The 72,089-nt window shown below is 35.5% G+C and overlaps 1 protein-coding gene across 1 annotated transcript; it reads left to right on the top strand.

The window, feature by feature from the left end:
- The first annotated feature begins 38,073 nt into the window (after window positions 1-38,073).
- ACI1 (ALC-interacting protein 1) lies at window positions 38,074-39,809 on the top strand. Its single transcript, XM_022050595.2, has 2 exons — window positions 38,074-39,125; window positions 39,226-39,809. Exons 1-2 carry the CDS (start codon window positions 38,189-38,191, stop codon window positions 39,573-39,575), a joined length of 1,287 nt encoding a protein of 428 aa, XP_021906287.1. The 5' UTR covers window positions 38,074-38,188; the 3' UTR covers window positions 39,576-39,809.
- The last annotated feature ends 32,280 nt before the right edge of the window (window positions 39,810-72,089 follow it).

Below are 72,089 nucleotides of genomic sequence, written 5' to 3'. Positions count from 1 at the left end.
TATAGCTAATTACTCTGACAAGTGGGCTATAAAGATTTGATTTAAATCCTGGAGGAATTTTAAATTAAGTCATGACGTCCACCAACAACAGAGTAAACATGCCATCGTATTCTATATTGGAATAACTAATCTTTTCCCTGGTGATGAAGGTCCAGATTTGAGAACGAATCTTTTTAAAGAAGGGGGGGATGATGTAAACCTAGACAGTCAAGAATTAGTTCCAAAGATACAATCTTGCATTAATGAGGAACGTCCAGAGTAGGAAAGTAATCTCATCCTTAAACACTTTCCTAATTAGGATTATTCTAAGAGATGGGCTAAGTTTGTCCAAGCCAGAAGACTTAAGGCCTAAGTAAGATTAATGGGCTTAAAGAATCGAAAGAAAAAGCCCACTTTTAGCCTAACCCAAGATGGCTTCAAAGCCGTACAACCAAAGTGGGCCACGGCCCAAGAAGATCAAACCCAAAGGCAAAAGGCCGATCCATGTTGCACCTTAGGAAGACCCGTATGCATGTGCACATGTGCGCAAGGGGAAGTCCACATGTGTGCTAGCCATCTGGCCTATGCCCAGCGAGGGCACACGCATGTGGCCCAAGCCCATGCTCATAGAAGCCTTGCGCGGCCCACAAGTCCGCCTAGTGCGCGACCCATGGCTTGGGAGAGGAAGATCTATGATCGGCAGGCCAAACCTGGCTATACCCACATAGTCAGGCGAGAAACCAGCACTTCTGGCCCAAATGCACAAGCCCGCGACCACCTGCAGGCTTGCCTTGCAAGACCCGAGCAGTTTGGTTGGCCCAACCCGTCCAGGCTATCCAAAAATGGACCCTCCCCACTTTTAATTAATTATTATTTTTATTTTATTTTAGTATTTTAGTATTTTAGGAACCACTTTTAATTCCCTGTATTTTAAATTAAATTCCCGCATGCCTAAGTTATTTTCTCCATGTCTTTTAATAGAAATCACATGAGATAAGTATTATTTTATTTTAATTATTATTTTAATATGAATTATATTCTTAGTATTATTTAATTAATTATTTTGTATTTAGATGTGATAGAATAAATATTTTATAATATAATTATCCTAGAATTAGATAGAATTTTATTTAGGATATTATTTTATTAATTTCTTCAAGAGATTATAATCACATAAAATTATCCCAATGAAAACTATAAATAGGCCTTTGCCCATAAGTTGCAAACACACTAATTATAAGGAATTTGAGAGAAATTCTTGAAAGATTAGGCTTTTCTTCTATTAGATTTTTACTAATATAGCTTCTTTAAGTTCTTAGAGGAGGAGGAGTTTTCAGTAGTTTTGTTCAGCTAAGGTGTGATATCGTAGGTGCCAATTAAGGTAAATGAGTGTCAGATATAGATTCAGAATAACGAGTACATGATAACGTTTATGTAGCAGAATCAAACCTTAATAAATCCCTTACAAATATATATAATGTTTCAAATACATATACTACTGAGGCCAGAAGTGGCAACAAAATACAAACATAAGGGCCACTTCTTTCACTATGCTGCCGAAATTCATTAGAGTGCTGGAACAATCATGTACTTAGAATTGTGAATCCACAAGATCCTCATAGACTTCCAAGGATAGGTTTGCCTACGGTTTTTCATTTTCTTCCTCAACTGGGGGTGATGGAAAGAGTGAGTTCCACATGTTTAGTAAGAAAAATAGTGTTAATTTAACATCACAAGATTTCAAAAGTTTATTATTTTATCTCATCATCTAGCTTCCTTGTTGACCTAACTCATCATTAGAAAAGAAAATCATTTATTTGAATATCAAAATAGTACGATAGCACAGAAAATCAAATATACACATGTCATGCCAAATAATAGGGAAAATCAAATAAATCATTAAATGCAGATATATTTTGTGTCATACTGCGCGAAGTTGTTAAAAACTTCTATCTCTAAGGGAAGATACAGATTTCTAACTACCCAAGTAGAATGACTAGATCAGATACAGATATGGAAATTTACTCAGGCCCACTTTCGGCTGGCCAAACTATGGTACGATCTATGATCACGGCCGTACTAACCATAGTGATCCTAACATATATCTATAGTCACGACATTACTTAGCCACGAGTGACCCCTACAGATAGTGCAATACCACTCTCGTCAGAGGACACATCGTCATCCATTTGGATCAGTTCTCTTACATCTTTTCAGACCAGATAGGGGAGAGAGAAATAGATACCCCTCAGAGATAAAAAGCCTAGTGAGATACTTGATGCAATATGCATGTCAATACAGATATACTTCAAACCACATAGGCTTCATTCCACTTTTCTCTTTTGTTTTCTTTTTACTTTCGTTATTATGGACTACATATTACATTTATTACATACAAATTCATCAACTGTCAGTAATTCATATAGTGTGCTTGAAAATTAAACAATTCAACTCATTTGAAGACAGAGGCATGCAAAACAGATAAAATAACAATCATATTAAATTTGCTTATCTAAAAATACTCCTTAAGAAGTCAAAAGTAATATTAGATTCCTTACCGAAATCTTGATGTTTTCCCATCTTTCTCTTCTTCTCTCACTATTTTACTCTCTCTCTTTCTCTCTCTCTCTCTCTTTTTTTCTCTCTAAATCTTGAAAAATTAAAGAAATGGAAGTGTGGAGAGGAAGAGAAGGGGAAGGGCAATTTATAGAATTTTGAAATCGTTGGATTCGTGCCAAGTGGCAAAGTCTGGTGAAGAGAGAGGAGAAAAATATTCTTAACATGAAAAAATGAGGGAGAAAATTTTTCTCTACTGGCGGCGGCGTACTATTCGAGGTGGCAGTACCCAACCGACGCGCTGCAGGTGCATAGGCCTGCTACTATGCATGTAGGTCCTTGGCATACTGGGTGCCGCATGCGCAGCCTACTGCGCATAGGCCCTAGGCGCACAGGGCCTGTCCAAATAGTCCTGCTGCGCATACAGCGTGTGCATAGTATGCGGTGCCAGTCCATGGGTGAAGTGATGTGCAGCCGGCCCGCCTGCGTGCGACAAGATGTGGACACAGGTTTTGACCTTGCATTGTGCGTGCGAAGAGGACGTGCACGCTGTGCGTACGTCTCGTACGTATGTGCATGCGTGCGGAGGGGACGTGCATGCTGTGCGCACGTCCTGTGTGTGTTAGCATGCGGAAGGGATGTGCACACTGTGCGCACGCCCCGTAGTCACTGGATGAGCATGCACGTGCGCACAGTGCCCAGCACATACGTGAGCAATCAGTTTTCTCGTGGGATTTTTTCCGCGAGCTAGTTTTCTCCCGTTTTGATATTTTTCGATTTTTTTTTAATTTTCCTCTTTGAAATAAAACAAAAATAGTTTTAAAAAATAATAAAAATAATAAAATAAAAATAAATTAATAAATATAAATAAAAATATATCAAAATTACAAATCTCGAGAAATATTAAACAATGTAAATTACTTAAGTTTAAAGTGATCAAAGGCCTAAATAAATAGAGTTTTCTAATCATTTTAGTACAGTGATAGGCGGGGTGTTACATCCCTCCCACGTAAAAAAATTTGTTCCCCAAATTTGTCTCAAATAAGTATGGATATTTTTTCCTCATTTCATCCTCTAATTCCCATGTCGCTTCTTCCGAGGTGTGATGCTGCTAATGTACTTTCACAATGGGAATCGTCTTGTTGTGCAAGACCTTATCAGTCCACCTGAGAATTGTTACAAAAACCTCCTCACAGGTCATATCGGCCTGTACCTATACCTCATCACAAAGAATAACATGAGAAGGATCAGAGTGGAACTTTTTGAGCATCGAGACATGAAAGACATCATGTAAACCCATGAATTTCTGAGAAAATGTGAGGCAGTAAGCCACGGGTCCAATGTGCTCGACGATCAGAAAACGTCCTAGATAACGAGGGCTCAACTTCCCTCTCTTTCCAAACTGCATCTTACCTTTGTAGGGGTAGACTTTAAAAAAAACTTGATCTCCTATGGCAAACTCCAAGGGTCGTCTAGGATTATTGGCGTAGCTCTTTTGGCGGCTTTGGGTAGTTTCCAAATTCTTACAGATGATTGTGACCTTCTCTATGGTTTCCTGAATGAAGTTTGGTCCTAAATGGCGCTGGTTCCTGACTTCACTCCAATAAGTAGGGGAACAACAAGGCCATCTATACAAAGCTTTATATGGGGCCATATTGATACTGGGATGATAATCATTATTATAAGCATATTCACAAAGAGGAAGATACTCATACTAGTTATCACTAAAGTTGAGAACGCAAGCACATAACATGTCTTCAAATGTCTAGATCGTACGCACAGACTGACTATCTGTTTAGGGATGATAAGCAGTGCTGAAGTACAACCTAGACCTTAAAGCTTCTTAGAAGTTGTCCCAAAAGTGAGAGGTGAATCAGGGGTTGCAGTTGGATACAAGGGATGAGGGAACTCCATGAAGTCGAACAATCTCGTCCACATATAAGTGGGCTAACTTACTGGTGGAGTCTGTGGTTCGAATAGGCAGGAAATAGGAAGTCTTGGTTAGCCTGTTCACAATAACCCAAATAGCATTTCGAGCAAAACAGATCCCGGGCAATCTAGTGACAAAATCCATAGTCACGTGCTTCTATTTGTATTCAAGAATTGGAAGATCTTGTAGCAAGCCACTTGGTCTCTGATGTTCTGCCTTTATCTGTTAACAAGTAAGGCATCGGGAGACGTAGTCAACTATATCTTTCTTCATTCCTAACCACCAATATTGTCATTCCATGTCTCAGTACATCTTGATACTTCCAGGATGAATGGATAACTTGGAAGCATGAGCGATCTTGAGTACATTGCAGGGACCCAAATTCAGTTCTGAAATATGAATAATCCGTCATCAGAGATCCTAAAATCAGGAGATTTATCCGAAGTGAACTTACTCAGGTTCTTGATGAGTTCCAAGTTCGTGACCTGTGCTTCCCAAATCTTCATAAAGAGATCCGACAGGGCTTCAATATGGGCGAGATAGGTGCCTTTGCCCTAATAGTTAAGACAGAGTGATTGCCCAATATCCATCATCTTCTAACTGGAGGCCATGGTTTGGGCTAGCACAGCAGACTCTCATCAACTCAGATCATCGGCGACTACATTTCCTCTCCTGGGGTGATAAATGATTTCACGATCATAATCCTTCAGAAGATCAATCCAGCATATTTGCCTCATGTTTAACTCCCATTATGAAAAGATGTATTTGAGACTCTTATCGTTACTGTAGATTTCAAAAGTCTGACCATACAGGCAATGCCGCCATATCTTTAGGGTAAAGATAATGGTTGCCAACTCCAGGTCATGGATAGGATAGTTTGCTCATGAAATTTAAGCTATCGGGATCCAAAGGCGATTACTATGCCATACTGCATTAAGACACACCCCAAACCAATATAAGATGTATCATAGTAAACTTGGAATCTCCCCTCATTGTCCGGGAGGATCAACATAGGGGCAGAGGTGAGATGACACTTTAGCTCAATGAAGCTTCAACTGCATGCATAATTCCAAATGAAGGGTAAACCCTTTCTGGTGAGTCAGTCATGAGGCTAGTAATCTTGGTGAATCCATCAATAAATCGTCGGTAGTAGCCTGCCAAGCCAAGAAAACTACGCACCTCAGCCACATTGGTGGGTGGACTCCAGCTGGTTACTGATTCTAGCTTAGACGGGTCTATAGAAACTCCTTCACTTAAGATTACATGACCAAGAAAAGAAACTCGATCCAACCAAAAGAAGCACTTGCTTAGTTTCGCATATAGTTGGTTTTGGTGGAGAGTCTCTAACACTTTAGCCAAATGCACCACGTGTTCCCCATGGCTTTTGGAATACACCAGAATGTCATCAATAAAGACGATGATGTATCGATCTAGTGTGTTTCAGAAAACTTAGTTCATTAGGTCCATGAAAGCTGCTGAGGCATTAATCAATTCGAACGACATTACCCTAAACTTATACAATCCATATCTACACCGGAAGGTTGTTTTTGGAATATCTTCTTCTTTAACCCTCAACTGGTGGTAACTAGTTCTGAGATCGATCTTAGAGAAGACCATAGCTCCTTGTAGTTAATCGAAGAGATCATCAATTCGGTTTAAGGAGTACTTGTTTTTAACGGTCACTTGGTTGAGTTCCCTATAGTCCAAGCAGTGTCGGAGGGTACCATCTTTTTTCTTTACTAATAACACCGGAACGCCTAAAGGAGAATGGTTAGGACAAATGAATTTTTGGGTGATAAGATTAGAAAGTTGATGTTCCAACTCTATTAGCTTAGTGTGACTCATGCGATACGCGAGCTTCGAGATCTGCTGAGTTCCAGGCATAATTCAATTAGGAACTCTACCTCACGCGAGGGGGGTAGACCAGGGAGTTTGATGGGAAAGACATCTGAAAATTTGCAAACAATGGGTATAGAACACACAGTAGGATCAGCGTCCATATTCCTATTCATTCTTTTGTTAGAAAAAATGATAACAACAACTTTTATTTCTTTTTTGGGGTTCGTAAGGTTACAATTTTACTTTCGCAGTCTATTATAGGTTTATACTTTTCCAACCAATCCATTCCTAATATTACATCAAATCTTATAAAATTTAATAGTATTAGGTTTACACATATTTCTATCCTTGAATTTTTTTATCCTACAGTCCTTATATACGCAATGAGCCTCTAGTAGTCCTTTAGAGGGAGTTTCAACCACTAACATTTTTTCTAAAGCTTCTGGTCTAAATTCTAAGTTACAAGCAAATGTACAGGAAATAAAAAAAAAGGAGTTGCACCAGTATTGATCAAAGCCTTAGCAAGAGTATTATGAATAGAAAACATACCTTGTATGAGAACAGGAGCAGGAAGGACTTCAGATTCATCTAAGTGGTACACTCAACCTTGTGCTATGGGTCGGTCTACATCCTTCAGTCACTTAGGGCAGTCTTTTATAAGGTATTGGGTGCTTTCGCACTGATAGCAGGCGTTATTGATATGCTGACAAGGCAGGTCATCATGCAAGTGACCACAATGTTGATAAGGTTGGTTAGCTCGGGCAGGTGGAACTGTAGGTGGGGGCAGAGCAAGAGGAAAGGAAATTTTTTTTCATTTGTTGGGAGGGTTAGGAAATTTTTTTTCATTTGTTGGGAGGGTTACTTACTGGGTTAGGCATTCTTTTTCTAAGCTGTTGGGGTTATTGTTGGGTACAAACTTGGGCAAAGTATTGGTGCTTAATCGAGATAAGATCTTCGGCCAACTGGGCATGTTCAAGCACTTCTGCGCACGAGCTGGGTCTCAGCATTGCAACCCAATCATCAATGTCGGCACGCAGACCTTTGAGAAACTTCTTAGCTTTTCAGCTTTCGAGGGTGACCATCAAAGGGGCAAACCTAGATAGTTGAACAAATCGGACCGCATATTGGGCTACAAACAAGTTTCATTGACAGAGGTCCTAAAATTCCTCTTTCTTTTCCCGAATATAAGTAGAGAAGAAGTTATCAAAGAAAGCATCCATGAAAACTTCTCAGGTAGTAGGGTAGGCAGGACTTTTTTTTAAGTTGCCACTAGTGTTCAGCTTCGCTGTTTAACATGAGGGCTGCAAGAGGGACTTTTTGTTCTTCGATCAGGTCTAGTACAGAGAAGTGCTTTTCTATTTGTAGGATCCAGGCTTTGGCTACTAAACAATTAGGGCCACCTTCAAAGTGTGGGGGGGTTAAGTTTCCTAAACTCTGGTATATTGTGGGAGATAGATTGATCTGTGTTTCAAAATTCAGGGCAGGAGGTGGACAAGGGTTGACTTGGTTTTGTCCTATGGTTGTAGTTAATCCTTGAATGGCTCAAAAAAGTTTTATAAATTCAACCCTGGTTGGATGATCCGGGGCTTCAGGTCATTTAGTACGCTCTACGGATGGTCTTCCTTGCGTTATTCCTACAAGAGAAAGGAAGACACGAATTGGAGGTTTAATTTTTGAAAAGAGGACATTTTTCTTCCCTAAATGCTCTAAAAGGGTTTATCTATCCTAGGCCTCAGTGCAAGGGATTTGTTCTGCGAAATTCTTTTCTGATACCACCTGTGACATCCCAGGTGTCAATTAAGACAAATGAGTGTTAGATACAGATTCAGAATAACGAGTGTATGATAATATTTATGTAGCAGAATCAAACTTTAACAAATTCCTTACAGATATATATAATGTTCCAAATACATATATCACTGAGGTCACAAGTGGCAACAAAATACAAACATAAGGGTCACTTCTTTTACTATGCTACTGGAATTCATCAGAGTGTGAGAACAATCATGCACTCATAATTGTGGATCCACGAGATCCTCATAGACTTCAAAGGGTTGGTCTGCCTGCGGTTCCTCATTTTCTTCCTCATTTGGGGGTGATGGAAAAAGTGAGTTTCATATGTTTAGTAAAGAAAACAATATTAATTTAACATCGTAAGATTTCAAAATTTTATTATTTTATCTCACCATCTAGCTTCCTTATTGACCTAATTCATCATTAGAAAAGGAAACCATTTATTTAGCTATCAAAATAGCATATTAGCACAGAAAATCAAATATACACATAACATACCAAATAATAGAGAAAATCAAATAAATTATGAAATGCACAGATATTTCGTGCCATGCTTCACGAAGTCGTTACAAACTTCTATCTCTGAGGACAGATACAGATTTCCAACTACCCAAATGGAATCACCAGATCATATAAAGATATGGCAATTTGCTCAAACCCACTTTTGGTTGGCTAAATTATGGTACGATCTATGACTATGGTCGTACCAACCAGTGGTCCTAACAGATATCTATAGTCACGACATTACTTAGCCACAAAGTGACCCCTACAGATAGTGCGATACCACTCTCGTCAGATGGCATGCTGTCATCCACTGGAGCGGTCCTCTTACGTCTTTCCAGACCAAATAGGGGAGGGGAAAATAGATACCCCAAATGGCAAGGTGAACAGATACCCATCAGAGATAAAAAACCTAACGAGACACTTGATGTAATATGTATGTCAATACAGATATACTTCAGACCACATAGACTTCATTCCACTTTCCTCTTTTCTTTTCTTTTTACCTTTATTATTATGGACTATGTATTACATTTATTACATACAAATTCATTAAGTGTCATTAATTCACATAGCATGCTTGAAAATCAGAACAATTCGACTCATTTGAAGACAAAGAATGCAAAACAGACAAAATAACAATCATTTTAAATTTACTTATCTAAAAATGCTCCTTAAGACGTCGAAAGTAATACTAGATTCCTTATCAAAATCTTGATATTTTCTTCTTCATTGTTTCCCCTTCTTTTTCTTCTTCTTTTACTATTTTACTCTCTCTCTCTCTCTAAATCTTAAAAAATGGAAGAAATGGAAGTGTGGAGATGAAGGGAAGGAGAAGGTCAATTTATAGAATTTTAGAACCATTGGATTCATGCCGAGTGGAAAAATTCGGTGAAGAGAGAGGAGAAAAAGATTTTTGGTGAAAACTTTCCTCTACCAGCGATGGCGGTGTGCTGCCCGAGGTAGCGGCGGCGCATTATACGAGGTGGCAGTGCCCGGTCGGTGCACTGCAGGATAGCTTATAGGCACACAGGCTTGTCGTTGCGTGCGCAGCCCGAAGGCGCACAAGGCTTGTCTACGCAGGCTTGCTTTACGGATGGCCCGAGCAAAGTGTGTGGTGCTTGTCTGTTCACAAAGTGATGCGCAGACGATCTGCATGTGCGCCATACGATGCGCGCACAAGTCTTGATCCTGCAACATGCACCCGGAGGGGATGTGCGCACTGTGCGCACGTCCCGTGCGAGTGTGCGCACAAAGGGGACATGCACGCTGTGTACACGTCCCGTGGATGGGTCGTGCGCACTGTACGCATGCCCCACGACCACTGTTCAGGCACGCACGCGCACAATGCCCAGCAGCCGTGTGGGCAACTAGTTTTCTCCTATTACACCATTTTTTGATTTTTTTTCTAAATTTTCTTCTTTGAAAAAAAATGAAAATAGTTTAAAATATTTTAAAATAAAATAAAAACAACATTTATGAAATAAAAGTAAATTAATAAATATAAATAAAAATAGAACAAAATCATGAATATCGAAAAATGTTAAACAGTGTAAATTAACTTAAGTTTAAAGCGGCCAAAAGCCAAATAAATAGAGCTTTCTAATCATTTTAGCACAGTGATAGGTAGGGTGTTATATAAGGAGTGGGGATCAACTTATCGATAAGTCCGTGATATTATTTTTTTCTTGTTTTATTTTTCATATTCTTTGTTTTTGCATTCTTTTTATGATTTTACCTTCAATTATAGGGAGGAGTTTTCTAGGTAGTTAAGTTTTGGTGTTGCATAGCGTTGATTCTATCCTCCCCATACCCTCCCTATCATCCAGTATCAAAGCTAAGGCTCTTAAGACCCAAATCTATCTTTAATTCTTTAGCAAATTTTTGTTCTTTAATTAACAATTCAAATTAGTTTTTGATTTGTTAATTCATAGTGCATTCCGCTTGAATTCATATCTATCTGTTCAATTCAAGTGGTTCGTGTTTATTGTTTTTAAAAAATTATGTATATCAAAATACCAAAAAAATCTCAATTGCACCGCATAAGGCAATTGACACGTTATTTGCATTTTGCATAACAAAAGCAGAATAGCCATTTGATTGGTGACTGGAAATCCTTTGAGAAATCGAATGCAAAGTACCTCACCTAATGGGTGCGATCAAAAACTTTTATTTTCATTCCGCTTATTATCCATGTTTAATTTTTTAATTACATTTCTATAATGTTGCATGAACATTGCATAAAGAAACTTGATCAGTCGTAGAGCATAGCCAACAAATTGGGGGTAGTATAAATATATACACCTTCTGATTATATTGATCGAAATTGATCAGATTCCTATGCATTAATCCGAATTGTCATTCTTTATGATCTACGCATCTATATTTATTTTACTTTTATTCCATTATAAAAATAGTTAAGTGACTAATTGATTCTAGTTGCTTAACACACATGAAGCACACTAGTCCTTCTTCTGTGCACTTGTTTTTGAGCTTCAGTAGAATTATAATCCTTTAGAGTTCCTTGTCGTATCATAAGGACTAATGTGCAGACCTTATTCAAGTGATTCTAATTTCAGATGCTCAACTCGGTGGACAAAACTGTTAATTGAGAGATTATGAGATTAAACACGAGTCATGGTGAGGGAGAGATTTTTCTTGACTAACCTTTACATTGCATGAATTTCATTATGGTTTCACCAAGTGACATGCTTCCCTTTCGAAAAGTATCCTTGTTGTCCAAAGGGTCTCAAACGTTCAAGCCCAGGTAATGGACAACGAGTAGAAGGAAAACATATTCCACACGCGATGCCTTGTTAATGGTAAGGTATATGGAATGATCATTGATAGTGGTACCTGTGTTAATGTGGCAAACACTTTATTCGTGGAAAGATCTAGGTTGACATGCATTAAGCATATGAATCCCTATCAGTTATAGTGGTTGAATGAATGAGGTGAAGCCCAAATTACCAAGCAAGTCATAGTGCCATTCTCCATCAAAGAATATCACGATAAGGTATGTTGTGACATTGTACCTATGCACGCTAGTCACTTGATACTTGGGAGACCTTGGTAGTTTGACAGACAGGTAATACACAGCGGTCACGCCAACTGATATTCATTGCGAAAGAATGGTGTGAATCATGTCCTTTTGCCTTTATCACCAAAAGAGGCACATGAAGATTAAGTCAAAATTAAATGGTCTTTTAATGCATACTCAAGAAGAGCATAAGAGAAAAAGAAGGCACAGAGAAAGTCAATGGCCCATTGGGCATAAAGGCTACCCAACAGATAGCTATACATGGTCCATTAAGAGAAAAATAGAGAGAGAAAACAAGGGAGTGTCCTAAAGATAGGGACAAAAGGTTAAGGAATATCTCTTGTGAAAAGGGTAGTTTGATTGTACTTACCTACAGAAAGATTTATTTTGACCTTAACCACTCTTTGCATGGTCATATTGTTTGCCTCTTACAATTAATTACCATGGGAAGTGGGCTACAAAGATTTAATCCAGATCCTGGAGGAATTTTAAATCAATTCATGACATGCATCAACAACAAAGTAAACATGTCAAAGAAGTATGGTGTGTTCTATATTGTAATCACTAATCTTTTCTCTTGTGATGAAGGTCTATATTTGATGACAAATCTTTTTGAAGAAGGGGGGATGATGTGATCTTAAACAGCCCAGAATTAGTTCTAAAGATACAAATTTGCATCAATGAGGAACACCCAGAGCAGAAAAGTAATTTCATCCGTAAACGCTTTCTTAATTGGTATTATTCTAAGAGATTGGCCAAGTTTGTCCAAGCCAGAAGGCTTAAGGCCGAAGTAAAATTAATGGTCTTGAAGAATCGAAAGAAAAAGCCCACTTTTAGCCTAACCCAAGATGGCTTCAAGGCCATAAGATGAAATTGGGCCATGGCCAAAAAGATCAAACCCAAAGGCAAAAAATTGACCCCATGCCTCCTTAAGAAGACTCAAATGCATGTGGGAACAAGGCTCCTCACACGTATGGTATACACATGTGTGTAAGGGGAAGCCCACATGCAATCACCAGCCCGCATGTGTTCTAGCCATCCACCCATGCTCAATGAGTGTGTAAGCCCACACCCCGCAGTAGCCCCACGTGGCCCACAAATCCACCCAGCGTGCAACCAATGGCTCGGGAGTGGAAGATCCACGGTCGGCAAGCCTAACTTAATCGCATACACACAGTTGGGCTAGAAGCCAGCCCTGCCAGCCCAAACGTGCAGGCATGTGGCTCCCGCAGGCTTGCCTCGTGAGACCCAACTAGGCTGACCGGCCCAACCCGTCTAGGTTGTCCAAAAACTGGCCCTCCCCACTTTTAATTAATTAATTTTTTATCTTATTTTAGTATTTAAAGGCTTTTGGGACCCACTTTTAATTTCTCATATTTTAAATTAAATTCTCAAATATGTAAATTAATTTCTCCATGCATTTTACATGGAAATTACATGGGATAAGTCTTTTCTTATTTTAGTTATTATTCTAATGTAATAACTATCCCTAGGATTATTTAATTAATTATTTTGTATTTAGATGGGATAGAATAAATATTTTATTATGTAATTATCTTAGAATTAGATAGAATTTTATTTAGGATATTATTTTATTAATTTCTTCAAGAGATTGTAATCATCTAGAATTATCTCGAAGAAGGCTATAAATAGGCATTTATCCATAGATTATAAACACACCAATTACAATCAATTTGAGATAAATTATTGAAAGCTTAAGCTTTTCTTCTATTAGCATTTTTGCTAATTTAGCTTCTTCAAGTTCTTCGAGTAGTAAGAGTCTTCAGAAGTCTTGTTGAGCCAAAGAGCAGGGATCAACTTATTAGTAAGCCAATGGCATTTTTTCTTTCCTTGTTTTATTTTCTCTAGTATTTATTTTTGCATTCCTTTTAGAATTGTAGATTTAATTCGAGGGAGGGGATTTCTAGGCGGTTAAGTTTTGGTATTGCATAACAGTGAGTGAGTTATAGGAGTTGATTCGATCCTCCCAATACCCTTTCACATCACACAAGCCCCGCACGCCGAGAAGCTTTCACGGCATGCCAGGTTCACTTAGACAACCAGGTTGAGTCCGAGGAGGATTCCTATTCCTTCTCCTTATCCCCATATGATTCCCATGTTGCAATTTAAAGGGACTTCTACACTAAATTGAAATCAAAACAAGGATAACAAAGTTTTGGGGATTTCGCCAAGAGTAGAGGAAGTCTTCTTTAAATAAGATAGTAATTATTTTATTAGTTTATTCATGCGATTAGAACTTAATTATTTTATTATTTTTAATTAAATTTTCTAGTCAAATTAAGTTTAAGTATTCAAGTAGGAATATATAATCCTACTTCTAGTCATATTAGGAAATGGAAGTCTATAAAAACATTTCATCATTAGGCTTGTAAACACAACTTTCAATTATGAGATTAATAAAACCTTTGGTTTATTTTCAAGTTAGCTTTGACTAATTTTGTAAGAGTGTTTTTCAAGTATCTTCAAGTTAAGGAGCTTAAGACCGTCTTGTTACGGTACAAAACCTTAAATCGACTTATCAGGTAAGCCATGACATCTTTGTAATTCCTTTTTATTTTTTCAGTTACCTTGGTTTACAATCAATTAGTTGTTTGTGGTTCAAGTAGAGAGGGTTAATTAAGTTTTTTGACTGTAACGTTGTGTGAGGTTTTGGGAGTCAAAATGATCATTCTCTGTCTCTCCCGCATTATTTGGTATTAGAATTTAGTTTCCTTGTGAACCTACCATCTTAAATTGCTTGAGCATCTTTGTATTGCATTGATTAACAATTACAAAATTTATTGTTAATTCTTCATATTGCATCTAAATTGAATTCATCCTATCCATCCAATTCAAGTGATTATTTGTTTGATTAGTAAAAAAATAAGGAAAATAAAAAAATATACTAATTGCACATCATAAGGCAATTTGACATTCTGTTGTTGCATTAAACCAAAACAAAGGAATATTAACCACCCACCAATGTGATGAAAACTTTTGACTGTCTAAGGAAGAATACTTGACCTACCAAGTGTGTGCGAAAATCTTTGTTTCATTATATTGCATAAAACAAAGGAAGACTACCTCAACACTGTGAGTGAAAACCGTTTGCTTCATTTTTAATTTCCAATATTGCATTTGCATTGTTTAGGCATCACAATTCTTCATCCATGTTCTTAATTTTGAGCTTTGGTGTCAACAGTCTTATAAGAATCCTTGCAAATGTCTTTGAGACTAACGTGTAGCTCCCAATAAAGGGATTAAATTCCAAAGACTCAACTTGTCAAAGAAAGTTTGAGTGTGAAAGTCTGCGAGGATACTTCCCTCACATAATAGAAGTCTGTGAGTGTGAAAGTCGTCGAAGCAAGAATAGTAGACCCGTCACCAAAGAAGAAAGAATACTGGGCATTTTAACTTAGTTAAGTGTCCAGATGGGGAACATGATTGCTCGAATGGATTGGTTAGAGTGAGGAGGTAACATAGTAAGGCCTGAAACCAATTATTACAGGAGGAAACAAGGTCTTGTGGTAATAATGCAGGTGATAGGAAGGAAGATCGAAGACAAAGAGTGGATGGAGATTTCACTGCCTTTAAAATGCAAATACTGCCTTTCCAAGGGAAGGATGATGCTGAGGCCTACCTTAAACGGGAGAAAAATGTTGATCACATCTTTGATTGCCATAATTATAGTGAAGAGAATAAAATCAAACTAGTAACCCTTGAATTTACTGACTATGCATTGGTCTGGTGGGACCAACTAGTTGCTATCAAAATCTAAGATGGATATGAGCCTATTTCAACATGGAGAGAGTTGAGATCTATTATGTGGAAAAGGTTTGTGTCATCTTACTTTAATAGGGATATGAATCAAAAACTTCAGTGCCTTACTCAAGGATCTAAGTCAGTAGACGAGTATCATAAGGAGATGGAGATAATTATGATTCCAGCTAGAGTTGAAGAGAGGCCTAAAGCTACTATGAATCGATTCCTAAATGATTTGAATAAGAAAATTGCCAACATTCTTAAATTACAACACGACATCGACTTGGAAGAAATGGTTCATATAGCCGCCAAAATTGAAAAGCAATTGAAGAGCAAAAGAATTTCAAGGGGAGTTACCAGTTCCACCACTCAATTCAATTCTAGATGGCTTAGGAGAGATGAGAGCAAGAAGGTTAAGGAGAAAAAGAACAAACAACCTTCCACGAATCCATAAGGTAATCAGAAGGCACCTGCTACAAGACAAAGTACTACTATAAAGTGTTTCAAGTGTTTTAGGATTGGGCATATAGCATCCCAATATCCGAATCAACGAGCAATGATCATACAAAAAGATGGGGATGTAGTCAATGATCATGATAATGATAGTGAACAAAAAGATCTGTGCTTATTTGGAGCTAGTGAATAAAAGAATCATTCAACTGGTATAGGGGGATGTGTTTGTAATCCAACAAGCTCTAAACATGCAAGTAAAGTTATAAGACAATGATCATAGGGAAACCATCATCAACTCTAGATGTCTCGTTAACAAAAATGTTTGTAGTATGATCATTAATGGAGGAAGCTGCAACAATGTAGCCAGTACTCTACTAGTAGATAGGGCAGAGTTGATTTGCACAAAGCACCCTAATCCCTATAAATTACACTGGCTAGATGAGAGTAAAGAGGTCAAGGTCACCAAATAAGTCTGGGTTCTGTTTTTTATTGGCAAGTATGAAGACGAGGAGTTATGCAATGTAGTCCCTATGCAAGCTAGTCACTATTATTGGGAAGATCCTAACAATATGATAGGGATGTTAATCGTAATGGTGGGGAGAATCACTACTCCTTGCATATGAGAGGTATCAATTATGTTTTGACACCATTATCACAAAAAGAATTGTACGAAGACCAACTCAAGATTGAGAAGTCCTATGATGAATTCATGAGCAGAGAAGAAAGGAAGGATAATTCCCAAACAGAAACAAAGGATTATTTCCTTGTGTAAGAACACTAAACTATGCCAAGATACTCAATAGACTACTTAATCCTTTCTTTATCTGCATTTTCATTGCAGGAAATGGTTGTAGATATTATAGATTTGAGGATGAATCCTTCCAAAGAAGGGGGGATAATGTGATAAAAAATGAGAACAATTTCTGTGACAAATGGGAGTCCCACATAGGGGAATATTTTCGTAATCTAAACATTTTTGGATATGCAACAGTTAGAGCAATGTGAGCATGGATCACCTTGGGCCACTTAGAAGAGACATCGTCATGCCAAGTGGACCCATAACAAGGAGTTAGACCCAAGGATTATAACAAGCTCTCCAACTCTTTATCCAAGCTTTGATTAATGAGGAAGATGGGCTTAGATCCACTAAAAACTCCTAAGGAAAGATGCTACCCAACTAATTAACCCAAGGGCGTAATGGTCTCATCAACTTACTTCAAGCACATGAGGGAAATGGGCAAGAAAAGGAAGCAATCGGCCAAGAAAAAGGGGGGAGACCATATTTATCCTAGTTAAGAATTTAGACTTTAATTTTAATTAAGTCCTTATATAATTGCACCTAGTTAGGAATTTAGACTTTAATTTTAATTAATTTCTATGTAATTATACCTAGTTAAGGATTTAGACTTTAATTTTAATTAATTTTCTATATAATTGTAATTTTAAATTAAGAGATTTTTATTACCTTTTTTATTCGCATAACTTACCCTATCAATAGGCCATCAAGTCTTCATTGTAAGCATTCAAGATTGAAATCAATAGTATTGTGAGTTTTATTCAAGAGAGGTTTATTCATATTTCTTGTTAAGTAAGGAGTAGATCTACTTATCAAGGTAATTCCTTGTGGCATTTTTACATTTTTCTTTTTAATGCTTTATTTTCCAGTGATCTTAGTTCATATCATTCTTGATAGGGGGTTAATTAGGGAGGATTTTCATAGAATCAAATTCCTTTAGTAACTTAAATGAAATTGTGTGAGTTTCGCATCATTTAGTATCAAAGCTTTGGCTCTATCTAAACTTGCTATCTTTTACTTTTGCACTTTTAATTTTTTTTGCACCATTTCTTTTGCTCATCTATTAAAAAAAAGAAAGAGTAAGTCTAACACATCGATCTAAGCAAAAAGCTGCAACTTATGGTTGTCTTCACTTATAGCCCTTGTTAAGCATCAATCTTACCATTAGTTATTTACTTTCCTCGCAATTTATATTTCCTACATCATAAAAAAAGAGAAGAGACAAGAAAGAAAGGAAACTAAGAAAATAAATCCCGATCAAGTAAACTACTAATCAAGAAAGTACTTACCTTTTAGTGCTCAATTATTCTTCTTATTACGGTGAAAGAACCAAACTCTTCAAAGAAAAAAAAAATATATAATTCTTATTTTATAATCAACATGCATTCATACTTACACATATCATCAAGCGCCAAGGCTCAATCTTTACTATAGACGGCAACATACAGCGGGTATAGATTTACTAGGAATATCTTTCGAATTTCTCCTAGGTAATACTGAATCCCTACATCTTCTATAACTATCTTTTCTTATACTCTCAGTTTCCTTTATTGCTTTAAACTCTAGTTCCATAACATATCTAAGCATCTAATTCACATCTTAGTACTTAGCATCGTAACAAACACACTCTCCCTTCATCTGTGTTAAAACTCTTGCTTCTAGTGTTTGTATAGAATTTATTCCATAGGGCTCCTTGTATCTTGAACAATACTTGAAAATATTTTGACTTAAGAGGGTCTATTTGACACTCAATCTGAGAGCAGAAGATAGAGTGGTAAAAGGCAAAAGTGGGTGATATTATCAGAGGATAAAAGCCAAGTGACTAAAATATGAGAGAACTGGTGAGGGAATTTTTCTTTTTTTTACTAGCCTTTTTTCAAGAAATCATCTTAAAATATAAAGTGAGCATCAAAGCCCCGCCAATATAAGGCTCTTTATGGAGGCTATATAGGAAAAATTGGTACGACTTAGTCAGAAGGTAGATAACTTAAATAATGGTCGAAGTGAAGCAAGATACGGGACCCCTAATATAAAGTAGCCTAGAACTCAACATCCTGAAGATGAGGCCGGGTCCTGTAATAATGAGGAAGAAGATTGGGTAAAAAGGAGAGAAGATAGGAGGGATGGCAACATCAGCTCCATAAAGATGAGAATACCACATTTCAAAGGAATGAATGATGTTAAAGCATACTTGGAGTGGGAGAGGAAGGTTGAACGCCTTTGATTTCCATAACTACTATGAAGAGAAATAGATCAAACTAGCAACAGTAGAGTTCATTGATTATGCCTTGGTGTGGTGGGATCAACTACTTCTTACTAGGCGACATATAGAGAACAACCAGTCTCATCCTGGAGAGAGATGAAGGCAATTATACGTAAAAAGTTCGTACCCGCTTACTACTATAGAAAAATACATCAAAAGTTGCACTACTTAACATAGGGATCTATGTCCATTGAGAACTACCACAAGGACATGGAGAGGGTCATAATAAGAACTAATATTGAAAAAGATCTTGAAGTAATTATGGTGAGATTTCTAGGGGGTCTCAAAAAAGACATCATCAACATTGTAGAACTGCAATACTATATGGAGGTAGAAGACATGGTCCACATGGCCATGAAGATTGAGAGATAACTAAAGAGTAAAGGTAAGGGGACTTTCCATACCACTCATACCTTTAACTCAAGGTGGCCAAGGAAAGAGGTGAAGAAAGTAGTTGAGGCAAAGAAGGAGAAGATAGTCACACCCGACTATAAAGGTAAGACACCTATCTCATATCAGAAATATAACACTATCAAATGTTTCAAGTGTCTAGGTTCTGAGAACATCGCTTCCCAATGCCTAAATCAGAGGGTTATGTTGTTAAGAGACAATGGCGAGATCGACAGTGACTCTAAAAGTGATAGCATGCCATCATTAGAACATGTGGATGAGGAATATGAGTACGCGACTCAAGAAAAGTCCCTGTTCATAAAGAGAGCCCTCAATATCCAAGTGAGGGAGGAGGATGATTAGAGGGAATACATATTCCATACACGGTGTCTCGTGGGTAGAAAGGTATGCAGTATGATCATCGATAGAGGGAGCTGCACCAACCTAGCAAGCACAAAACTCGTTGAAAAATTGGGGTTGACTTGTACCAAGCATTTTAACCAGTAGAGGGTATAGTGGCTGAATGAGTATGGAGATATCAAAGTAAACAAACAGGTAATGATAACTTTCACCATAGAAAGGTATCAGGATTAAGTTAACTGTGATGTTGTACCTATGCATACTAGTCACATTCTCTTAAGTTGACCATGGTAATATGGCCGGCAAGTTACTCATGACAGTTTCAAGAATTAAATCTCCTTTAGCTTGAATGGGAGAAATCACACTCTCATCCCATTGACACCTAAAGAGGTGTGCGAAGACTAGCTAAAAATTAAGAGGTCCATGGAAGAAATGTCAAAACCACACAAATAAAGAGAAAAAGAAAAAATAGCAAAAAAAGCCAAAAAGAAAAGAAAAGACCCACTAAGTGAATAAAAAGAGGCCCAAAAAAAATAGAAGGCCTAATGAGTGATAAAGATACCAGAAAAAAAAAGGCCTAATGAGAGAGCAAGAGGCCCAAAAAAAAAGAGAAGGTCTAATGAGAGATGAGAGAAAAAAGAGTGTGTACTTGTGAGGGAGAAAGAGAGTTGAGGAGAGCATATTGGGAGAAATAAATTTTAGTTTTACTTGGGTACAAAGAGGCTTATATTAATTTAACTGACCTTAACCCTTCTTTACCTAGTGTTTTGTTGTCCCTTCTGCAAGAATTCGAGGATATATTTCTAGAGGAGATACCATATGGATTACCACCGATACAAGGGATTGAACACTAAATAGACTTGGCCACCGGAGCATTAATTCTCAACTGACCTGCCTACCGAAGTAATCTCGATGAGACACAAGAGCTTCAGAGACAGGTTTAGGAGTCGTTAAAGAAGGGACATGTTCGTGAGAGCTTGAGTCCTTGTGCAATGTTAGTCCAATTGGATTCCAAAAAGGATGAGTCATGGAGGATGTGTGTGGATTGCCAATTTGTGAATAAAATCATGATTACATATAGACACCTCATTCCCAAGTTCGATGATATGCTCGATGAGTTGAGTGGTGCAAGCATCTTCATTAAGGTAGACTTGAAGAGTGGCTACCATCAAATCCGCATGAAGGTCGGTGATGAATAGAAGACTGCCTTCATAACTAAATACAGTTTGTATGAGTGGTTAGTTATACCATTTGGGTTGACTAACGCTCTTAGTACTTTCATGCGTTTGATGAATCATATCTTGTAACCGTATCTTAGTAAGTTTATAGTTGTATACTTCGATGATATTTTGATATATAACAAATTATTAGAAGATCACTTCATATTAAAAATATCTTGGAAATATTATAAAAGGAAAAACTATATGCAAATCTAAAAAAGTGTACATTTTATAGTGATAAACTAGTATTTATGGGTTTTGTTATCAGCACACAGGGCATCGAAGTAGATGAAGAAAAGGTAAAAGCCATTGCAGATTGGCCCATACCTAAGACTATAAGGAAGGTGAGGAGTTTCCATGGGTTACCTAGTTTTTACCGACGGTTCGTGAAAGATTTCAATTCCATAGCGGCACCTTTAAATGGACTTATTAAAAAGGATATAAAATTTGTATGGATTGATAAACAAGAAAGGGCTTTTACTTTACTTAAAGAAAAGTTTTGTACTGTGCCTATTCTAGCATTACTAAATTTTATCATGCTTCATGTATAGGTATAGGAGCAATACTGCTACAGGAAGGGCATCCTATTGCCTATTTTAGTGAAAAGCTCAACAATGCACCCCTCAATTACTCCACCTACGATAAAGAATTGTATGTATTAGTGAGAGCACTAGTGTATGGCAGCATTATCTCCTGCCCAAGGAGTTCATGATCCATACAGATCATGAATCATTAAAACATATAAAGGGGCAACGTAAGCTCAACCGCCAACATGTAAGTGGATGGAATTCATTAAAATCTTTCCTTACATCATCAAGTACAAGAAAGTAGGGACAATATTGTAGTGGATGCATTATCATAGAAATATGTATTACATACAACTCTTAGTTCTAAATTACTAGGCTTTAAGTATATTAAAGAATTATATACCAATGATAGTGACTTTACTAATGATTATGCAACATGTGAAAAATGTGTCTTCCAGAAGTTCTATAGGCACGATGAGTTTCTATTTATAAATGAAAAATTGTGCGTAACTGTATGCTCTGAGTGGGAGCTTTTAGTACGTGAGTCACACAGTGGGAGACTCATGGGACATTTTGAGGTAGTTAAGACTCTAAGTATCCTATAGGAACATTTTTACTAGCCTATTATGTGCAGGGACGTAGAACGAGTGTGTGAAAAGTGTATTGCATATAGGCAAACCAAGTTTAGGTCTTTACTGCACGAATTGTACACTCCATTACCCATTCTGTTAGCACCATAGACGAATGTGTCTATTGATTTTGTGTTAGGGTTACCAAAGACTAAGGGAGGAAATGATAGTATATTCATTATAATGGACAGGTTCAGTAAAATAACACACTTTATAGCATGTCATAGAACCAGATGATGCAATAAATATAGCCAATCTATTTTTCAGTGATGTCATGCGGCTACATGGTGTCCGTAGAACCATAGTTAGTGATAAAGATGTCAAGTTCCTAAGTGACTTTTGGAGAGTCTTGTGGTGCAAATTGGGGACTAAACTATTATTTTTCACTGCTTGTCATCCCCAGATAGATGGACAAACATAAATAGTTAATAAGACTCTAGGAGCCCTATTAAGGGCAGTAGTTAAAAAAATTTATAAACATAGGAAGAGTGTTTACCTTTAGTGGAATTTGCTTATAACAGGACTATTCACCCTTCCACCAACTTATCTCCTTTTGAGATTGTATATGGGTTTAACCCACTAACCCAACTTAACTTAACTCCTTTGCCTTTGTAAGAACTTGCTAATTTGGATGGACAACAAAGAGCATAGTTGATGTGACCCTAGGAGGGTGTTCTAATTACCCGAGAGGAAACCATCAAATTTCGTGCCAATTCAAAAATAAAGCCCGGGAGAAGCCTGGACCAAGGAAACAGAGTCGAGATTCGACAACAAGGCCCAATCCCATGAAGCCCAAGGATCGAGTTTATGAAAGTCTAGATCGAGTAAGATGGATCATCGACGCCATCAAGACTGGGAATAGAAGACTGCCTTCATAACTAAATACAGTTTGTATGAGTGGTTAGTTATACCATTTGGGTTGACTAACGCTCTTAGTACTTTCATGCGTTTGATGAATCATATCTTGTAACCGTATCTTAGTAAGTTTATAGTTGTATACTTCGATGATATTTTGATATATAACAAATTATTAGAAGATCACTTCATATTAAAAATATCTTGGAAATATTATAAAAGGAAAAACTATATGCAAATCTAAAAAAGTGTACATTTTATAGTGATAAACTAGTATTTATGGGTTTTGTTATCAGCACACAGGGCATCGAAGTAGATGAAGAAAAGGTAAAAGCCATTGCAGATTGGCCCATACCTAAGACTATAAGGAAGGTGAGGAGTTTCCATGGGTTACCTAGTTTTTACCGACGGTTCGTGAAAGATTTCAATTCCATAGCGGCACCTTTAAATGGACTTATTAAAAAGGATATAAAATTTGTATGGATTGATAAACAAGAAAGGGCTTTTACTTTACTTAAAGAAAAGTTTTGTACTGTGCCTATTCTAGCATTACTAAATTTTATCATGCTTCATGTATAGGTATAGGAGCAATACTGCTACAGGAAGGGCATCCTATTGCCTATTTTAGTGAAAAGCTCAACAATGCACCCCTCAATTACTCCACCTACGATAAAGAATTGTATGTATTAGTGAGAGCACTAGTGTATGGCAGCATTATCTCCTGCCCAAGGAGTTCATGATCCATACAGATCATGAATCATTAAAACATATAAAGGGACAACGTAAGCTCAACCGCCAACATGTAAGTGGATGGAATTCATTAAAATCTTTCCTTACATCATCAAGTACAAGAAAGTAGGGACAATATTGTAGTGGATGCATTATCATAGAAATATGTATTACATACAACTCTTAGTTCTAAATTACTAGGCTTTAAGTATATTAAAGAATTATATACCAATGATAGTGACTTTACTAATGATTATGCAACATGTGAAAAATGTGTCTTCCAGAAGTTCTATAGGCACGATGAGTTTCTATTTATAAATGAAAAATTGTGCGTAACTGTATGCTCTGAGTGGGAGCTTTTAGTACGTGAGTCACACAGTGGGAGACTCATGGGACATTTTGAGGTAGTTAAGACTCTAAGTATCCTATAGGAACATTTTTACTGGCCTATTATGTGCAGGGACGTAGAACGAGTGTGTAAAAAGTGTATTGCATATAGGCAAACCAAGTTTAGGTCTTTACTGCACGAATTGTACACTCCATTACCCATTCTGTTAGCACCATAGACGAATGTGTCTATTGATTTTGTGTTAGGGTTACCAAAGACTAAGGGAGGAAATGATAGTATATTCATTATAATGGACAGGTTCAGTAAAATAACACACTTTATAGCATGTCATAGAACCAGATGATGCAATAAATATAGCCAATCTATTTTTCAGTGATGTCATGCGGCTACATGGTGTCCGTAGAACCATAGTTAGTGATAAAGATGTCAAGTTCCTAAGTGACTTTTGGAGAGTCTTGTGGTGCAAATTGGGGACTAAACTATTATTTTTCACTGCTTGTCATCCCCAGATAGATGGACAAACATAAATAGTTAATAAGACTCTAGGAGCCCTATTAAGGGCAGTAGTTAAAAAAATTTATAAACATAGGAAGAGTGTTTACCTTTAGTGGAATTTGCTTATAACAGGACTATTCACCCTTCCACCAACTTATCTCCTTTTGAGATTGTATATGGGTTTAACCCACTAACCCAACTTAACTTAACTCCTTTACCTTTGTAAGAACTTGCTAATTTGGATGGACAACAAAGAGCATAGTTGATGTGACCCTAGGAGGGTGTTCTAATTACCCGAGAGGAAACCATCAAATTTCGTGCCAATTCAAAAATAAAGCCCGGGAGAAGCCTGGACCAAGGAAACAGAGTCGAGATTCGACAACAAGGCCCAATCCCATGAAGCCCAAGGATCGAGTTTATGAAAGTCTAGATCGAGTAAGATGGATCATCGACGCCATCAAGACTGGGAAGCCTTATGGGTTGCTGAGACAACCAGCCCAAAGAAGCATTAACGACGATGAGCTGTGGGCTTTTGGATTGATCTTAGAAGATCTTAGAAGATTATGGTGGCAAGTTCGAGATGTCGGACAAAGGGGAGATACCCGCGGGTGCGCGACCAGAGTCACTTAGCCCACTAGGCCTAGCCCACAGCCTAGCAAGCCGCACGCCCCTGCGGGTGGGTGACCAGAGTCACCTGGCCCACTAGGCCTAGCCTAGGGCCTAGCAAGCTGCACGCCCCTGCCGGTGGGCTGACCAAGGCCCATTGGGAAGACCCAAAGACCAGCACTCACCTTGAGACTCGATCTAGCAAACCCGCACCTGAGAGAGAAGGAACTGGGTTGAACACTCGGCCTAGTAGTAGCTATGAGCCCAACCAAGGAGGAACCCGCGCGGGCTGCGGGCCTATGAGACACAAAGGTCACACGCACAGGGGGACTTGGCCTAAGCTGTGCACATGTGCGAGCTTCCCTAGCCCCCACAGATGAGGTTGAGGTGTCGTGAATTGTTTTGGATTTTCTTTAAATGGCCCATGTAATTTTTTTTCAGCCCAAAATTTTCAAAAATTCATATACTAATTATTCCTTTGATATTTTATTATTATTTTTTAAATTAAAGATTAATTATATAATATTTTAATCTTGAGATTATCTTAAGCACTTATTTTATTATATTTTTAATCTTTATTCTATTATTTTAATGTGATTTCCACATGTGATTTATATGGATTTCACATGGGATAAATATGGGTTTATTTTAATTATTATTTTAGTATAAATCTGTCCCTTATGATTATTTAATTAATTTATTTGGGATAGAATAATTATTATAATTATCCTATATTAAGATAGATTTTTATTTAGGGTATTATTTTATTAATTATCTCAAGATTTTTGTACTCATATAGATTGCTCGAGAAATATTATAAATAGACATTTTTCCCTAAGATATAAAGCACACATTTGAGAATAAATCTGAGAGAATTACTGAGAGTTTCGGCTTTTCGTTCTTTTAGCATTTTACTAAAATTAGCTTTTTCAAGTTCTTCGGGAAGCACGAGTCTTCAGAAGTCTTATTAAGCCAAGGAGCGGGGATCAACTTATCGATAAGTCCGTGCATTTTTTTCCTTCCTTGTTTTATTTCTCTAGTCTTTTTTTTTACTTTCCTTTTATGATTGTGGATTCAATTAGAGGGAGGAGTTTTATTCTAAGTAGTTATTATTTCGGTATTGCATACATTGAATGGGTTTCAGGAGTAGATTTGATCCTCCCCATACCCTCCCGCATCAATAGTTAGTCAAAATTATACATAAAAAGGCATAAGAACACTTGGAGGAAAAGAACCAATCATATGCCCACAAAGCTAATAAATGGAGAAAACAAATCACATTTCAACCTAGAGATTGGGTATGGATCCATATGAGGAAAGAAAGATTCCCTAAACAGAGGAAATCAAAACTAGACCCCAGAGGAGCTGGCCTGTTCCAGATCTTGAAGCGCATTAACAACAACACTTACAAGATAGACCTCCTAGGTAAGTATAATGTTTCCACCACCTTTAATGTTGTTAATGTTTCCTTTTTCGATATAGGTCCAGATTCAAGGATGAATCTTCTTGAAGATGACCGAGATGATGGGAGCATAGATCACTTTGGAGCATTTGGAAGAGACGTCATCATGCCAAGTGGGCCTATAATAAGGAGCCAGACCCAAGGATTACAACAACCTCTCCAACTCTTCATCCAAGCTTGGATTAATGAGGAAGATTGGCTTGGATCCACTAAAGAAGCCCAAGGAAAGAAGCTACTCAACCAATTAACCCAAGGGCATAATGGTCTCATCAATTTGCTTCAAGTACATGATGGAAAATGTAAGAAAAGGAAGCAATCGGCCAAGAAAAGGGAGAAGACTATATCTATCATAGTTAGAAATTTAAACTTTAATTTTAATTAATTTTCTATGTAATTACACCTAGTTAGGAATTTAGACTTTAATTTTAATTAATTTTTATGTAACTGCACCTAGTCAGGGATTTAGACTTTAATTTTAATTAATTTCTTATGTAATTGCAATTTTAAATTACGAGATTTTTATTACCTTTATTATTCACATGACTTACTCTATAAATAGACCATCAAGTCTTTATTGTAAGCATTTAAGATTGAAATCAGTAACATTATGAGTTTTATTCAAGAGAAGTTTCTTCATCTGTCTGGTAGAGTAAGGAGTGGGTCTACTTACCAAGGTAATTCCTTATGGTGTTCTTCTATTATTCTTTTTAATCTTTGTTTCTCAATGATCTTAGTTCATATCACGCAGATAACCAACTTGAGCCTGAGGAGGATTTGTCTTCCTTCTCCTTTCTCCATTTGATTCACATACTACAATTTAAAGGGACTTCTACACCAAATTGAAGTCAAAACAAGGATAAAACATTTTTGAGGTTTGGCCAAGAGGAAAAAAAGTCTTCTTCAAATAAGTTGGTAATTATTTTATTAATTTATTCATGCTCTAGATTAGAATTTAATTATTTTATTATTTTTAATTAAGTTTTCTAGTCAAATTAAGTTTAAGTGTTCAAGTAGGAATATGTAATCCTATTTTTAGTTGTATTAGGAAATTAAAGTCTATAAAAAAGTTTCATCATTAGTGACGTGATCCTAGACAGCCTAAAATTAGTTCCAAAGATGCAATTCTGCTTTAAGGAAGAACCCTATGGAAATACAAACTCCTGCAGAATAATTATACAGAAGTTCCCTGCAGTACACCAGACGTGCACACACAGGTCCTATCCCAACCAGAAAAGCGGTGACAACATCTTCTTGTTTCCTAAATGGGGTCGCCTATAATAGGAAAATAATTTTATCCCTGACTACTTTCATAATTGGGATTATTTCAAGAGATGGGTAAAGTTTGTCCAAAGAAAACTTAAGGCCCAAGTAAGATTAATGGGCTTGAAGAGTCAAGAAAATCGAAGCTTTGGGCCAAACCCGAGGAGGCCCTTAAGGCCTTATGGCGAAGATAAGCAATGGCCTAAGGATGCTGCACCCATGGACGGTGCGAGTACCATGCATATACACAGCAAGGCCCGCATGCGTGTGAGTTCAGGTCGGGCAGCAGCCTCGCTCACATAGACCAAGTGATCTACAGGCCCCACACGTAGAATCAGCCCCCCGCGTATAGGCCCATGGGGTCGAATAAGCGCGCCCCGAGCGACTAGGCCAAGAACCGGCCTAGCCAGCCCAATGGGAGCCCAATGGGCCCGCGACCCAACCCAAGGGCTTGCCTTCCACGACCCCCGTAGGTCAGTTGGCCCAACCGAACAGGTTGCCCAAACCGGCCCACACCCACCTTTTTAATTAATTAATATTTTTATCTTTTTTAACGTTTTTGGAGCTCACTTTTTAATTCTCCGTATTTTTAAAAAAATTCTGTAACATACCGTTCACCACTGTGCTTAATTTGTATTTAGAAAACCCTAATTATTTGAGTCTTAAGGCAACACTGAACCCATTTATTTTATTATGCTGCTTATTATCATAATTCATAAATTATGCCAATTTTTATTTATTTTGATTTTATTTAATTTTATTTAATTTGATATAATTTTATTTTGATTTAATTATTTAATTGTCAATTTTTTAAAATAAACGATTTTCAAGAAAAAGGAAAAACCAGGGGGGGAAAATCCAGTAAGAAAATCCCGCAGGAATGGGCTGCCCATATTGGCACCCGTGCATGTGCGACAAGCACAGGACGTGCGCATAATCTGCACAGCGTGGAGGACAGGCCTGCGCGCACATCTTGTTGCGCGTAGGTAGGACCTGTCTGTGCACGCGTCATATCCTGTGCGGACAAGCAGGCGCTGCCCACTGTGCGCGCATCGTTCGCGCAACAGGCCTACGTGGATAGGCCTATGCGCGGGTGCCCCAACGCGTTTTAGCTCTGCGCACGTACAAGCCAACCCCTACGCGCGACAGGGTAGCCCGACACCTTCAAGCTAGGCCTGCATCGTGCACCAAGCGGGTGAGGCCATTGCTGCCTCGGGCAGTGTGCCGCCGCCCACCTTGGGTGGTGTATCACCGCTTGTGGTGCAATTGCTAGTGGAGGAGGTCTTTTTCCTCTATTTTTTTGTGCCAAATATCTTTTTACTCTCTCTCTTCACACGATTTTATCACTTGGCGCAAATCCAACAGCTCTCATTTTCTATAAATAGGGGCCCTTCCTCCCATTTTCTCCTCACTTCCATTCTTTCACCTTTCAAGAGTTAGAGAGAGAGAAAGAGAAAAATCTAGAGAGAATATGAGAATAGGAGAAGAAGAACGGTGTAGACGAAATTATCAAGGTTTCAGTAAGGAATTTAATATTTCTTTAAACGTCTTAAGGGGTATTTTTAGACAAAAAAAAAGATTAAATTGATAATTCTGTGATTTTATCTATTTTGCATACTTTGTGTTAGTAGGCTTAATAAGTTGAATTGTTCTTGATTTCAAGCATGCTATGTGAGTTATAGAAACTTGATGATTTGCATGTAATTAAAATAATATGAAATCGGTAAGGTTATTTAGAAAATAAAAAAGGACAAAAAAAGAAAAAAAAAGTGGAATAGAGCATGAATGATCTGAACTATGTATCTGTATTGACATGCATAATGCATCAAGTGTCTCGTTAGGTTTTTTATCTTTGAAGGGTATCTATTTTTTCCCTCCCCATCTGGTCTGAAAAGACGTAAGAGGATCGCTCCCTATGGATGTTAACGTACCCTCTAACAAGTGAATATTTATTAGGGGTCATCTTTGACTAAGTACTATAGTGACCATTTAATATATAATAAGACCATTATAGTTGGTATGGCCGTAGTCATAGATCGTGCAATGGTTTGACAAGCTGGAAATATATCTGAGCAAATTGCCATTATCTGTATCTTATCTGAGCATTCTACATGGGTAGTCAGAAATCTGTATCTGCCTTCAAAGATGGAAGTCGTAATGACTTCGTGAAGTTTGACACGAAAATCTAAGCATTTCATGATTTATTTGATTTTCTCTATTGTTAGATATACTGTGTGTTTTATTTTGATTGTTGACTATAACATAAAGTTTTTCTTTAATAAATAAATTATTTTCATAAGGCAAGATAGATCTATGATGTAACCAAATGGCAAGTGTTTATATTAGAATATTCACCTTTTTAAACTTTACAATGTTATCTAAATATTATTTTCATTACTGAGTATATGAAACCCACTCTTTTCATGCCTCCCTCCCCCTAGATGAGGAAGATAATGAGGAATCATTAGTTGATCTACCCATTGAAGTTTATAAGAATCCCGTGGATCCGTAAATCTTGAGTGCATGATCATCCCCGCACTATGATGAGTCCAATAATATAATGAAAGAAGTTGTCCTTTTTTGTATTATGACATTATATTTTGCAGCCACTTCTGGCCTCAGTTATATATATGTAATTGGAACTCATATATTTGTAAAGAATTTGTATTAATTTGCTCTGCTGCATAAAATTTTGATCATGCACTCGCAATCTGTTTCTGTATCTGACACCCACATACTTTAATTAGTATCTAGGATGTCACAAATTCACCCATGCCTAAATTAATTTCCTAATGTATTTTACATGAAAATCACATGGGATAAGTCTTATATTATTTTAATTATTATTTTAATATAAATTCTATCCTTAGAATTATTTAATTAATTATCTTATATTTAGATGGAATAGAATAAATATTTTATTATGTAATTATCCTATAATTATATATAATTTTATCTAAAATATTATTTTATTAATTTTTTAAAGAGATTATAATCATCTAGAATTATCTCCGAGAAGGCTATAAATAAGCCTTTATCCATAGGTTATAAGCACACCAATTACAATCAATTTGAGAGAAATTCTTGAAAGCTTAGACTTTTCTTCAATTAGTTTTTCACTAATTTTTGGCTTCTTCAAGTTCTTCGAGAAGCAGAAGTTTTCAGAAGTCTTGTTGAGCTAAGGAGTGGGAATCAACTTATCGATAAGGCTATGACATTTTTTCTTTCCTTGTTTATTTTTCTTAGTCTTTGTTTTTGTATTTCTTTTATAATTGTATATTCAATTAGAGGGAGGGATTTTTTCTAGAAGATTAAGTTTTGTTATTGCATAATGTTGATGGGGTTATAGCATTTGATTCGATCCTCCCCATACCCTCAAATTTTTGCATTAGAGCTTATACTTCTAAAACTCAAATCTATCTTAACTCAAATCTGTCTTTATTTCTTTCAGCATTTTTGTTCATTAATTAACAATTTAAATTAATTTTTTTATTTGTTAATTTGTATTGCATCCTGCTTGAATTCATACCTATCAGTTTAATTCAAGTGGTTTGTATTTATTATTTAAAAAAAATTATATATATTAAAATTACAAAAATGTTCCCATTGCACCTCATAAGGCAATTGGTACGTTGTTTGCATTTTGCATGACAAAAGTAGAAAAACCGCCTGATTGGTGACTATCCTTTGAGAAATTGAAGGTAAAGTACCTCACCTAATAGGTGCGAGCAAAAACTTTTGTTTTCATTCCACACATTATCCAAGTTTAATTAATCCTGCATCAATGTTGCATGAAGAAACTTGATAGATAGTAGAGCGTAGCCGACAAATCAAGGGTATTATGCATAGGTACACATTCTGATTATATCCATCAGGATTAATCGGTTCCCTACACATCAGTCCGTCTTGTCAATCTTTGTGATCTACGTTTCTATCTTTTATTTTATGTTTATTCCATTATAAAATTAAGTGACTGATCGATACTAATTGCTTAACACACGAAAGGCATACCATTCTTTTTTATGTGTGCTTGTTTATGAGCTTCCATAGAAATTAGATCCTTTTATGGTTCTTTGTTGTGTCATAAAGACTAATGTGTAAATCCAATTTAAGTGATTTCAAATCCAGACACTCAACTCAACAGAAGAAGCTGTCAGTTGAGAGATTGCGAGGTAAACATGAGTGAAGGTGAGGGAGAGATTTTCTTTCATTAACCTTTACCGTGCAAGAAAATTCACTATGTTTCAATAAAATGGCATACTTCTATTCTGGGAAAGTATTCTTGTTGTTTGAAGGGTTATGAACCTGTAAACCCAGGGAGAGGACAACGAATAGAGAGAGAATATTTTCCACAAACAATAACTTGTCAATAGTATGGTATATGGAATGGTCATTGATGGTGGTAGCTGCGTTAATGTCGCAAGCAGTCTATTCGTGGAAAAAGCAGGGTTGACATGCATTAAGCATCTGAATCCCTACCAGTTACAGTAGTTGAATGAATATGGTGAAGCCCAAGTTACCAAGCAAATCATAGTGTCATTCTCCATAAGAGAATATCATGATGAGGTATGGTGTGCCATTGTACCTATGCATACCAAACACTTAATACTAGGGAGACCTTAGCAATTTGACAGATAGGTATAATATAGTGGTCACGCCAACCGATATTCATTACGAAAAGATGGTGTGAATCATATCCTTATACCTTTATCACCAAAAGAGGGGCATGAAGATCATGTCAAAATTAAATGGTCCTTTGATGAATATTCAAGATGGGTAGAAGAGAGAAAAAAGGTTCCAGAGAAAGTTAATGGCTCATTAAGCATAAAGGTTGCTTAATAGATAGCTAAAAATGGTCCAGTAAGAGAAAAACCAAGAGAAAAAATAAAGGAGTGTCCTGATGACGGGGATACAATGTTAGGGAATATCTCTTGTAAAAAGAGAAGTTTGATTGTACTTATCTACAGGGATATTCATTTTGACCTTAACCACTTTTTGCATGGGCGTACTGTTTTTTCCTTATAGATAATTACCATGGCAAGTGGGCTACGAAGATTTCATCCAGATCCTGGAGGAATTGTGAATCAAGTCATGACATGCAAAGTCAACACACTGAAGAACTATGGTGTGTTCTCTATTGTTATCACTAACCATTCTCATTTTGATGAAGGTCAAGATTCGAGGACAAATCTTTTTGAAGAAAGGGGGGATGATGTAATCCTAGATGGCCCAAAATTAGTTCCAAAGATGCAATTCTACATTAAGGAATAACCCCATGGAAATCTGGACTCCTACAAAATAATTATCCAAAAGTTTGCTGCAGCACAATAGATGTACACACGCAGGTCCCATCCTAAACAGAAAAGCAGTGACAACATCTTCTTGTTTCCTAAATGGGGTTGCCTGGAATAGTAAAGTAATTCTATCCCTGACTACTTTCCTAATTGGGATTATTCCAAGAGATGAGACAAATTTGTCCAAAGGAAACTTAAGGCCCAAGTAAGATTAATGGGCTTGAAGAATCAAAAGGAAGTCGAAGCTTTGAGCCCAACCCGAGAAGGCCTCAAGGCCTTATGGCGAAGATGGGCAATGGCTAAAGGATGGCACACCCATGGGCAGCCCACATATGCATACCAAGCATATACCCAGCAAGGCCCGCACGCATGCAGGTTCAGGTCGGGCAGTAGCCCTACCCACACATACCAAATGGCCTGCGGGCCCCACACATGGAATTAGTCGTGCGTGCAGGCCCATGGGGCTAAACAAGTGCAGCCCGAGCGGTCGAGCCATGAACTGGCCCAGGCGGCCTAACCTGCAGGCCCGCCTTGCACAACCAGTGCAGGCCGGCAAGCCCAACTCGAACGGGTTACCTGAACCGGCCCTCACCCACCTTTTTAATTAATTAATATTTTTATTATTTTTAAGGCTTTTAGACTCCACTTTTTAATTCTCCATTTTTTTAAAAAAATTCCCACATGTCTAAATTAATTTCTCCATGTGTTTTACATGAAAATCACATGGGATAAGCCTTATCATATTTTAATTATTATTTTAATATAAATTCTATCCTTAAGATTATTTAATTAATTATCTTTATTTAGATGAGATAGAATAAATATTTTATTATGTAATTATCCTATAATTTGATAGAATTTTATCTAGGTTATTATTTTATTAATTTTTTCAAGAGATTGTAATCATCTAGAATTATCACAGGGAAGGCTATAAATAGGCCTTTACCGATAGTTTGTAAATACACCAATTACAATCAGTTTTAGAGAAATTCTTGAAAGTTTAGGCTTTTCTTTAATTATCTTTCTGCTAATTTTTATCTTCTTCAAGTTTTTCGAGGAGTAGGAGTCTTCAGAAGTCTTGTTGTGTCAAGAAGCAGGAATCAACTTATCGATAAATCTATGGCATTTTTCCTTTCCTTGTTTATTTTTCCTAATCTTTGTTTTTGCATTCCTTTTAAAATTGTAAATTCAATTAGAGGGGGAGTTTTTTCTAGGAAGTTAAGTTTTGGTATTGCATAACGTGGAGTGAGTTTTAGGAGTTGATTCGATCCTCCCATACCTTCCCGCTCAATCCGTCTCTCCCATGTCATAGATCCTCCAAAAAATTAACATAAATCGAAAGATCTTTATGAGATGATACATTTATGATAATTTCTTTTCCAACCACTAAGGAAAATCCTCCTTAGTTCTTGAAGTGGCTTGAGGACTGTTAGGTTTTTAAACTACATCTTCTAGCTACATATAAAAAAAAAAAGATCAATTTATTACTTAATCTCACCACATATAAGATAAAAAGTATTAATTTGTATACCTTTCTGAGCTAGTAATTGTCAAACTAGTAAAATATCTTGAGTAGATCCTCAATACCAAATGTTTGATTCTAAGAAAGATTAGAGTGTACCATAATTTTTATCAAGAAAATCAAGAGCTTGTGAGTTGGATCTATGTATTACAACAAACTTTATGGACTAAGCTTTATAGTAACATGATTTGATAGTGTATTCACTATTCTGGGAAAGTACTCAAATTAATTTGTCTGGAACTAGGTTTTAAGAATTTGTTAAACATCATGAGGATTGAAAAGATGTTTAATCATTACTCAATTCTAATTCTAACAGTCCAATAAAATCAAATCTTAAACCCTCTCCACAAAAGGTCATGTGGCCTTTACATCTAAATCTTGTAGCCCACCTGAATTGACAACCATTTATCTCTTTGGATATTCACACATAATTCATTTCCAACTCTCTATCTCATTCCTTATTCTAAAAGTTATATTCTTGCTCAAATGCTTATATTTATTGATAAGTTGTTTTCAGTGTCTTTAACCTCATCACTAAGAGGTCTTAGCTAAAGGATATCTCATTCTCCAACACCATTGAAGGCTCAAGATACTTGTCATGGTGGCTTCAAGTTACACCCTTTTTGGATAGGAGGATGGTTTGAAGGTTTGTTAGGTTTCTTTTCCATTTAGGTTTAGTATTAAAACAGTAGTGGAGATAATTTAAATTATCATCTTTTTTAATTTAAAATTTCTTATTAATGATAAATATATATTTTTAGATTGATTCAATTTTAGAATAATAATTTTTATTTGTATTTTACTCTTTACATTCATATAATGGCTTTAAAATTTTACTTTGTAAAATAACATTATTAAAAGAAAAAAAAAATATCATTCTAACTAGATATTGAATTTCAATGAAAGTATTATTGTGAAAACATTATTAAAAAGTAGAAAATATTATAGTTTAAAGAGTCTATCCTTGCTTTATTTTTCTGCTTCTTCTCTATTCAAACACTATTACACATAAATGAAGAATTTAAACATTATGGAATCAAGTCAAAACCCTCGCTTTAAATAACTACCATGACAATCAGGTAGAGGAGTGAAGTGGGGAAAGTAACCACGTCTTACAAAATGAGCAACCATCGTCTTTTTCTTATACTATAATTCTCTTTCCTCTATACTTTTTCTTCCTTCTTCTTATCTCATCTACTGGTACTTTCCATCTATGAAACTCGAATAAACTTTTCATGTGAACTTTGTTAATTCATTATCCAAATCCTTTCTCTACATGTTACATCATCCTTTTCTCACTTTGCCCATTCATTGAGCATGTTTGATTTTATTTTATATGAAAAATATTTGATAACTCGCCTACTCTTTAGACTACTACATTCAATCTTATTATAGGTTTGATCTTCATATAAACCATCATTTTCAAATTATACTCATCTTCTGATTGCTATTAATATCTATTTATGATCATGCACTATCACTATTTCATTATTGATTATGGAAAGACCACTTGATAAATTATATATATCTATCAAAATAAGTTAATTATTTTTATTAATTTTAATTTTTTTTGAAAATATTATTAATGTCAATCTTTACTTATTACAATTTTCAAATTTGATTAAAATAAAATGTAAAAAATCTACATTTATATAAAAATATTATGAATGAAAATAATTTTATTAATTTAATAATTAATTTATAATAAAAAAAAATTTATAATCTAATTATAGTAAAAAAAGTAATTCATAAATTACAATATAATTTGTCGGTATAAAGTATTTATGTTTGGGTCAACGGATTTTTTTTAAATTGAAAATGAACAACAATGAACCGAGTGGCAAAATAGATTCAAAGCCCATTTCAATGTTAACCCCAAAATTTGACACGTGGCACTGCGTGTTAAGGAATGTCAGATTAGTCGGTGCAGTAGTTCAAAACAAACAGCGGTCCAACATTCAAAGATTATTATCCAGATGAAAAAAGTCAACAATTTCAGCTAAATATTCAGCTTGTTATTTATAAAAAAAAATTGTCCTCATTAAATACTTAAGAAAATAAAAAACTTAAAACATAATATTATAGTATAAAATATATTTATATTTCTAGTTATCAACTAATATCAGTAGTTTCTTTAAAAAATATTTTAACATCTTTCAATTTAAAATTTTTTATTAGTGGAAATTGGATAACTTTAAATAAAACCCATAATTTTGAATAAACAAAAATATACACTTATTTTATAGTAAAAATAATATGAATATCAAACTTAAATAGAAAAATAAATGTAATATTTTAATTACTTAAATAATAAAATAAATTTCCATTTACATTACGTCTTTCTCACTGATAATGTAATACATATGGAAATTAATTTTTGCAAGAATATGAAAGTGAAAATTATGCCTTTTTGTTTTATTTATTTATTTTTTGGGCGCCCGTGAATTTGGGATGAAGGCAAACATGGGCCCCGCATTCCAAATTTTCAATTGAAGTCGTTTTTTTTGACGCACTTTTCGTTTTACCCTCCACACCTAAAAAGCGACGTCGTTTCGGTCTACTAATTTTTCTTCTCTTTCTAATGTGAATCCAACAACCAAATTCTTCTCTTTCATCCATTGCACTTTCCAAAAATAATGATAACACATCAACTGACATGTTAAATAAATGAAATCATTTTTCATAAACTCAAACTAAATGTGTTGATTTCTATTCAAATAAAATAATTACTTCATCTCTACCGTCATGAAAATTTTTGTTTGAAAAAATTATATTTTATTCAATTAAAATAATTAAATTGGGTTAAAAACAAATAAATGAACTAAAAAATTAAAAATATCCTGAATAATTAGAGATACACTGATTACTTGAGAAATATTTTTAAATAAATCATAACCTACTTGAATATATTTTATAGGATCCTATCATATTAAAAATAAAAAATAAAAATCAATAGAAAACCTCTCCAAATTAATAAAGCAAATCCAAAACAAGTAAAGTTAAGTAATTTGTGAAAAAGGAATAAGAAGAAAAATAAATTCAATATTCTAATATTAAATTTAAAATTGATTACAATATTTAATAACCTATGTAAAAAATAACAAAAAGATGGAAAAGATCTCATAACTGAATGTTGAGAAATTAATTCTTAAGCTGCACATAATTATAATAAAATAAAAGTAAAATGAAAAAAAAAATACAAGATTTAAAGTGATTTGGTGCTTACATCCACAAATAAATTGATAAGAAATTTTTTTATTATGATTAAAAATATATATATCATCAATAAAATTATATGTCTTTAAATAAATAAATTACGAAAATTTTATCTCACAAAAATTTACTTAGGTATATATAAAATATTCTCAAATTGGCCACATCAACACCAACCTTTCTTATTCCTCTTAATTTTTTAGATTTATGACTGTAATATGATTCCCAATTAAGTACTATTCTAAAACAAAGACCGCCACTCTCGCCATCTACTCCTGTTCTTTTCACTTTCCTTTTTTGGCATTTAACCGACTGTTCTCTCCCTATTTATTTTCCTTCTCTCTCTCACTTGTATCATTCAAAAATGATCACCGGCGCAGATAATACTGAATCCGGCGGGTGTTTCAGGGGAGTACTCCGGAGACTTTTATGTTCCGGGAGCCTGCAAACACACCCCTCAGATCAAATTACAGAGACGGAGATTCCACACACAGATAAAGAAGCAAACAACAATGGGAGCCAAACTGAAACTCCTTCTTCTTCTGGTTCTGCTCCAAGCATTGTGGCAAGGCTAATGGGCTTGGATTCATTGCCGGAGACCAACTGGGTTCCAAACTTAAAGAAGCCACCTGAATCGGTTCCACGAAGCAGGTCTGTTAATTTCATGGATTATTTGATGGAGTTTGATCTCACAGATTTGCAGCATCGCCGAGTGAAAACGTCTGTTTCATTTCGGGAGGTTTCTCGTCCTCTACTGCATGAAAATAAGCATGATAATTTCCTTTTGGTGTACTTAGATAAAATGGATGGAGGCCAGGAAATAGGATCTGGACTCAGGAAATCCGAGTTGGGTTTTCAACAACTCAAGCTCCAGCAGAGAGTTGACAAGAACAAGAACAAGGAGATCAACAAGAAAGATCAGAAAGCAGTTTTTAATAACAAGAAAAATCAAAGGACCGACATTGCAAAAGTTTCGACAAAGTTTAAAGATGAGCCGAGAAGAGTTCGTAGTAAGAATGATCCAAAGGTTGGTAAAACTCGAGCTTCAACTTTTGTTTCGAAACGAAAGAAAGATGTTTATAGAAAATCTGGTGCAAATTCAATGGCAAAAAGGCCCGAAGTGAAGCCTGTGAATCATAAGGAAGAATTAGTTGAACGTAGATTCACCAAGAGAAGAATTAGAAAGCAGCTCAAGTTTATGGAAGTAGATCAGTCCGAAGAGTGTGATTCAGAGAATTCAAGCCCAGTTTCAGTTCTCGATCATGACGAGTTTTTGATCCATGAAAAAACTTCTTTACCAGGTTGGTTGTCTTAACTAGTTTTCACTTTCATAATTATATCAGCAATCTTAATGTTCTGTGGTTTATCAAGATCTAACTTCGTCTTCTCTAATTTAAACAGAGAATTCAGAGTCCATGTTTTGGAATTCCATTAAGAAATCTGGGCAAATTATTACAGACTACGGATACCCATCTTCTCATGTAATCAATGAAGTTTTTAGCACTGATGATCTTGAAGTAGAAACGACCAAGAAAAAAGATGAGCAACTGTTGATGGATCATAACCAGGAGACAGATTACAGAGTGTTGGTAAGCATGCTTTTCAGGTTGACGGAGAAAGACATAAAGGAGTCAACTTGGATAGAGACAAAGGATTTCAAACGTGAAGAGATGTGCATGGAATTTGGCCAAGAAATCCTCGATAGAATTTTACAGCAGCTGGTAGATGAACTTGTAGGATTTGACATGTAAATTCTTGCTTGTAATGCTTGAGTAAACTCTATTAAAATGTGAATATTATTTTATTTTTCTTGGTTTTGGCGTAAGAATAGTTCATGCAAGGTAGAGGTGCGAAAGGTCTTACAGCCGACTTTACTTACCAGTAAGTTGGCTGTATTCAGACTGATGGTAAGAGCAAATGTACTGACATGGTTAGAGATAGATGATGCAAGTAATATATTGATTAAATAGGAAACTTGTTTTTTATGTGCCAGTTTTGTAGAGAAGCATTTGAATGAATTTTCGAGTTGTGAAATTTAAGTAAAAATTCAGCCAAAATAAATATGATGAAATTTGTGTCAAGATGTTAAAAAATAATTATATAAATAAATTAAAATTTTTAATGTGAAAAATTTCTTTAATGTGAAAGATAAAAATTATAGGATTTCTACTGATTCAAGTAAAAAGAGTTTCATTATAAAAATTAGTGTTTACAGCAACAATAAGCAACTATTATAATTCTCAAATAAATACTCAACAATAAAAAATAAACAAGGAAATTGAGAAATATCAGCAAAGCAGCTACTGTTCATATGAAATGGATGCGTTTTGATTGTTCAAATCCGATTTTCACCATTCAAATTAAAGAACAATTTATTACAAATATGCTCACCAAACTTTAGCCTCATCATACCATAAACGGCTGTCTGATCGTCGGAGAAAGTCAAACTAATTGGTGCAGAGAAGAAAAACATAAATAGTAACTTCGAACTAAAAGAACCAAAAATCCAACTGTCGAAATTCGATCTTCACTGTTAACAAAAAATAAACAAAGGAATTGAGAAATATCACCAAAACAGCTACTGTTCATGCGAAATGGATGCGTTTTAATTGTTCAAATCCGATTTCCACCATTCAAATTAAAGAACAATTTATTACGAACATGCTCACCAAAGTTCAGCCTCATCAGACCATAAACGGCTGTCTGATCGTCGGAGAAAGTTAAACTAGTCGGTGCAGGGAAGAAAAACGTAAACAGTAACTTCGAACTAAAAGAACCAAAAATCTAACTGTCGAAATTCGATCTTCACCGTTAAGAATGAAAAATAATAAGTCTTCTAAATACTCACTAAATTTTAGCCTGATCTGAATAAAGATTAACGTCTGATCGTGGAAAGAAGGAAAATATGTTGAATGTAATTTTTCAGCAAAAATTTCATTTTTGTTCACTTTTTTATTTTAGTGGCTGAAAATTTGTTTTATACTATTCTTTAGGGTTAAAGTGGTATACCCAAAAAAAATCCTAATAACCCTAATAAACAAAAAATAAGTGGGTTCAAAAAGTATTTGAATTTTTTTATATAAGAGGAAACGCAAAACCCAACAATTTGGTGTAAGAATAGTTCATGCATAATAGAGGTGTGAAAGGTCTTACAGCCAACTTTACTTACCAGTAAGTTGGCTATATGCAGACTAATGATAAAAGCAAATGTATTGACATGGTTAGAGGTAGATGATGCAAGTAATATATTGATTAAATAGAAAACTTCTTTTTTATGTGTCGGTTTCACATGCAATATGGAGTAATAAGACAATTTGCACTGAAATAATTTCTTGAAAGGAGGAATAGCTCTCCCATTTGTGTAATTCTTTAATGTCTTGGAAGCATAAACTGTTTTTTGAATCAGAGGCTATTTGATGTCATTACCAACGGCTGAAGATGATGGACACGATCAATTCTGCCTGGACAATGCGGTTGTTGGCCAGTGAAAAACTAAATTTATGGAAATCTTGAAGTAGAACACTTGTGGTTGAACTTCTTGGAAAGACAATCAATTTCCATCTTGAACAATGATTAAAACAATTATGAGAAAAACTGGAGATGATACAAGTGATGAATATGGGAATGAATTTTTTTTAGCAAAGCTAATAAGATAATTATGATTTTTTGCCGAACACTAAATATTAATGTATAAATTATAATTTATTTTATTTTTAAATTATAATTAAATAAAATTTATTTTATAATTAAATTTGAAACATATTTATTTTTTAAATATTATTTAGTTATTAAGAATTTATCCCTTAATAAATTTGATCCATATTTACTTTTTAAATATCATATAATTAATAAAAATTTATTTTATAAAAAATTTGATTATATCTAAACCTATTTAAAATTACAATAAGTTGCTAATTGTGGTGCTAATGAAAATTAATATATATTTTTTTTTCACCTAAAAAAACTCCAACACTGAATTATTTCAAATCACTATCTTGCTGTACAATAGTGCCATCCTAATTTATTCTAGAAGAAGCAACAATCGATGAGGTCGCAGTTTCACTCCATCTTGGAGAAGAACCAGTTTGGTGAGTCCTTCGCATGGATGTTACCAGATATTTGGTTACCCATGGAGGGTTTATTAGAATTTTCGTCAAATTAAATATATCTAAACCATTTAATATCAAAATTTGGGTTACATAAAAGAATTTTTTGAGTTGAATTTTTAAAAGATCCAAAACTTAAGCAGAGTTCAGATTTTATTCAGTCCAAAATGAGAAAGAAACCGCTGGCCATTGTTTTAAATAGACATGGACTTGAGAAGGAGATAATTCCTCCAGCCCAAAACAATACACTAATAATGCCGGTGGGCCAATTACTTCAGAATGCTAAGAATACCAGACCCGACCTACCTAAAGAATAATAAAGCAATCCTTTGGTTCCTCCTTGACTGGCCAGCCGACCCCAGCTCAGGGTCTGCCTTAATGATGGAGGCTGAACAGCCTTCACCATGAACAGGAGTGATCCAGCCATCCTTTATGATTTCTTAGTGTGTCCTGATTATTGATTATATTATATTATATTATTTTGTATACAAGATTTATGGCCTGCACTCTTAGAATTAGCATTATAATTCATATTTTCATCATGAGTATCAACATTATCTCTTGGAATCGTAGGGGAGTGCGAACAGATTTTTTAGACTCCATCCTAAAGAAATCATTTGCATATGTAGACCAAATATTTTTTGCTATCTTGAACCCTGTATTGCTAGAGTTAGTGCAGATGATATTAATTATTACTAGATTGGGACTTCGAAATTTTGCTGCATATTGAAGCAGAAGGCTTCTCTAGGGGAATTTAGATTCTCTGGAGCTCCTATATCATATCAGTTTGAATGTCATCCACCTGCTTGGGCAAAACATACGTTGCAAAAATATCCTATAGAAATATTACTTTGGTTTTTTACTTCTATGAATGTTATGTTAGTTCCCGTAAAAATAAGTGACACACGCTTTGAAACCACATCACATGCTTCAGTCCTACTATAAATGACATTTCCGAGTTGGCGGACCAAAGTGGGGGCTCCAGCGACTACAATCAATAGGTCCAAAATTTTCACTTCTTGATTGAGGAGTGCGAGTAATACCCCAGAGTCCAGAGTTGGACACATTATATACTGCAACATTTGTGACTAAAATTCATAAACAGACAAGGTTTATATAAAAACAAAACTGAAACTAAAAAAGCAGAATAAATCTCAAATAATTAATTAATAAACAAGTTGAAAATACAATTTAAGTCTTGAGACTCAACTATAAATGGTCCCCCATATCCAAAACTAAAATTATTATAAAAGGTTTTTAATCCCTAATTGGAATTTATCAATCATTTACACGTCCTTGAAATTTTTTTGTGTGCAATCAATTTTTCAGAGTCTGTAAAGAAAGAAAAAAGAGATAAAATGAGCTCACAACTCAAGTGAATAATCAAAATGCAAACTAATTAAATTAATCAAATTTGACTAATTATAGAAAATAGATTTAAATTGTATATAATAGCAAATAAAAGGATAACATAATTTACAAAATATTTCAATTAACATCTGGAGTTATTGCATTAAATTTTGACAAAACTCAAATAAGCAAAAAGCTTAAATAAAAATCTCATAATCCTTAGCAGCTAATACCATATTGTATCCTTATAATAAGATATAAAACTATATTTAACCTCTCTGGTATAAGTAATATATTTCTTCTGTATTAGGATGTAAAATTATATTTAATCTCTATTACGCAGATTTAAAAGAAATATATTTATGACAAATTCTAATGTTTATCTCCTTAGTAGGGTCAAATCATAACTGAAATGAGAGTTTCAAAACAACTTATAAGTTCAAACATATTCACACAAAAATAAAATAACTTTATTAAATAAATCAAAATTTTAGTTTTACTAAAATGTAAGCTTGATCTAACATTTATATTCAAGGCGATTTTCTATTGAATAAGATGCATTTGGAGAGAAAGTATATACTAAGTAAGGAGTTAAAAATTAATAAAAATTCAAAATAATTTTTAAATATCATAAATTACCATGGTAGATTAAAGACTAATCACATATAATATCAAATCCCAAATTTTAATGCTAAAACTTCTTTAAGATCTTATATATTCAAAATATCAAATAATTCCCAAAAATTTGAAATTTATTTATGCATCCTAATGATATGCCTAATGTATATCTTAGGAATTTGAGAGGATATGGATATAATATCTTAAAATCGTCTATTAGAAACTAGGGAGTAATATATATTTGAACATGTCAAACTTATTTTGGAGAATCCAAATTCTCCTAATCATTAAGTAAATTGGAAAGGAAAGGTGAAAGAGCCTGTTTTGCATTTGTTCATTCTTTTTTGCAATTCTAAATTTTTCAAAAATTCAAATCTTCTTCAATTCTAATATGAATTATGCAATCTTAATATTTATGAAAAGTTTAAAATATTTCACGTTCAAAAGTATTTAAAAAAATAAAAGAATGCAGCCGAAATATTGCTAGACACTAATTGCGTTCAATAATAACACTCGATTTTTAAAAACTCATATTTTTTTTTACAGTTTTAATCAAAATCTTGCAATCTTGGTGTTTATAGAAAAACTTATGTCATGCAGATTATATATAAAATAGTTTGGTAGTTGAAATTTAGGCAAAAGAATTATAAAATAGTTAAAAGCCTATTGCTGCATTGTTCGCAATTTTCTGCAATTTAAGGTTCTCAAAAATTTATAATTCCATTAGTTCTAATCCAAATCATGCAACCTTTGTGTCGATGGAAAGCTTAAAATGTGTAGATTACAAATAAATTTAATTAATAGCAGAAAATTAACCAAAAAAATTCAAAAAGTGGTAAAAATGCTACTGTTACTAACACTTCCATTATTTGCATATTCATAGGTTTTTTTATTTTTATTTTCTATATCTAGTGTTATGCAATGAACTTCTAATTTATGATCTAAAGGACTTATCTTATTGTTGTAGACCTTCCCTTTTTCCTTTTCTTCATTTTTTCCATTTTCTTATATTCCTTAGGTTTTCTTTTCTAAGAAACCAAGAAAAGTATCAATGGTTATATATATATGTATATATATATATGTATATATATATATGTATGTATACAAAGACTCTAACTCATTTCATCGTTATTTATAATTTAACCCTCATTCTTTCTAAAATCAATAATTGTTACCCAAACTATTATGTATATGTATTTATGGGGTACCAGTTTTACAATATGGGCTTCTCGACTAAGGCTACAATAGTCCTTGCCTTACCTAAACTAAAAGTGCCACTAAAGTTCGTCTCGGTAAGGTTTATTCTAATATTTTAGGGAGTATTATTAATGTAGAACCCGAGATCAATTCATGAAATCCAAAACCTCACATGTAACATAAACATGCAAAAACTTAAATATCTAAATAAATCCTCCCTACTTAACCCACAATCAACAATGGGAATGTGAACTAAAGTAATTGGGAACAAAGAATTGGAATTGAAAAGATGTCACGATCTTACCTTGATAAGTAGATTCAATTTCTAAACTCAATAAGATGGCTGAAGAATCTCTTGCAGAACACTCAAAATTAGTAATAACTAAGAGCAAATAATTGAATACTTTATTGATTTGAGAATTGAGTGAATACAACCAAGGGGTTGTGGCCTTTATATAGGCTTTCACTACACTTATTCTGCTAGAATTCAAAAACTAAAATCCTAATTAAACTCTTAATTTAACTCTATCTAAGAAAACATTACAATAACATTAAATAAACACACTTTAACTAAAAGATAAAGTCTTCTCTATTGAATGGCTTGAAGTGTTCTAATCAACCTTGAGTGTTCTAACTGTTATTGACTTGATTTTTCATTAATTAATTAATTTATATTGAAGTCTCCATGTTGAAGATGCTTTTAAAGGTCATTGTTGAAGTAAAAAAGGGACAAAAGATTTTGGCTAGGATAAGGGGAGCCTTGGCCGAATCACCTTGAAGCTTTATCTCTTTCTGTCTTTAAACAAGAATTGTTTTACTTGAAGTTGGGATTCTAAGTTGTGTAGATCTCTTCCTTAGCCATAAATTTAGTTAAAAAAAGACTCAAGAGAATCAAGAAAATCAAAACATGAAGAGAGGAAGTCAAATTCCTCTCAAGTAAGGCATCTTGAATGGGTGGGATTCTCTTTTCCCTCTTAAACTCTTTCATGCAACTTTTTCTCCTATTAGGACTCAACCCATGACTTCTTTTTGGACTCTTTTTCTTTATTCGCATATCTTATTCAAGTAGGAATGGAATTCTTCAAGATTTCAAGATAAAAATTAGGATGAGGAATCTGTTTCCTCATGGGGAGAGGAATACCGCACGGGTAGGACTCTCCCTTCTTTCTTACTCTCAGCCTTGTGTGTCTAAAAGCAAGATCACATAAAGTTGTGGGATTTCCTTACTTCTTGGGTATTTTCTTAAAACTTTTTAGGACTCCAAGCTAAGTTCTTCACTTACTCATTCTTGAACAAGAAGATTGAAGGCTTGTTGAAGCTTTTTGGACTGGGCTCTTGTGATTGGGCATAAAAACATCATGATTCTCCTTCCAAGATCTCAAAATCCATCTTCTTGAAGGTTCTTAGGTTGTTTTTGAAGTTGGGTTGATGTTGGAAGCTTTCTTGGGCCGATCGCCATATGCACTTTTGAATCTTGTTTGTGGGAGTCCTTGTGGGAATGGAATTCTGCCTGCCTTCCTATGGGGAAAATCCCCCATCCTACGAAATAATAGTCTTCTACAGGTGAAAGATTCTTCTTCTATGTGAACTTTATACACACAACCTTTGTACACGATGTATTCGTGCATGCAATATTCATAGGCGCAAGCATCATTTTTTGTGCATACTGTATGGGTGAACTCACAGGCTTACTCATTAGTGTCTAGGAAATGGCCCTCTTGGACATGGTTCACATGGTCTCCCCTTTTTTTAGAAGGATTCATCCTTAAATCTTCACCTACGTCAAAAGAAAAAAGATCAGTGACATTAAAAGTAGCAGAAATATTCACCTAGGAGATTAATCTTGTAAGTGTTGCCATTGACGCGCTTCAGGACTTGAAATGACCCATCACATTTCAGATCCAACTCTGCCAATAGGTGCAGTAGAAAGTTCAGTATTTCGGACACCGATTCGGGTAAGGATCCCTCACCTTTTTCTCTGTAACAGCAAATTGAGACTTAATAATTAATAGTTGTGTATTTTTGTGACAAATTAGAGAACCTTAAAAATAATTACTGGTCACTAGTGGAGTTAGAACCAGTTAGTTTACGGTCATTTCGATTTTCTATTTATTTTTCTGTATTGCCTATATTTGTTTACTATTATACTGTGCGTAACTCAATTGATGGTTTTTAGGGTCTTTTTGGTTATTTTGTTATTTATTTCCCCTGTATTGCATGATGGTATTTCGGTCATTGGTTATTTAGCTATGTTAAACTATATTGTTGTTTAAGTAGGAGAACGACAAGGCATTCTATACAGTGCTTCATACAGGGCCATACCTATGCTGAAATGATAACTATTATTGTAAGAAAATTCACAAAAGGGAAGATACTCATACCAGTTATCACCGAAGTTGAGGGTGCAAGTACGCAACATGTCTTCCAATATCTGGATCCTACGTTCCAATTGACAATCCATTTGGGGATGACAAGCGGTACTGAAATACAACCCAGACCCTAAAGCTTCTTGGAAGCTGTCCCAGAAGTGGGAGGTAAAGCAGGGATCGTGGTCGGACACAATGGATGAGGAAACACCATGAAGTCAGACAATCTCATTAACATATAGGCGGGCTAACTTGCTGGTGGATTCAGTGGTTCTGATGGGTAAAAAATAGGTGATCTTGGTTAGTCTGTCCACAATGACTCAAATAGTGTTTTGACTAGAATAGGTTCTGGGTAATCCTGTAACAAAATCCATAGTTACATGCTCCCATTTTCATTTAGGAATCAGAAGACCTTGTAACAAGCCACCAGGTCTTTGATGTTCTGCTTTTATCCACTAATAAGTGAGGCATCGGGAGATTTAGTTAACTATATCCCTTTTCATTCTTGGCCATTAATACTACCTTTTCAAGTTCTGGTATGTTTTGGTACTTCCAGGATGGATGGATAGCTTGAAAGGATGGGCGGTCTTAAGAACATCTGCCCTTACAGCAACGAGGACCCAAATCCAGTTCCAGAATCGGAATAGTCAATTATCTGAAATTCTGAGAATTAGGGGATTCATTAGAAGTGAACTTACCTAGATTCTTGATGAGTTCTGGATCTGTGGATTGAGTTTCCCAAATTTTTATAAAGAGATCTAACAGAGCTCGGATATGGTCAAGGTAGATATCTTTTCCATAATAGCTGAGGCAGAAAGACTGCATAGCATCCATTAATTTCCAATTAGAGGCCATGGTTTGAGCTAACACAGCAGAGTCCTTTCAGGTTAGTGCATCAGCGACCACATTTCCTCTCCTGGGGTTATAGATGATCTTACAGTCATCGTCTTTTGAAAGATCCATCCATTGTCTCTGTCTCATGTTTAACTCATTCTATGAAATGATGTATTTTAAACTCTTATAGTCAGTATAAATCTCAATGGTGTGGCCATACAGGTAATGACACCATATCTTCAGGGCAAAGAAAATGGCTGTAAGCTCTAGGTCATGGGTAGGGTAGTTCTGCTCACGAGGTTTCAATTATTGAGACCCATAGGTGACTACTCTACCATGTTGTATCAAGACACAGCCCAAGCCAATATGAGATGCATCGCAGTAAACCTAAAATCTTTTTGTATTATCGGAAAGGATCAACACAAGAGTAGAGGTGAGATGATGCTTTAATTCCATGAAGCTTTCACTACATCATAATTACAGATGAAAGGTACCCCCTTTCGGGTAAGTTAGATTAGTGGGGTGGCAATCTTAGTGAATCCATCAATGAACCGTCGGTAGTAACTAGCCAAGCCAAAGAAATTACGTACCCTGACCACGTTGATGGGCGAATTCCAACTAACTACCATTTTCACCTTAGACAGGTTTATAAAAACTTCTTCACTTGAGATTACATGTCCAAGAAAGGAAACTCGATCCAACTAAAAAGAATATTTACTCAGTTTAGTGTATAGTTTATTCTAGTGAAGAGAGTCCAAAATTTCTGTTAAGTGCACTGCATGTTCTTCAAGGCTCTTGGAATACACTAGGATGTCATCAATAAAAATGATGATGTATTGATCTAGTGCATGATGGAAAAATCTGTTCATTAGGTCCATAAAGGCTGCTGGGCATTGGTTAATCCAAATAGTATTACCCTGAACTCTTACAAACTATACCTGCATCAGAAGGTGGTCTTTAGAGTATCTTTTTCTTTGAATCTCAACTGGTGGTATCCTTTCCTTAGATCGATCTTAAAGAAGACCGTGACTCCTTACAGTTGATCGAAGAGGTCATCGATCCGAGGTAAGGGGTACTTATTTTTAATAGTCACTCGGTTGAGTTCTCGGTAGTCTTCACTGAGTTTGAGGGAACCATACTTTCTCTTCATGAATAATACTAGAACGCCCCAACGGGAATGGCTAGGGTGAATAAACTTATGGGTAGTAAGGTTAGAAAGCTGATGTTCCAGCTCTATTAGCTCAGCACGACTCATACGATAAACAGGCTTTGAGATTGGTTAGGTTTCGGACAACAACTCAATTAAGAACTCTACTTATTGCGGGGAAGGTAAAACAAAAAGTTTGATAGGAAAGACATCTGGAAAGTTGTAAACAATTGGTATGGTACACACAGTAGGATCAACACCCATATTTCTGTTCATTTATTGGTTAGAAAAATAATGAAAAAATTTTATTCCTTTTTCGGAGACCATAATGTTATAATTTTACTTTCACAATTAATTATAGCTTTATATTTTTTCAACCAGTCCATTCTTAATATCACATCAAATCCTACAAAATCTAATAGTATCGGTTTACACATACCTCTATTCCTGAAACTTTTATCCTACAGTATTTATATACATAATGAGCCTCTAGCAGTCCCATAGAGGGAGTTTCTACCATTGATGTTCTGCTAAAAGTTCTGGTCTAAAATCAAGATTACAAGCAAATGTACGGGAAATAAAAGAGTGAATTGCACCTGTATCGATGAAAGCCTTGATAGAAGTGTCATGGATAGCAAGCATACCCTAGATTAGGACAAGAGTAGGAAGGGTACCGTGTTCCTCCAAGTGGTACACACGACCTTGTGGTAAAGATCAAGCTGCATTCTTTGGTCGTTGGGCAGGTCACCATGCGAACGACCATAATGCTGACAGGGTTGGTTAGATCGGGTAAGTTGAACTATAGGTGGAGGCAAAGTAGGGGGGAGGGCAACTTTAGTTTGTTTATCAGGGTGGCTACTTACTGGGTCAAGTAATCTCCTTTTAAGTTGTTGGGGTTGTTGCTGGGTACGAACTCAGGCAATGCGTTGGTGCATGGACAAGATGAGATCTTTGGCCAACTGGGCATGTTCGATCACCTCCGCATACTCACGACCCGGACATAGATGTCGGCACAAGGTCCTTGAGAAACTTTTTAGCTTTTTGGCTCTTGGGGGTGACCTAATATTAGAGGGGCAAACCTAGACAATTGAACAAAACCGGCTACATACTGGGCAACCGTCAGACTCCCTTACCAGAGGTCCTAAAATTTCTCCTCTTTCTTTTTTCGAACATAGGCAGGGAAGAAGTTATCAAAAAATGTATCCATGAAAACTTCCCAGGTGGTAGGGGTAGGCAGGACTTCTTTTTAAGTTGTCACTAGTGTTCTGCTTCGCAGTTTAGCATGAAGATTGCAAGGTAAAATTTCTATTCCTCAGTCAAGTCTTGGATAGAGAAGAGGTTCTCTATCTGTGGGATCTAGCTTTTGCTACTAAAAGATCAGGGCCACCTTCAAAGTGTGGGGGCTTAGGTTTCCTAAACTCTGCTATATTGTAGGAAACTGATCTTTCAATGTTTCTAAATTCAGGGGCAGGAGGTAGACAAGGGTTGACTTGATTTTATCCTATGGCTGCAGTTAGTCCTTGGATAGCTCAGAAGAGTTTGGCAAATTCAGCCCTGGTTGGGTGATCTAGGGCTTTAGGTCACTTAGTATGCTCTACGGATGGTCTTCCTCGCATCATTCCTATAAAAGAAAGGAAGAGATAAGTTGGTGGTCTAATTTTGAAAAGAGGACTTATTTTTCTTAGGTACTCTAAGGGATTTTTCTACTTAAGGCCTCAGTGTAAGGGATTTGATCTGCAATTATTTTGCTCTGATACCATCTTTGACATCTCATATCCTAATTAAGGCAAATGGATTTTAGATACAGATTCAGAATAACGAGTGCATGATAAAATTTATGCCACAGAACAAACTTATTACAAATCCCTTATAAATATATATATGAGTTCCAATTACATACATATAATTGAGGCCTAAAGTGGCTACAAAAGAAATAAAATACAAAAGAAGGTCACTTCTTTCACTATGCTATTGGACTTATCAAAGTGCGGGAACAATCATGCACTTAAATTTTATGGATCCACTGGATCCTTATAGGCTTCTAAGGGTAGGTTAGCTTGCGATTCCTCATTTTCTTCCTCATTTGAGGGGGATAGAAAGAGTGAGTTCCATATGCTCAGTAAGGAAAACACTATTAAATTAATATCGTAAGATTTTAAAGGTGAATTATTTTAACTTACAAGCTTACCATTTGGCCTCCTCGTAGACTGATCTTACATTATAAAAGTAATTTATTTATTAAGAACACAGTACATTAATATGAACAAATCAAACATACATCATGCTAGATAATGAAAAAAATAAAAAAATTATGAAATGCTTAGATTTTTATGTCATGCTTCGCGAAGTCGTTACAACTTCCATCTCTGAAGGAAGATAACAATTTTCAACTACCTAAGTGGAATGACTAGATCAGATGCAGATACGGCGATTTGCTCAGGCCCATTTTCGGCAGGCCAAACTATGGCACGATCTACAACTATAGTTGTACAAACCATAGTGGCCCTAACATATATTTATAGTCACGACATTACTTAGCCACGGGTGACCCCTATAGATATTCGCATTACCATTCTCGTTAGAAGGTATGCCGTCATCCACCAGGAGCGGTCCTCTTATGTTTTTCCAAACCAGATAGGAGAGGAGAAACAGATATCCCGAAGGGCAAGGGGAACAGATACCTCACAAAGATAAAAAGTCTAACGATACACTTGATGCAATATGCATGTCAATACAGATATACTTCAGACCAATCACGCTTCATTCCACATTTCTCTTTTCTTTATCTTTTTGTACTCTTTATTTTTACCGATTGCATATTATATTTATTACATGAAATTCGTCAAGTGTCTACAATCACATAGCATGCTTGAAAACATGAATAATTCGACTTATTTGAACTATGAACACAAAACCACACAAAAGATGCAAAATCACAATCATTATGTTTAATAATATTAGTTTATCTAAAAATACTCCTTAAGACATCGAAAGAAATACTAGATTCCTTATTGAAACCTTGATGTTTTCTCCTTCACTGTTTTCCTTTCTTTCCCTCTTTCTCTCACTAGACTACTATCTCTTTCTCTTTCTCTAAATCTTCAAAAATGGAAGAATGGAAGTGTGGGAGGAATGGAAGGGGAATGGTCAATTTATAGAATTTTAAAACCATCGAATTCGCGCCAAGTGGTAAAATTCAGTGAAGAGAGCAGAGAAAAATTTGTTTAGCACAAAAAATGAGGGAGGAGGGTCTCCTCCACCAGCGGCGGTGGCGCACTGCCTGAGGCAGCAGTGCCTTGGCCAGCGCACTAGGCGCCACACGCAGGGCCTAGGTGAGCTGGGCCTCGAGCGCATAGGGCCTATCTGCACAGGCTTGCTACTGTGCGCGCGTGCAAAGTGTACAACATTCGCACATGCAATTCTTCTTCCCCGCGGGATTTTTCCCGCATAATTTCTTCCTGTTTTGCCATTTTTCTGATTTCCCTCAATTTTCTAAAATTAATTTAAATAAGTTAAATGCAAAAATTAAATAATAAAATTAAAATTAAATAAAATTAAATAAAAACAAAATATTAAAAATCAATCATATTTTTACGAACTACGATAAATATCATGTGGAAAAAATTAAATAAGTTCAATGCAGCCAAATGCCCAAATAAATAGGATTTTCTAAATTAATTAAGCACAACAATGGATGGGTGGTTATATTTTCTAAGAAGAAATCATGGACAGATTACCACACCACGGGGGATCAAGAATCACATTGATGTCATCCCTAGGGCAACCATACATAATCAACCAACCTACTAGAGTAATCCTGATGAAATGAAGGAACTTCAAAAATAGGTAGAAAAACTGCTGGGAAAGGGACATGTTAGGGAAGGCCTCAGTCCTTGTACTATTTTTATATTGCTAGTTCCCAAGAATGATAGATCCTAGAGGATGTGTGTTGACTACTCAGCTGTCAGCAAGATCACGGTAAAGTGTCGACACCCCATCACTAGGTTAGACGAAATGTTTACTGAGCTCAATGGTTCTACCATCTTTATCAAGATAGATCTTAAGAGCAAATACCATCAAATAAGGATGAAACTCGAAGATGAATGAAAAATTGTCTTTAAATCAAAGTATGGTTTATCCAATGCCCCTAGTATCTTAATGAGGCTTATGAACCATGTCCTATGCCCATTCTTTGATAATTTTGTTGTGGCTTATTTTGATGACATCTTAATCTATAGTAAAATCCTAGAGGGACACCTCCAACATATTCCCTATGTTCTTGAGGTCCTTAGAAAGGAATAGCTGTATGCCAATGCCAAAAAGTATCCTTCTATCGTGACAAGCTTATATTCTTAGGATTTGTGGTGAGTGCATGAGACATTGAAGTGGATGAGGAAAAGGTAAAAACCATTAAGGAGTGGCCTACTCCAACAATAGCCAGTGAGGTTAGGAGTTTTCATGGATTAGCAAGCTTCTACCATCAATTTGTAAAGATTTCAGCTCTATTACGACTCCACTCAATGATTTGGTCAAGAAGGACGTAAAGTTCACATGGACTGATAAGCAAGAGTCTGTTTTTACTTTATTAAAGGAAAAATTATGTTCTGCATATATTCTTGTTTTACTTGATTTAATAAAAATTTTAAGCTTGAATGCAATGCTTCAGGTATAGGTATAGGAGCAGTACTCATATTGGAGGGGCGCCCCATAGCCTACTTCTGTGAAAAGCTTAGCGGTGCACCCTTGAACTACTCCACCTACAAAAAGGAGTTGTATAATTTGGTGAGGTCATTGGAGGTGTGGTAATACTATCTACTCCTGAAGGAGTTTGTGATCCACACCAATCATGGTCCCTGAAACACCTAAGGGGACAAGGTAAACGCAATCATTGGCACAACAAGTGGATAGAATTTATCGAATCTTTCCCATTTGTTATCAGGTATAAATAAGGTAAGGATAACACTGTGGTTGATGCGTTATCCTGACAGTACGTTTTAATTACCACCATAAGCTCTAAATTCTTAGGATTCGAATATGTTAAGGAAATGTATGCCAACGACAAAGATTTCTCCATTATTTATCATGCATGTGAGTACTGTGCTTTCCAAAAATATTATAGGTACAATGGGTTCCTTCTCAAATGTGGTAAGTTATGTGTATCCAACTGTTCGATCATAGTGCACGAAGCACATAGTGGGGGACTCATGGGTCATTTTGGGGTAGCTAAAACACTAGACATTCTATATGGGCACTTTTATTTGCCAAACATGAAAAGTGATGTTGAGTGTATATGTATTCAATTTATTTCATGTAGACAAATAAAAAATAGGGTTTTACTTCATGGTCTTTACACATCATTACCTGTACTTATGACACTGTGGATAGATATTTTCATGAATTTTGTGCTGGAACTTCCTAGGACTAGAAGAGGTAAGGATATCATATTTATTATGGTAGATTGATTTAGTAAAATAGCACACTTCATTACATGCCATAAAACTAATGATGCAATAAATGTTGTTAATATATTCTTTGGGATGTTGTGAGACTCCATGGTATTCCTAAAATCATCGTTAGTGATAGGGATGCCAAGTTCCTTAGACACTTTTGGCGGTTATTATGGGAAGAACTAGGGAGTAAACTATTATTTTCCACTATATGTCACTGTCAAACAAATGGCCAAACTAAGGTAGTCAAAACCTTAGGCCCCACTTAGAGCCGTGGTCGGTCGAAATTTGAAGACTTGAGAAGATTGTTTACCAATGGTCAAATTTTCCTATGACTGTAGTGTTCACCCTTCCACAAGATATTTACCTTTCAAAGTCGTATATGGTTTTAACCCTTTAATGCCCCTTGATCTAACACCTATACCCTTGTAGGAAATCAATAACACAGATGGACAAGAAAGGGCAGAGCTTGCTAAAACCATACGTGGGAAAGCACAACAACACATCCAAAAATAGAATCAATCCTATGTCATACATGCTAACAAAGGGAGGAAGAGTATTGTGTTCCAACCTGGAGACTGGGTCTAGGTTCATATGCGAAAGAGAGATTCCTAAACAGCGAAAGTCAAAACTAGATCCCAGGGGGGAGGGCCTATTTCAAGTTCTAGAATGAGTCAACGATAATGCTTACTGGGGGAGTATGGTGTGTCCGCTATATTTAACATTTCTGATCTATCTCCCTTTAAGTAGGTGAAGATTCAAAGACAAATCTCTCCGAAGAAGGGGAGGATGATGTGAACCCAGATAACAACTACAAGAAAATTCAATCCCAAGGACCAGAAGTCGAGAAGGAGACTAAGAATATCAAAGATGGACTTGGAGATTTGGGAAAACAAATTCAAATGTCACCACGATCGATTACAAGAAGCCGAGCCAGGAAATGTCAACTCATATTCAACATGTTGGCCCAAGAGTGGGAAACCTGAGAGCAGCCCCAAGGAAGGCCATCCGACCTTGAAGAAAGGGATAGTGTAGGTGTCATGCATGTGAACGTGCTCATCCACACATGAGGCATGCAAGCCAGGCATGCGGGCAAGTTTCTCGAGCGCTGGCCAGCATGCATGTGTGGTACAATCAAGCCACGCACGCACAATGCTTACACGAGCATGTTACACATGCACCACACTAGCACGGGCATGCCGCACATGTTTAGTGCCCGCACGGGCAAGTTGTAAGTGTGCCGCATGCATATGTGCTGCTTGTGCACATATGGGCATGCTAGCCGCATATGCCACATGCATGCCTTGAAATTGCAACAGCCTTACCTAAATTTCCACCCTTTTTTTCCTCGTATTTTCCATGTGTTTTTTATCAAAATCACATGGGATAAAATCAACTTTATTTTATTAATTAATTTATTATGATTTATATGTAATTCTATCCCTTAGTATTATTTAATTATTATTTTAAGTTCTAGATTGGGATAGATTTTATCTTTTAATTATTTTATTTATTTTTTAAGTCTTTGTAATCATTTAGAATTATTCCAAAAAAGCCTATATAGAGACCTTTATCCATTAGTTGTAATACACAATTCAGAATATCAATAAATAAGCTCTTTGCTTAAATTAGCTATGCTAATTTTTCAAGTTCTTCAAGCGTCTTCAAGCTAGGAGCTTTAGACTGCTTCGTTAAGTAGGGAATCAAGATCGACTTATCAGGTATGTCCATGGCATCTTTCTCTATTCTTTTCTTTTATTTTCTTAGTTACTTAGATAACCTTTCTCTTAGTCAACTGTGATTCCAATAGGGAGGGTTTACCTTAGATAATTAAGTTTTGAATTGCTAAATATGGTGGGTTCAAGATTGAGGTGTTTTTGATTCGTGGAGTGAACACAGTCCACCTCAAATTAGCTAGTGACTATAGTAGTAATGATCACAGTATGTTGTCACTAGAAGATTGTGAAGATCGTATAGCTACCCTAGTGTAGAGTGATGTTTATGTTGTTCGGAGAGCCCTAAACATGCATCCCAAAGAAGAAGACAATGATAAAAGAGAAACCATTTTCCATGCCAAAAGTGCCAACAAGGCCAACACTCTACTTGTGGACAGGATAGGGTTAGCTTGCTCTAAACACCCTAGCTCTTATAGATTACATTGACTAAATGAATGTAGAGAAGCCAAGGTCACCAAGCAAGTCAAGGTGCCTTATTCCATTGATAAATATGAGGATTATATGAACTAGGGGTATATTAAACCTGAGACCCGATATCTTTACACTTAGAAGCAATCCCTTGAAAGCTAAATCATATTTGCCAAGTCCTTGAGCCAATTTAATTAGTGAAAGAGAACTTTGGAATAAATATGCAACCCAAATTCAACCCATGAAGAGAACCTTGGAATAGAATACTCACAAAGTAATTAGCTTTGCTCGTAGGAACCTTGATTTAAACAAGAATCAGAATAAGAGAAAAACCTCTCTTAAGAAACCTTACATTAAGAAAATTCATATATCAACTTGTGTGTTTTTACAAAACTGAATACCACCTATTTATAGATGAATAAACCCTCCAAAATAAGTTTCAAGACTTCTAAGAGTCACAACTCTTCATATTACAAGTAAATATTTCTATCTAATAAGAAAAAGCAAAAGTCTAGATATAATAAATGAAGACAACTAGATCCAATGTATCTAAGTTAGAATTCGTTTTAAAATTTAAGAGCCAATTATCTATTTGATAAAATCTGAATTTGGACTGGGTTTCTTCATAAATATTATAGGCCCAAATGTATAAATAAGTTTAGGCTTTTGAATCACCTAATTTGGACATCAGAAGCCTAAGTTATGGCCCATCCAAGCAAACTGGTTCAACTTCATATTGGGCTAGTATAATTTCCACTTGTGTTAATATGACCAAGCTTTGATTTATGTTATTCAGCTCAAGCTCGATACATGCTTACTTATTCCATTCTTGAATTTTGTAAATGTCATTCCACAAGCCTTGAATCATCCCGTTTAATGTGTTCTTGAATTTTTTCAACCTCACTCTTATAATCGGACCATTAGGTAGCTGAATTGGATCCATGTTCTTGTATCCTGCCTTATTTGCATAAGAGGATGAGGTATGTTGTGATATTGTAGCCATTCATGTTCTTGAATTTTTTCAACCTCGCTCTTGTAATCGGACCATTAGGTAGCTGAATTGGATCCATGTTCTTGTATCCTGCCTTATTTGCATAAGAGGATGAGGTATGTTGTGATATTGTAGCCATGCATACAAGTCATATACTCTTTGGGCGATCATGACAGTATGATAGAAATGCGCATCACGATGATCTTAAAAAATCATTATTCTCTATGTCTGGATAACTTAAATCACATTCTTACACCTGCATGACCAAAGGAGGTATATAAAGACTGAATCAAAATAAAAAAGTCCTTTAATGAACTTTAGAAAAAGAAAAAGAAAGAGAAAAAAAAAAGAGATAAAAGAGGCCAAAAAGAAAAAAAATGTCCTAATGAGAGAAAAAGAAGCCAAAAAGAAAAAGAATGGCCCACTAAGTAAAAAAAGGTCCAAAAGAAAAGTAAAGATGACCCACAAAAAGAGAGTGTGAGAGAGAGAAAAAAAGGAGTATTTATAAGTGAGGGAGAGAGAGATGAGGCAAGTAATTTGTGAAAAAAAAAGTCTAATTGTATTTTAGTACAAGGAAACTTATTTGAATTTATCTGACATTAACCCTTTTTTGCTTAATTATTTTCTCTCTCTTTGCAAGAATTTTAGGATATTTTGTTGGAATAAAAATACTTTTTAAATCAATAGATCTGTAGATCTAAACACATAATCTCGTATTAAATCAATGAGAAATGTAAGTGAAAGTGTACCTGGATCAATCGCAGAAGAATTATTTGTGTCTGGGAATTGAATCTTTCAAATTAACACTATGCCTCAAAAGCTATTTTTTTTTAGTGACGAAATTTCAGAAAAATAAAATAGCAATCTTGTGATTCGAAGACTGTAACTGTCTTTTGTATCAACAAACTTTTGCAATTCCTATTTCACTCATCATAAAAGGAGAATATTATAAAAATGGTATCTGCACATTATAAGCCCATACTTAAGCTCGATTTATTAAGGCTCAATACTTTTTAACCATATTTAATCACTTGTAAACGGGTCAATTAAATTGATAGTCTGATATGCATACTAAGTCCTATATTAAGCCCACATGTCGAAAAAATCCAACAATCTCCCTCTTGGGCTATATGTGATACCTTAACTATGCGTTAAATAATCATAGGAATACTTAGAACTGTGCTATCAAGACCTGAATGCATAACCAAACAATCCCATCCATCGATCATAATAACATAGGATCAAAACAGTCTTCACTACAGCTATCATAGCTAAACCCATCAATAGTCACATATATCAATATAACGAAACGACATGGATCAAGTATGGATGTGCAACATGAAAACTACATGCTTTGTGATCTAAGCATGCCTATTTTCAACTGGTCCTGCCTTAACCTTAGTGAGATCAATTGTAAGAAAACTCAAAGATAATATATAGAAATAAAAACATAAAAATTAGAATGAAACCATATATACATAAAATAAAATCAAAGTACAAAGTTTATGACATGTCTTACAAAATAAATAGAACTAAGGGACAAAACTCCCATTGAAATTATACATCATCTAGGGATATAACATCGATATGAGCAGTGTGCTCATGAAAGACCTTGAGTGGTAATCCCTTAATGAACGGATCCACAATCATGGAGTTTGCTTCAATGTGCTCTATCGATATCTACTTACTTTAAACTCTTTTTTTAACAATGAAGAACCTGATATCTATATGTTTTGACTTCATCAAGCTCCTATTATTGTTGGAATACATAACTACATATTTATTGTCACAAAATATCTTTAATGGTCTTTCTATGCCATCAATAATACGTAGCCCAGTGATAAAATTTTACAGTCATATTCCATGATTGGACGCCTCATAACAAGCTACAAACTCTACTGCCATAGTAGAAGAGGCTACAAGTGTTTGGTTAGCACTCTTCCAAGAAATAGCTCCCCCTGCAATCAAGTAGATATAGATTGATGTAGATTTTCTGCTATCTTGATATCTAGCAAAATTAGAATCAAAATAACCAATGATCTACAATTGATCTAACCTCCTGTATGTGAGCATATAAACTTTTATTCTCTACAGATTATCGCATGACACGTTTGGTTGCTTTCTAATTATTCATACATAGATTGCTTAAATATCTACCTAACATCCCAAAAATGTACACAATATTCAGATGCGTACAAACCTGTGCATACATAAGGCTCCCTATAGCTAAAGCATAAAGAATCTTTTGCATCTCCGTAGTCTCTAAGTCATTCTTGGAGCATTTACTTAGAGTAAACTTGTCTTCTTTAGACACAGGGGAGTTGCCTGATTTATAATCGTGTATGCCAAACCTTTTAAGAACCTTTTTGATATAGCTCTTTTGTGATAATTCAAGAATACCCTGAGACTAATCATGGTGTATTTAAATCCCTAATATAAAAGAAGCATCTCCAAGATCTTCATCTCAAATTTCTTTGTTAGAAATCTCTTTTTGTACAATAAGCCTATATCACTATTAATAAGCAGTATGTCATCGACACATAAAATCAAAAAAATATACTTACTCCTGCTAAACTTGTGGTATACATAATCTTCTACTAAATTTATCTCAAAATCAAATGAGATGACAACTTGATGAAATTTGTGATACCATTAATGAGAAGCTTCCTTAAGTGTATAGATGGATTTCTTTAGTTTGCAAATCATTTACTGTGCATCTCCAGATACAAAGTTTTCTAATTGCACCATATAAATTATCTCATCAATGTCACCATTAAGAAATGTTATCTTAACATCCATATGATATAACTCAAGATCAAAATACGCCACTGAAACCATTATAGTTTTGAAAGAGTCTTTTGACGAAACCAGAGAGAAAGTCTCTTTATAATTGATGCTTTCTTTATGTGAAAAGCCCTTAGCAATATGATGAGCCTTGTACCTCTCCATATTACTTTTCAAATCCCTCTTGATCTTAAATATCCATTTGTAACCAATGGGTTTCGTATCCTTAGATAATAGGACAAGATCCCAAATGTCATTGTCCTTCATGGAGTCTATCTCTTCATTCATAGCATCAATCTACTTTTGAGAATTAAAACTTTTAATGGCTTGATCGAAGTTGATAGGATCATCTTCCACCGTACCAATGTCAAACTTATGTTCTTGAAGATAGACAATATAATCATATGGAATTGGATTTATCCTCTCTTTAGTGGATCTCTTTAATGGCATAAATTCTTGACAGTGTTAAGTTTGTGCTTCAAGAACAGTTTCTTAAATAGGAACATGAGATACTATGACATTATCTTGATTTGGATTTGCTTCTTGAACAATGCTAGGTATAATAACTTGATCTTGACCATTGTCAAGAGAAATTAAGGGAATAGGAATATCAACCCATTCCTCTTCAAAGACAAGGTCTCAAACTCTTTCTCCTCCCGTAAACTCAACATCCTTAAAGAATTGGGCTTCCATCTCAAAAATTATCTTAGCAGTGGGATCATAAAACTTGTAACCCCTAGATCATTCAGAATAACCAACAAAATAACAACTAATAGTTCTGGAGTCCAATTTCTTTTCCTGTGGCCTATAAGGCCTAGCCTCAGCTGGACATCCCCAACTGTGTAAATGTCTCAAATTAGGCTTCTTGTCTGTCCAAAGCTCATAAGGGGTCTTTGTAGTTACTTTTATTGGAACTCTGTTGAGTAAATTTGTTGCGGCCTTTGATGCTTCTCCCCAAAGTGATTTAGGTAAAGTAGAATGAGTAATCATACTCCTCACCATATCCTTAAGTGTTCTGTTTCGCCTTTCAACAACACCATTCATGTTAGGAGAACCGAACATGGTGTACTGTGGGACGATACTGCATTTCTCTAGGAATCAAGCAAATTGTCATGGATGTTGTTCACCTGATTTGTCAGATCTAACAGCCTTAATCCTTTTGTTAAGTTGGTTCTCAACTTCTGCTTTAAAACTCTTGAAAACATCCAGGGACTGGGACTTTTCATGAATGAGATATAGGTAGCCATATCTAGAATAATCATCTATGAATATTATAAAATATTGTTGACCATTCCAAGAAGTCGTAAAAATTGATCAATAAATATCTATATGAATGAGTTCTAATACATCCGTAACCCTGTCTGCACCAAATCTCTTAATATTTGTCTATTTCCACTTGATATAATGAACACATATGTCAAAATTTTTAAAATCAATGGGATATAGAATTCTATCTGACATAATTCTCTCAATTCTCCTTTGGGAGATGTGACCTAATCTCTTGTGCCATAACGAAGTGAAATTCTCCTTGGTTAATTTTGTTTTTTCACCTCTTGTACGAACATGCAAGGATTCATTGCAAGAAGCAATTATATCAAACAAATAAAGATTATCATATGTTGATAAAGAACCAGAACCAACTAGATTTGAATTAGAAAAAAGATTAAATTTTTTATTTCTAAATGAACATGAATAACCGAATTTGTCAAATACAGAAACATAAATCACATTCTGTCTAAATGACGGTATAATAAAAGTCTCTTCTAAATTCAAATAAAATCTAGTCCTTAACAACAATATAAATTTGACAATTGTTTTTACCTCGACTAGTTTACCATCACCCACAGAAATAGATATGGCACCATCACTTGGCTTATAGTAATAGAGGCAACCCTGTATAAGTACACTAATATGAGTTGTGCCACCAGAATCTATCCACCATCTATGTGTAGGTAGAGAAGTTAAATTAACCTCATAACAAACAAAATTAAGAAGCATACATTTCTTTGCGCGCCACGCATGATAGTTAACACATTACTTCTTCTGGTGTTCTGGAGCTTTACAGAAGAAACAAGTATTTTCGGTTTTAACCTTTTGTTGCTTCTTCTATTATGCTAGAACCGCAACAGATTTATCTGTTTTCTTTTTCCTGTTCTTTTTATCCTTTGAGATCATTGCGTCTATGTGCTCTTAGCCTTGAGCCTTTCTTCCTATTGAACACAGTGTGAAATGAGTTCATTTAGATTCTAGGATTTCTTCTGACAGTTGTATGTCACCTTGAAATGATTGAACTATGGTGGAAGAGAAATAAAAACAAAGTACATAAGTATTTCTGACAATTTCACTCTAAGTTCCTTGAGCTTTGCATGCACATGTGACATCTTCATTATGTGCTCTCTGATGTTTCCATATTTTTTATATCTCATGGAAACAAAAATCAATAGAAGGCTATATCACTTCTGGTGATACGTTGTTCTAGAGAATGAAAGAAATCTCTAACTATTGTGACCTCATCGAACATAGTCTCCTAAAAAATCTCTAGAATGGTCTGATCCATAACCGACATTCTCATACAGTTTGACCGATCCCATTTTTCAAACTCCTTCTTTTCCTTGGGGTACTATAAGGAGTAATTGGATCAAGTTGATCAACCCATAAAGCCCCATCCAGATCCATAACTCTAAGGACAAGTTGAACACTATTCTTCAATTGCTTAAAGTTTGTGCAGTTCAACATTGGGATAGAATTAACATTCATAGTGATACTTCCAGTATAAAAGGAAGCTGAACAGAGAACATACAAAAAAAAATTAATATTCACATAAAACTATAAATCATAAAATGTAATAATGAATTTTAAATAAAGGTATATTCCTATCTCAAGATACCGAGCACTCCATTAACACTCTATCTGTGGACAAAATATTAACTTGCAAGTGGTATCCTGCAACAGTAATTAAATACAGATAGTAGAAATACATCAAACAATAAACCTTCCTTTAAGCTTATTTAAATTTCACATGTTATACTGGATAACTGTTACGTATTCATTGCCACAAAAATGGAATGCAACAATGTTAAATATTAACCTTCCTTTGAGCCAATTAACATTCACATAAATTAAATTCATACAACTGCTTACATTATGAAATAAATAAATTATCCATAAGAGATATCACTTTGGTGACATGTAGTGTAAATTAATTTATTTCAATATGTATATACACATATTAATATTAAAATTCAAATTAAAATCAAATTTAAACTGAATTAGGAAGAAAATCAACCACAAAATTACTAAAAATACCTTTAAAAAAATCATTTTTTTCCTCAAAGGGTTGACTGTTGACCAGTTAAAGTCATTGACCGTTGATAGGTCAACCATTGACTATTGACCATTGATTGTTGATCGTTGACTGTTGACTGGGTCGGGTCAACATCCAGTCGGATCTTGGACCTGGTTGGGTCTAGGCCGGGTTAGCCCAGCCTAAATCCGTCTATGCTTTGTCCCACCCGAACGGGCCTTTCATTTTTTTCTTCTTTTTCTTTCTTTCTTGTGGACCAAGCCCACATAACTTAAATTGTTTCTAAAAAAACTTAACCTTAAAAACCTAGCCCATTTAGGCCTAAAACCCATAAGTCCATAACATAAAAAAAAAACTATTTTTTTTCTTTCTTTTTTATTTTTTCCTTCTTCTTCCTCATGCCCAAAGGGACATTTGAGGTGCTACAGTAACGGCTAAAAAAACTAGTTGTTACGCGCGAGATTCAACAGCCATTTCGGTTGTCGAACAGTCGCAATGACTGCAGGTTCATGCAGCGGTGGTTGGCCGCTGCTTTCCTTCCTTTTTTTTTGTTTTCTCTGCGGCATATATATACATATATATACATATTAAACTCATATATATACATATGTTTTCTGCTTTAATTTTTTTTGAAAGCCATATATATATTTTCTGATTTAAAAATACATATATATATTACTAGATCCCAAATATATATATTTCTAATCCTTATATATATATACATAAACACATATATATACATATATATATTTCTCAAAATGCAAAATCACAAAAAAAACTTGAATTTCAAAAATCTAATACGAGAAATGCTATGATACAAATTTCTAGCATAAAAATACTTTTCAAATCAATAGATCTGTAAATCTAAACACACAATCTCGTACTGAATCAATGAGAAATGTAAGTGGAAGCATACCTAGATTCATTACAGAAGAATTGTTTGCATCCAGCAGTATAATCTTCTAAATCAACATAATGCCTCAAAAGTTAGTTTTTTCTGGTGACAAAATTTTAGAAAAATAAAATGGTGACCTAGTGATTCGGGGATCATAACTGCCTTTTATATCGACAAACTTTTGCAATTTCCATTTCACCCATCATAAAATGAGAATAATACAAAAATGGTATTTGCACATTAGAAGCTCATATTTAATCCTGATGCATTAAGGCCTAATACTTTTTAACCTTATTTGATCACTTTTAAATAAGCCCATTAAATTAATAGCCTGATACGTATACCAAGGCACATAGTAAGCCCACATATCGAAAAAAATCAAATATATATTTCCAGAGGAGATACCATATGGACTTCCACCTATATGAGGAATTGAGCATTAGATATATTTTATTCCTATCTCATTAATTTCTAGCTAACCTGCCTACTGAAGTAATCATGTGGAAACGAAGGAACTTCAACAACATGTGGAGTTATTGGAGAAGGGCCATGTTAGGGAGAAGTTAAGTTCTTATGCTATTTTGGTGCTCCTCGTGCCCATGAAAGACAGTTTCTAGCGGATATTTCTTGATTGTAGAGCAATAAACAAGATAACAGTAAAGTATAAACATCCTATCCTTAGGTTAGACGACATGCTAGATGAACTTAGTGGATCATACATATTTACCAAGATATATTTAAAGAATGGTTACCACCAGATTAGGATAAAGCCTGGTTGATGAGTGAAAAACTGCATTTAAAACTAAATATTGTCCATATGAGTGGTTATATATGCCTTTTAGCCTATCCAATGCCCCTAGTACCTTTATGAGACTGATAAACCATGTATTGAGACCTTTCCTTGGTAAGTTTGTCATATTCTACTTCGATGACATACTGATTTACTATAAGTCACTAGAAGATCATATTTAGAATATCCAGCCTATCCTTGAGGTCCTTAAGAAAGAATAGTTATGTATAAATGCCAAAACATGTACTTTTCATTGTGAAAAACTTATTTTCCTAGGGTTTGTTGTAAGTGCACAGGGCATCGAGATGGATGATGAGGAAGTAAAAGCAAGAGAATGGCCTACCCCTAAGACTGCCAGTAAGGTAAGAAGTTTTCATGGATTGTCTAGTTTCTCTTATAGGTTTGTAAATAATTTTAATTCTACTGCAACATTTTTAAATGGTCTAGTTGTAAAGAAAGTGAAATTTGTATGGATTGATAATCAAGAAAGGCTTTTATTTAATTGAAAGATAGATTATATTCTGCACCTATTTTTACATTTCCTGATTTTGATAAAAATTTTGAGCTTGAATGTGATGCCTCTAGTATAGGTATAAGAGTAGTTCTAATGCAGGAAGGGCGTCCAATTGGTTACTTCTGAGAAATTCAATAGAGTGCCATCAAACTACTCAACATAAGGAGTTATATGCCTTGTTAAGAGTACGAAAAGTATGGCAGCACTATCTACTACCAAAGGAATTTGTGATCACACAGATCTTAAGTCACTGAGGCATTTGAAAGGCTAAGGTAAACTCAACAGTCAACATAGTAAGCGGGTTGAGTCCATTGAGTCCTTTTCCTATGTCATACGGTATAAACAAGGTAAGAATAATGTGGTAGTTGATGCATTATCTTGTAGGTATGCTTTAATTTCTACTCTTAGTTCAACACTATTAGGGTTTGAGCATATTAAAGAGATTTATGTGGATGATTCTTATTTTTCCACTGTTTATAATGCATGTGAGTATTATACATTTAAGAAAGTTTATAGGCATGATGGTTTCTTATTTAAGGATGGTAAATTGTGCATGACTAACTCTTCAATTATGGAATTAATAGTGTGTGAGGCTTATAGTGAGGCATTTATGGACACTTTGGGGTAACTAAGACCTTAGACATATTATATGAGGATTTTTATTGGCCTAACATGCGAAAAGATGATGTGATCTCGGGTAGGCAAAAACCAGTTCTGAAGATTTAATCCACAAGAAGTAGGAATCCTGCGATAATCAGGATTCCCGTAAGATAATTACCTGCAAGACCACAGCCGCACGGGAAGAAGGATGTGCGTACATAGCACAGCAACTGCACGCACTTAAATGTGAGGGCTTCCCCCTCGTGTGCTGCATAACACATTTATGGACACTACTACACCGTGGGAGGAATCTGTGCTCGCAGGAGAGGAATTTTCCCTGTGGAAAGAGGGAGTTTCACTCCCACAAGGACTCCCACGAGTCCCATCCCAAATGGGAAACCAACCCCAACTTCACCTTATTTCCTAAATGGGATTATCCTAACGAAAGGGCCAAGTTTGGAACAGGTTTGGGCTTAAGGTTTATAATAGAGAGCCCACGAGCTTGGGGAGATTGATGACAAGAAAAAAGGCCTCAGTTTGGGCTTATGTTTCCATGAGCCTAAGGCTCTTGAACGATAACTTTTCATGGCCAAATGTTGTAACTCATTCAACACCAAGGGGATTTGGCACACTTCACACATGCAGGCATGTGTAAGCCACACATGGTCTTCACAGATAGGGCAAAAAAAAAGCCCACCCAGGTGGGACTTCTTTCCCCATGAAGGCACTTTATCTCGAAGCCTTCTCCTTCTCTGATTAGGGTTCTTAAGTCCTTTTGGTATGTTGGGCATGCAAAAAAGAGATTAAGTTGCAAAAAGAATATAAGAACAAGTCGAAAAAGGATTCTAAAACATGAAAAAGCTTGCGGGAAAGCTATCCTACGAAAAGATGAGTCCTGTCTGCACAAGGGCTCCAACCCGCAAGGAAATTCTTTGTTTTTCTTATTTTTTTAATTTTTTTAAGGTAGAATTCAACAAAAAAAGTCCTACATGATTTAAAGAGAAAGAATGCAAGAGGATAAGAACTTCTTCAAGATAAAATCATGTAGAGAAATTGGCCAAGAAATCCAAGACTCTTAGTCAAACTCTCTCAATCCATTCTCAAGAGAATTTCAATCTTTTTCAATTTAAACTCTTCAATAAACTAATTAATTAATGGAAGAATAGTTCGAGAAGATTCAAAGCACCTCAAGCCAAATGAAACACAAAGATTCGACCATGAGTGGAGAAAACTTATATTAGATTATTGTGAATTCTTTTAACTATTATTTTAATTGAGTTTTGGATTAAGTTAATTTAAGTACTTGAGTTAAATTTTAGAGTTTGATTTTGTTTAGAATTATTATGGTGAATGCTTATATAAAGGGCACATTCTTAGCTTGTAAAAACATCTAATTTTAGAATAATAAAATTTTGGATTATTACTTTTAGCTTGTTGTTAATTCTGAGAGAGCATTTCTACAAGAGAGGTTTCTTCAACTGTCTTGTTGAGCCAAGGAGTCAACTCAACTTATCGGGTAAGTCATGACATCTTTTTTATTCCTATTTTATTTTCCATTTACCTTGGTTTGCATTCACAAGATGAATGTGATTCAAGTAGGAATGGTTTAACTAGGAATTTAAGATTTACAAATGCTAGTGTTTATGTAGGATTTTTGATTGCATTAAAGAGGATGAATTCCACATCAAAGGATGTAGAATGCATCTATACTAAATGCATTGCATGTAGGCAGGCCAACCCTAGGACATTACCTCATGGACAATATACACCTTTGCCTATCGTTAAAACACCTTAGATTGATATTTATATGGATATTGTATTGGGATTACTTAGGACTGGGAAGGGTAGTGATAGGTTATTTGTCGTGGTTGATAGATTTAGTAAGATGTTAAACTTCATTGGATGCAAATTTCTATGTCACTTTCGGCGAGTATTATGGGATAAGTTAGGAACTAAATTACTATTCTCTATAGCTTGTCACCCTCAAATTGGTAGACAAACTAAGGTGATACATAGATAGGATCTCTATTATGAGCTGTCGTAGATAGAAATTTAAAAACTTGGGAAGATTGTTTACCTATGGTTGAGTTTGCATACAACCAAAATATTTCATACTTTTTCTGAGTTTTCACCTTTCGATATAGTTTATGATTTTAATCTTTTAACTCTGCTTGATCTAACACCTTTGCCTTTAACAAAAATTATTAATATAAATGGACAATAGAGAGCTGAGATGATTAAAGCCATATATGAGAAGGCCTGATAACATCTCAAGAAGCAGAATGAATCTTATACTCATAATGCCAACAAAGGAAGGAAAAGGGTTGTGTTCCAACATGGTGATTGGGTTTAGGTTCAAATGCGGAAGGAAAGATTTCATCAAACAAAAAAAAAATCTAAGTTGAATCCTAGAGGCGATGTGAACTAAGGAATTAGTCAAGAAGAAAATTTCCCAGGAACCTGCGAGCCTACCCACATGCCAGCACAAGAAGACCCACATGTGCACGTCAGCACAGGAAAAGTCTCACGCGCCCATGCCAATGCATGAAGAGACTCGCAAACACACATTATCTCGCTGGATGGGGGATTTTCCTTGCAAGAAAGAAGAATCAGTTTCTTGAGAGGAATCCTGTGAGCTTGGATCAAGAAATAAGATATAGATCGGCCTAAGAGTGAGTCCTACTGACGCAGGTAACTATAAGATAAAAAAAACCTTGATCATGAACCCATTATACTTAGTATGCAGAAACTTAAGTTTCTAAATCAAACCATCCCTATTTGAATAACAATCAATAAAATGAATGCTATCAAGGTAATTGAAAAATAAAAAAGAATTGAAAAGATGCCACAACTTGCCCGATAAGTTGATTAAAGATTTTTTGACTCAACAAGATGGTTAAATACAAATACTAGAATTCAATCAAAACTCTAACTAAATCTATTCTTATCTCAATCCCAAACCCACATTAGTAATAACATAATCTTATACATAAAATTAAGTAATAACATATAAATTAAAAGTTAATATAATATTAACTATATAAGACTCCTCCTTTTTACCATATTTCCCATGTGCTTTAATCTCCTTTTAGACTTCAATTTGTTGCAGCATTCTTCTTGGAAAATCAGTCATCAAAATACATGTGAAAATTAAGAAAAGGAAGACTCGTTCTCTCATAGCTTGTTGCTTGTATGCTTGGCGACCTACATAAACGAGCGGCTGTCTGTGTGTGAGGCCTGGCGATCTGTACAAGCACATGCCTCTTTGCATGCAGTAAAGGTCTTCTAGCACGCCTAGCTTGCCTTCTCATGCGAGAAAGGATTCCGCGAGTGTGAAGTCCCCTTCTTGCACATGCGACTGCTCGCATATGTGAACAAAGAGGTTTGCATATGCAGCATGGATGTCTGCCATTCTTCAAGGCCAATTGGCCTTGCTCCTCCCTTAGGTTGGGTCAAAAGTTGACCTTGTGATTCTTCAAGTCACGAGTCTCTTCATGGGCTTCAAGTCTTCTTTGAACAAACTTGGCATATTCTTTAGAATAATCTCAATGTGGTTAAGGATATAGATATCTTCCTTTTTGAGATGATCCAATTTATAAAACTGAAAGAATCTAGAATTGCTTGCTTGTTTGGGTCTGCATCTGCGTGTTGTGCAGTGTGCGTGTGTGGTGTCTTTGTGCTTATGCATGTATGTTGTGCGCGTTGCACGCCCTTCTTCTCGTGCAGTAGCAGACTCACACGTAATTATCCTATAAGAATTTTGATTTCTGCAAGAATCCTCCTTAATGCGAGATTGCATCATTGGAACTAAATTTGGGCCATATGGTATCATATCACCTACACCATCTCAACAACAAGTCTTGCCCAATAATGTGCAAAAAGATGGACTAAGAGATCTTTAAAGAAGAATAATGATGCCCATAGGCCAAATTAGAGAATCAAGGTCAAAAAAACTTCAACAAGCCTTTAATTTTTTTGTTCAAGATTGGATTAATGAAAAATCTAGTTTGGAGGCCTATAAAGATTTAAGAAAAGGCCCAAGGAATCAAGAAGGTCCATGGCCTTGTGTGATATTGGAATATGCCACACATGGCTGATAATTTAGGGGAAAGGAGAGTCCCACCTGCACAAGATTCCTCAACTCATGAGGGATTCTTCTCACTTAGAAATCCTTCTCTCTTGGAATCTTGAGGAACTTGAGTTCCACTTAAACAAGACATGTGACTAAGGAGAAGAGTCTAAGAAAAGATCACGGTTTAGATTCCTAATTAAAGTATAGGATGGAGCTAAGGAAGAAAAATAATCCTACCCATATGGGATTCCTTACCTGAGAGGAATTTGACTCACCCACCACCACTCCTTTCAAGTTTCGACCATTTAAAGTCCTTTAGCAGAGAGAGAGAATGATTCCTCATGACTTCCCAATGTGATCCCAAGGAGTTTCAAAAGTGGTGATGGGGACTGTAACATGACTTCCCAATGTTCCCTATGCCAGGTGGCCATGCCCTAGAGGCTAGCGGTAGGCCTAGTAGGCTATTTCACTCTCCAATGGTCCAGATCGCTTACATGTGATCTGACAGTTGTGATTGCATGGAAATCCCCAATGTAAGGGATTTTCTTTGGGTGTGTGAGGCAGAAAGGTAGTGAGAGTGAAAATTTGAGAGAGTTAAGAGAGAAGAGAGCTTTAAGAGAGACAAAGAGTGAGCAGAGAATGATGTAAAAGCTTGAGAGTGATTGGGGCAGGAAAACAGAGCATCTGGAGAACCTCTTATGTGAGGTAAGCTCAACTCTCTTTCCCTATCTCCCCTATCTCTCTTATTCCTTCATGCATGATTTTTTAAACCCTTTCTGCGTTTGATTTAGGGTCATTTAAACACCAGTTCAAAGGTGCTCCGATGTGAAGAATAATCTCCTTTTGTCGCCAAACCCTGAACTAGGTAAGCATCCCTTCGAGACCACTTAGTTCAACGTGTCCTTGTGACCCCTTGATTTAATCATTTTTTTTAGTATAAGTTTTTAATAAAAAAAATCAGTGAACATAAATGATTAGATATATTTATTTAAACAAACCCCTGTGGTGGATTTCTCGAAGGAAACCTCACGGGTTTCAACCAAGACCGTCTAACCTTGCATGTATGTAAACTAGGTTGCTCAACTGAGTTCACTGAATGGTTGAAG

Source organism: Carica papaya, chromosome 8 (genome assembly GCF_054855325.1).
Source record: "Carica papaya isolate Zhongbai chromosome 8, ASM5485532v1, whole genome shotgun sequence".
Lineage (NCBI taxonomy): Eukaryota > Viridiplantae > Streptophyta > Magnoliopsida > Brassicales > Caricaceae > Carica > Carica papaya.
The sequence above is the reverse complement of the archived record's forward strand: the minus strand, read 5'-3'. Positions and strand labels throughout refer to the sequence as shown.

Bases quoted from the DNA above. Each gene is read 5' to 3' on its own strand.
- ACI1 (XM_022050595.2), top strand. From the start codon at position 38,189: ATGATCACCGGCGCAGATAATACTGAATCCGGCGGGTGTTTCAGGGGA. The intron at 39,126-39,225 runs GTTGGTTGTCTT...TAATTTAAACAG, and splicing joins TGAAAAAACTTCTTTACCAG to AGAATTCAGAGTCCATGTTT.